Here is a 72,089-nt window from a genome sequence, read left to right on the forward strand (position 1 = left end):
CCTGAGTATGTTGATGAATTTCTGGGCATTTTGAAAGGTTTTAAAGACAAGATAAGCGCACAAACCAGTACGTCAGAATGTAGTAGTAGTAGTAACACGGGTGATAGGCTGAGAAACAAGAATAGGGAACTTGAGATGCTCTTAGGAACAAAAATACCAAAGAAAGTGGTTGTCTTACCTCCTATTCAGTCAAAAACAAAAGGGTCTGGAAAAAGAATGATGTCCCAAAAGGAAAAAGCTACAAAAGAACAGAAGAAAGCGCCCAGGAAATGCAATGCTTGCGGAGAATTAGGATTCCATGATAGTCGGAATTGTCCTGGGAGAGTATGATTCCATGATACACGTACGCTATTAATTTTGGTGCATTCATTATTAGAGAATACTGATAGCAGATTGAATTTGTTTAGTTGGTACTTAATTAAGGAATAGTATTGTTGTATCTAATCAAATTTGTAACCTTTAATGTTTTATAGCCTTTTTTCGTTTCAGGAATGAACAACGAAAAGAGTTGCGGATCACATACACAAATATAATGAATAATGGCGGGAGGATTTGAGACTTCATTTTTGAGCTGTTATATGGGATTATTGAACATTTTTTATTTTGATTTTTGTTATGATTTACGAGCGTATCTTCAAGTATTATATGTGCATCTGTCAAGGCTGAAAGTGTATCTATCGGAGTTGTGAATGGAAACTATACATGTTAACCTATACAATACATGGATGATCATTAATAGGTTTTGATAGGAAGAGTTATTGTGTATTTTTGTTATAGCTATGATGAATTGATAAACGTGAACTGTCAGCTAGTTTCCATTAACTGATGATTTCAGTTTTATGTGAAAATAAAAACGCGTGTATATTAACACGATTGTTGCACATCTTTTACATTAGAAGCGTACCTGGCAGTATTATATATGAAAATAAATAGCGTAACTATTTATAAACGATGATTCGCGAATTTAAGTTCCATAGACAAAATTAATATTGTATGACGTCTAATTTTCCAACGACAAAAACGGATACACGTATTGGTGAGTTTAAGTGAAAACTAAAAAAAGCGTGTATGTTAACATGATTGTTGCACATGTTTTACGTGAAAAGCGTACCTACTAGTATTCCGAGTAGATAAAAAACCGTGAATGTTAATAAATGATGATTCGAAGTTGAAATTGTGGAATTCTGAAACTAATGAACATTCAGTTGTTCAATTGAAAAGTGAAATATCATACTTGAGTATGCAAATGATTTTGACGTATCTGAAAATATAATTGGTGTGTGTCAGTGTTAAGATGGCGTAACTAGTAACATAATTCCTGCATACCAGTTATAAGCCCAACATTCGACAATGAACCAAGGACAGAGTTACACCTTTTTTATCTCCAAAAAGTTTTTAAAACAAAACCATCAACCAAAAAAACAGAATGTGTAACCATTCTTGCACACTGCCAACTCCAATTAAGATGGATTATCCAAAATGATGTCTAGCAAATTGGCATAAAAGTCGGTCACTTGACACAACTATTGAACAAAAGATCAGATTACATTTTTCATTAGACCTCTAGACAATCCACAAACACGAAGAAGACGGTCAAAATGAGGGACCATGCCCTACCATTACACGTTGCCGAGTTAAGAACATCTGAGCATTCGTGGGAATATATTCTAGACAATTATGCCATCCAACAAAATGACATAAACTGGTGTTTAATGGACATAGCGGTTGAATAGGCTCAGTTTGCCTTTACATGACACAACAAATAATAAGTCCTATTTTACACCATTACGCCTTTCAGAAAATGAACCACACATACTCCTTGGTTGATTGCTAGTAGCCACGCATCTTCCAAACAAACACTTGTCGTCCATTAAAACATCTGCATATCAAACACAATAATTAAAATCTGATAACCCGTGATTTAAATGGTTGTATTAAGGTAAAACTGGAAATGAGGGTAAAAAATAAAGGAAAACAATATAAGACCTCTCTCTGATTCTCTTGCCATCGTAACAAGCTTAACGCAACTGCCCTTCGGAATGAAGGCAAACCCTTGAAATTGCTCGCAGCTGCCCACAAGGATCGGTCACGGCCAGCCTCCAACCATTTCAGTACATAGACACCGCAATCGTGTCTTCACAAGCATAGCGACAATAATTAACATTAAAGGCTGACTTGAATGGAAATAACTGATGATAACGATAGTGGAAAGGAGTAAGAATGATGAACTTACATGTTTGACTGTTGAGGAACATTAAGAGTCTCAAATGGAAAGAGGGGAACACCTACAAAGTGTTTGTACCCTTTGGAACGGCATAAAATCGTAGTGACATTCCTAACCTGAAAAAGGAGAATAAAAATGAACCTACTATATATGGAGAAAACAGAGAAAAATTATATAGTCAAAAAGATTGAAACTAATGATATGTACCACGTCCGTAGCGATCTCTGTATCAGGCCGAATATCCTTGGTACGTAGTGAGTTTAAGATATAGTTCGTCTTCTCCTCCATATCACACACGATGAGAAACCAGTGGCTATCTTCTATAATGGGTATAAACATCTGAAAGCCAAATTAAAAATTCATGTAAGATGACTAAAATTAGGGTTATATTCAAATAGACAAAATGCAGTTATTAGATATCCAAAGAAAACAGATAGTGTACTTACAGCTTTAACACACGTCCCATCATTTGGCATATAGGATGTTTTAATGTAATTGCGGCCAAGTGTTCTATCTCATTTGTGGATTAAGGTGCTGCAATGAACAAAAAACATCATCATATTTCTATGACACATTATTCGTTAAAAAAATGTTAATTGAGAAACAGCTACAAAAATTATACTAACTCGTGCGGTTGTTGGGATATACAACAATTCTGGCTTGAGTAAGGTTGAATAGATCCCGAACATATCAATTACCTAAAATGAAAAAAATGAAATGTTGTTTTGTACTAAATAAAAATACTAAGAGACAAATATGGTCTTGATAAAATGAAAATATACCATATCAGCGACCCATTTCCGAGGCCTCAAAGAGGGCATGCCTTCTTTTGTTACTTCCCCAAAGTTTGTCACAACTACTGCATCACTACAAAATCAAATATACGGTATATACAAAAAAGTCATTATGTGGAATTAACAAAAAAGTCAAAAATTCAAGCTGATATTGTAAACATATTATTACTATTTAGCTGCATCTCCCTCTGATGGAAGGAACACGTAATCCAAGAGACGCGAATAAGAATATACCACTTGTTGTTCAACCGCTTGCTTCCTTTATAAGATGGATGAAAACACATAATTGGTTGATATCGAAAAACATTAACAGATCATGAACATTTATACTAATTTTAAAATGTTTGCTTACCCAGTCCTGACATTAAGACGCCTTGCAGCTATTGAAACTTGTTGTGACAGATCATTCTGGGCACTTGAAAGGAGAGCAAAACAATATTTCAACTTCTGCCTAAAAAGGATCTTGCCAACTGCATTTCTTGGCCTAACTGTAAAGTGCAAGATATATTACATTTTTATTGTGGATAATGTAACTACTGAAGTATATAGTGTATTTAGGCAACAAAAAAATGTAACTTACGTTTATGACTTGGGTCTTGAGCATTTGACGACAGCCTGTATATATCTCCATGTAACACATCAGGTAAATGCCATCATCCACAATATCAAGCACATGTGACTTTGGTACGAACTCTTCACATTTGAAAAATTGTACTGTCTTGAATCTGCTCGAACGAGGGATCATGACGCAACGAATAAAGTCCCTCTAAAAAAAAGCCAAACAAAAATTAGCAAACATATTTGGAGAACTAATTAGGCATCATCGTTTGAACACGTAAAAGGGTCTGCAAAATCAAAATGTTCACCACCATATGGACATATTCAGCGAAGTCTACTGATTTAGGTTGCATTGGGTGGATGACCTCAATCTTACGGGCAATAAAGTTGACACAGATCAGGAGCGGCTGACGAAGTGTGAAAGAAAACATCATCTGGGTTTGGAAAAACATATATGTACCTTAGTGAACACACAAAAAACGGCCAAACATGCTAATTTAACTTTAGATGCAATAAATATATTGCAAGCTCACCAGTTTCACTTTATCATACTCGGTGCTATCTTCACATATAATTCCCTATTTAAAAAACAAAAATGTAAAAATTTAAACACAGGAAAAAGCAAACACGCCTTTGATCAATCTAAAAGAAGAGCATAAGACAACGTACATTGTGAGTATCGAACGCGTATAATCGTAAAGGGGAGGAGGCAGCTCTTATTTCCTCTCTTTTATTCAAAATACTAGCCCATACATTGATTACATTTGCAGCTATCTTGGTGTTGGCAATAAAGGTCTTAAAATCACATCGTCTTAGCTGGAAACGGTGATTCCGGAATAGTACCTCACTGAAACAAAAAGATAACAGGTAGGTACACTAGTCAGAGGTATATATACGATATAAGATGTTATAGGTACGCTTGACAGATAACACAACATTAGATGCAAATACAGAACAAGGAACCAATATGAGTTGTACCTCTCATCAGATCCATCCCTAAACACCAAGTCAGAAAAATCCTTCTCAGATTGGCTCAAGTCAGCAAGCATGGATATATTCCGTTGAACATAAGGTGACTTGAATATTTGTGGAACAATGATATCCCTCTTATTATCTGGTTTTGCCACATTATGAACCGACTTAGAAGAGTTTAACGTGAATCCATGAGTAGGTTCTGTTTGGTGAGAAGCAACAGGTTTGATGGGAGGTCCTTGTGAACCATAGGAATCTGATATGTCTTGAGACTGAAAAAGGTTGAATGTCGGACACTCAGGAGCAACACGTCTTCTCTTTGGTGCAGCAGGTTTATTGAACGCGTTACTTAACGCGATAGCCGCTGCCACAAAAGCATGGTCATTCCAGCATGGGTCATCATTAACACCCTCTGCTGATGACGTGGCCCGAACACCGTGTTTATCAGATTCTGACCTACCAACTGTAGCGGCCGTCTCGTGAGCAACATGGACTGTAGGATGTACATCTGAATTCTTGGCAGTACCGGGATCATTGTTGCGAATGTCATTGCAACCAACAGTAGGGTCGACATTACCGCGGTCTGCATTAGCCCCAACCCCTGCCTCAGGGATAACAGGTGGTGTCAACTGGAACCTGCCTAGCAGAGAATCTGCCATGGCAGAAAGCTGGCCGACAACTATAGAATCCGACATTACAAGTTTTAAACGTTGATTGCATCTGCAAAGTTGTGAAACGCAGCAGCAAGTGCTTTCGCCGTGGTTGCCATCCTCACAATACAAGTACTGACACGTGTCACGTTATCATCGTGATTGTCAGGCTCATTGTTGTTGGGCGCATCATTCTCATTCTCGACGACATCTTGCTCCATCACAACATCAGGTTGTGGTCTGGTACTGCGTTCCCTAAACCCAAAACCAAAGCACCCGGGATGCTTTACAAGCTGGTTATCGATGAACCCGGAACCAAACCTACGAGCCTCATTTTTTTCTTTTGATATACGAAAAGATATTGCATCCTTTGTCCACGTGCAAAGTGTTGGGAACACGCGGTCAACTGTTCTAGCTTTGAAAACCGACCTATCCAGATAAATGAGGATTAGAACCAGTATAGGTCCTCTGAAGATCTTCTTGCACCCACCGTTGTATTCCTTTTCTTTATCAGCCCACCACTGTTGGACACTTGCAATTAAGTTTCTTCGGGTGAAGTCACACCGGTTCATATGTGGTATAAGAGAGACATCCCTCAAACACTTAAGTATCCGAATACTTGGGACGTTACCCTTAACTCCCATAAGTAAAGCCGACACGATAAACACGATAAAATTTCTCTTGAAATCTGCCCCACCTTGTCTTTGTTCAGCCATCTTAGACAAGACATGGTTATTGGTCACTTTGTCAACTCCCTCATATTGGGATTTCCATTCATTAAACAGCTCTAAAAACTCTTCAGTCTGCTCAAATCGGGTCGCTTGTGAGATTGCTATCTCACCCATGGGTAACCCTGTGGCTAGATGAACATCTTCGTCACGAATAGGGGGTTGCCCGTTTAAGAGAGAAGACGTGAATGGATCAAAGCTGGAAACAAGCCAGTACGCCAGCTGCCCAGGAAGCATGTCAGTCTTAAGACACAAGATGCCTCCAAATCCCATATCCGAATATCGAAATCGATTATCGATGACCACTTGTTGATAAATTGTAAGAGAAGTTTGGGACTCATTCTTGTCTTTAATACCGGGAAATCATCGGTAGCATCCGAACCAACTGTTGTATACTTGTACTAGGGGCTTCCTGATGATTACTTGGGCCACCTACATCTAACGTAGATGGTTCAGGCCTAGATCGCTTCATTATTACACCTGCATTCATGTAAGATGTAACTGAAAATAATTATGACGTACCCAATAATCACTAAAATGCAGCAACGTATACGATGATACAAATAAAAAACGGAATAGTAATACTCCATGTACAAATAAATGGTGAATGTGGTATATAATTTTAAAAAGGGACAATCTACGAACTACAAAATGAAAGGGACAACAGAATACAGATGAAAGGTAGTTTCATACAACATCAATACATATCACCACGCCACATATAACATAAGGACGTACCTAGCGGAAAATTTAACATGACTACAGCCCCTTTGGGATGTACCTAGCTGATATGTAGCCGTTGGGTTTATAAAAAATCAGTAAAAACTCACGATTATACAACACACAACACACTGCTGTAATGTGGAAAGCAACCACAAAAAACTAACAAGTTAGGAAACACATGAAATCACACATCAAAATGACAGTCAAAACTGTAATGCTGTGAAATAAAACATAACTAAGGTTACATGCAAGACGATTTTCAAGCAAAAAAAGAAAAATAGCACAAATTATACAAAACCCAGATCAACACACAAACCATCCATGAAAAAAAATACTCTGCGGACATCACACGGGCATCACAGATACGTTACAGGTACAAAACACAAACATTGCAGAACAAATTCAGATACGATCACCCTCTTAAAAAGGCACTGATGAATTCATTTTATTAAACTCAAAATAACGTGTCTATGGACTAAATAAACGTGGTTAACGCGTATTAAAGTGCACCTAGACCCTTAAAACCCCCACTGAAACACGCAACAAAACAAAAAAAGTAATACAAAAAGCAAAATAATAGTATATCAAACACCTTATGCCAAGCATACAAAAAATGCCACAAATACATAGGACATATCGTCACGACAAACATACCACATGAATGTACCAAGCAACTGACTTAGTGTGACTGTTAACCGTTGGGACGTACTTAGATGATACCATATGAAAGCACACACAGACTAAATTCTGAAAGGCAAACCCAAGGACAGAACGTAGAAACACACATAAAAAAAGCTCGACAATAAAATACACATAAAAAACAACAAAAACTTGTTGTAAACAACACAAATTTCAGGTAGGAAACTTCATAAACTACAATCATGTTAAGCTAAGACTGAAAACACAGCAAAAAGGAAAAAAAATAAAAAATAAAAGCGAACAAAAAAAATAGGGAAATATATAATACCTATTTGAGAATACACTAAGACGACGATCCTCTTCAATTGAAACGGAACAACAACCTGCATGCAACCGAACGTAAGTAAACATCTACTGAAATCAAAGAATAAGCCGGACATAAACAAAAATAAAACCTAAAAATAATCACTACAGTAAGATAAATACCTAATTACCAAAAGCTCGACCGTAACGCAGATGAACCTGCAACAGTGATTTCAAAGTCAACGAAGTAATTAGATTCAGCTTATTAAAAAGGATAATTCAGCTTATTAAAGCAAAAATCGAGGAAATCGGCATGAACAACTAAAAGGTGAAGATCAAATCATACCAAATTACTTGCGGAATCCATAGAAATAGAACGATTAAGGAAAGTAGGACGAGTAAACGGCAGACGAATAATAATCGATCATCGTTATCGGCAATAGATTCACCAGAAATTGACGAACAAATGATTTGGGGGAGAAATTAGGGTTTAAAATGATTTGGGGAAAAGATAGAGAGAAGAACGGGGATTACAAAATGAGAGGAGAGAGAAGGAAATGAAAAAAGTATAACATATATATATATATGAACCGCGCAATTAATAAAATTAGTCAGACCGTATGATTTGTTGTAATTTCCTTATTATAGGTCGTTCTCACCGTTTGCACCGAGTGATCGTTCTCACCGGATCCTAAATCTATATATATATATATATATATATATATATATATATATATATATATATATATATATATATATATATATATATATATATATATATATATATATATATATATATATAGGATCCGATGAGAATGATCACTCGGTGAGAACGTTCGATAAATAATGGATAAAATCAAATATAAGCGTGTGACAAATAGAAGTATAAAACACCACAAATAAAGCAACGTGTTCATACTCCATTTCTCCTGTATCCCAATTCCCAAACCACGACCCACATCCTCATTCTCATCTCCAACCATCACAATTACCAGTCGTCAGCAGTAACCACCACCACCTTACACCGGTAAATACTCCTGAACACCCAGTTCTCTCCGGTGACCGTGACATTGTTAATGTTTCGCAGAGCTTCTCTGTTCGATCTCCCCTCCGACAACAACCACCATCAGCAATCATTGGAAGTAGAATGCAGATCTTGGCTCTAATGGCGATACCCACCCACCGTCGAACCATTTGCGAATGCCACAACTCCGGCGAGATCATTTAATGCAACGAACCCCTAAAATTTCCGATTATTGATACCAAAATCTGTATTCTCCGTCCACTGCTTTCGAGTACTACCTCGTCAACCACCATATATCCTTTATCCTCCCCGTCGATCAACTCATATCCATCAATGAACTCCTCAATTTGCTGCTTCAGCCCGTATTACTCACTGAAAATTAGTGTATATGGTTGATATATTAATGTATCTTGGATCACTTTTGTTGTACCTAAACACTCAATTCACTGCTTGAGCCTGTTTCTATTGCTTTCTGGGTTCTTTTGAATTTTGTTGTAATTTGTGAATTTCCAGTTCAATTGTCGGAGTAGATAACACAACTCATTGATTTTATGCATTTGATCTTTTTTAGAGGTAAGTTATTGAATTATGAAATTGATGTACCTGGTTACTATATTGGTGTATCTGAAACCAATTTTTATGCACCTAGTGATTAATTTTGTGTATCTATGTTAAGATACATTAAATTAGTGGTTAGATACATCAACAATTGGTGTAAATACATTGAAATAACAGGAAACCAACGAAGGTGAGGATATTGCCGGTGCTCCATCAGCATGACAGTGGAGTTTTGTGATGCGTCAAAGAGGATAAAGTGTGGTATTGACTGATAAGCGGCGACCAAAAATGAATCGACGACGGTGGTCCTCGCCTTTAACGGCCTTTTCTATGGTGACATTATTTGTCGCCGGCGTCTCGTATTGGTGGTGGCGAGTTTGCGAGGTGAGTAAATGGGTTGTGAGTGTGCGTCGGGAGGGTTATTCGACCGGTATTCTGATGATTGAACTTGATGATGGCTAATGTCGTCGCCGACGGTTGGGCATTCATTGTCGCTGGTGGTCAGAGATCCGTCGAAGACCTTTGGTGAGGCAACAGGTTGTTGATGGCGGTCTGTGACAGAGCTCGGGTGATCGTTTGCACGGGTGAACTATTGTGATGAATGGGCTTTGGGTAGTGTTTTGTTAATAATCGGGTGGGCTGATAGTGTTGTTTGTTATTAATAATGGGTTGGATAGGTACTTTATATAAGTGAGTTTTTGTACAGCTAGTTCGTTCTCACCGTTTGCACCGAGTTATCGTTTGCACCGGATCTTGAATATATATATATATATATATATATATATATATATATATATATATATATATATATATATATATATATATATATATATATATATAGAGTCGGGATCCGGTGAGAACTCCTAAATATTTGAGGATTGAGGATTAGTGAATACAATATCACAAGTTCTTCAATACAATATCACGAAAAATCTGACCTTTGCCAAAAAAAAAAATTTTTTTTTTTAGAAAAAAAAATTTAAAATTTTTTTTCACAGGTGTTTTTTTTTGTGATATTTTATCGAATAACCCGTGATATTGTATTGAAGAACCTATGATATTGTAACGAAATCCTCAATCCTCAAAAAGATAGTGTATCCTCACATGATCTCATTCCTATATATATATATATATATATATATATATACATATATATACATACATATATATATATATATATATATATATATATATATATATATATATATATATATATATATATATATATATATATATATATATATATATAGAGAGAGAGAGAGAGAGAGAGAGAGAGAGAGAGATAGAGATAGGTTCAGGTAAGTCCTTCATTTTGGTTGAGTCCCTAAGTCCTATTCTCAGCCACACATTTTTTGAGTGTAATTCTACTATATTATGAGTGTAACTTTATTCATTTAATGACTTTTGAGTGTAACTTTAACTTTTATACTGTAACTTCAATCTTTTCAAGCCATTTTTTTCACAAAAATTTTAATTTATGGTATAAAAATGTAACTTTAAATAAATAAATTTGAATTTAGGTAATTTTACGAGTGTAACTTCACTGCCCTACAAGTGTAACTTTAGTCCGTTTAGATGTAACTTTAGTGGTATGATGGTTTCTATGCATAAATTTGAATTTATATACTTTTACGAGTGTAACTTTACCCCTTTCAAGTGTAACTTTAGTCGTTGGAGTCATAACTTTAGTTATATATTAGTTTGTATGTAAAAATTTAAATTAATATACATTTCTATTGTAATTTTAGTCGTTTCACGTGTAACTTTTGTTTTTCAAGATTGTAACTTTAGTCCGGAGGTAAAAAGTTCAGTCAATAGAGATGTAATTTTATTGTCCTTCGAGTGTAACTCTAGTTCTTAAATATGTAACTTTAGTCCCCGGAATTGTAACTTTATACTAATAAATCTTCTTTTATTGACCACCTCCTACCCCAACCACCACTGCACCACCACGGTCCCACCACTACCAAAAAAACCGCAACAACCACTTATTATTTCAGATCTGAAATTTAAAAAGAAAAAAAAAGGAGAGAGGACAAAGGCGGCAGACCCAACGCGCACCACCAGCTGCATCTCCCACACCCACCACCACCAAAATGCAACAACCAACAACAACACCAAACTCTTAGATCTTGAAAAAAAAAATGAGAAAGGAGAAGGGGAGAGAGGCGTGGTGCGGCAGGGGCGGACGAGGGAGGCGGCAGGGGAGGTGTGGCGTGGTGCGGCATGGGTTGACGAGGGAGGCGGCATGGGACGGGTTTCTGATCTGGAAAAAAAAGGACGGTGGCGGCAGTGGTGATGCGGTGTGGGCGACAAGAGGAGAGGAGGTGGTGGTGGTGGTTGATTTAGGGTTTGTTTAGAGAGAGAGGAGAGGAGGTGGTGGTGGTTGTTGATTTAGGGTTTGTTTAGAGAGAGAAGAGGAAGAGAGAAAATTGAGAGGTTGGTGTGTTGTGAGAGGCAGTGAAATGAGAAAAATGAGAGGATTAGGGTTTATATTCAATTCATTCTCAGCCACATATTTTAATCTAATCTCAACCCTTCATTCCTTCTTTTTGATCTAATCTCAGCACTTCCTTTTTCTCATCCAAAGGCTTAGATTAGAACTTATGGACTCAACCAAAAAAGGTGGACTTACATGATCCTTTCTATATATATATATATATATATGTGTGTGTGTGTGTGTGTGTGTGTGTGTGTGTGTGTGTGTGTGTGTGTGTGTGTGTGTGTGTGTGTGTGTGTGTGTTGAAGTTGTTGGATGGAATAAGAAAACGATTGCATATATTGAGCATTGTGGTACTTGAGCATGGCTATATATGTTATTACTTGGCTTTCGAAGGGTAGTAACATGTTTAGAAATAGTATATGGTTTTTCGTTGAAGTATAGCTCGTTTTTGGCATGATTTGGCCGAGCAGGGCGGCTACTCGACCGAGTACGGGATACTCGGCCGAGTAACCAAGCACTCGACCGAGTGTTGGTTCGTGGGTTTAGAACAGTAGCTTCTGGTTGTGATCACTCGGCCGAGTAAGAGGGGCACTCGACCGAGTGAGGCATACTCGACCGAGTACATTGTGTACTCCACCAAGTATGTTTTATGTGATTTGGAGGTCAGCTACCGGTAGGATACTCGGCCAAGTAGTCACAGTACTCGACCGAGTAGTCTTTACTCGACCGAGTGTAGACACCTCGTTTCTGCACCTCCCGCAAACCACCCGGTGATGATTGGGCCGCATGTTCGATTCGCGGAACGATTTGTGACAGTTCGTAAGATTATCGTCAAGTGATTGCTCAAATATTAATGTCGACCTCTTAGTTGTCATCTACGTCCTGATACGGTCGTTTTTGATAATTAGAGTACATTCGGAGTCCGGGTCAAAAACCGTCTCCATTTTCTGATAACTGTTAAATCCCGAGTCGGAATGTTCTGGAATGTTCCGGATATTTCTATTCCATATTTTACAAATTTTATCTTTTGGCAAATAATATCCCGTAATATTCACAAGATAATCGAATTATTTCCGTCCTACCTTAACTCAAACGCGGGAATCTTTCTTCAGCAGGAGGAAACCTCCTGGGAATAGACGCAAAGAGCCAGTCTGCGCCTCTTCCAAGAGACGCATGGGCTGCGCGCCTCTTCCCAGGCCCTTCTTTGCATGATTTACGTATATTTTTTATATCTTTCCGAGATTCACTTCCAAAGAGTCTCCGAAACCCTATTCCTTCACGTGATTAGTATAAATAGGAGCTTTCGTTCCTCATATTTCTCACGAGAGTGTCCGCCCTTCTCTTCTCCCTTTGCATTCTAGACTTCGTTCTTACTAATTGGCGCCTACGTGCTTGGACTTCCGACCACGTAAGCTCGGATCTTTCCGGGTACTAGCCTCTCCGTTGCATGACCGACCAATTTGACCAACTACACTCAATCAATCTTAATTAATCAATCGTTTTCCTCTTACGAGGGCACTCTCTTTGCATTCGCGTCGAGCATCACTAGTCGATTCTTAGTCCTTCTCGTTTCGTCAACATGTAAGTCTGAGGGTGTAATAATTCTCTTTATTTATTGTATTTTATTTATCGTATCGTCTTTGTAAGGTTTATGTCGAATACACCGTTAAAACCGATTTCTAAAACCCTTTGTTAAAACTCTTTTTTACGGATTTCCAGTAGACAGACGTCGAGAAAAGACGCAGCAACTGCTGCGCCTATTCGAAGGAGCGCAGTTCCTGCTGCGCCTCTTTGTGAGGCTGCCGCAGTTCCTGCTTCTTTTCTTCTTCCTCGTCCTCTGTAATTCGTCTTTGTTTATTTGTTTTTTCACTTGTTTTCTTAAATTCTTCGTTCATCATCATTAATATTCACATGTATATTGTATCACATAATTCCTTCATCATTAACATGTTTTAATTATTCAAATCCGACCTTAAATCCTAAATAATCCAATATTTACGGGTTTTCGTCATTAAATTCAATTCCGGGTTGTAGAGATTCAATTCGTTCATATTGGGTTTCTGGAATTCGCCATTGATATAGTTTTCGTTTGTTTATTCACATGTTCATTGTATATTCGTCATATATCGTCATATCTAACCTAGTTAATTGATTTCAATAGAGGACTCATTCATTAACATCGCTCCTTCTTGTAAATTAATCCATCTTAATTCCGTCTCATCCATGTTTATTGCTTTTATGACTAATTCATATGTAATTAATGCATTAAATCACTTTCATCCGAGTAAATATCATAATCAATCCTTAGAATCATCAATTAGCATTAACGATTTGCAGTTCCGGCTTCACAGCCAGAACTCACCCTTGGAACAGACGCAAAGAATCTGCGCGCTTCTTCAGCAGGGGCGCGATCTGCTGCGCTGTTCGAGATGAGTTACGTCACCGAACTCCTTTTCTGCCTTGACCTAATTAATTAGCTTACGTATTAATCTAACTATTATTCGTATTATCACTTCTGTTCTGTTCGTAATTCTTCCTTTTATTCCTTTTTTCTCAAATCATCCGTTTTAGCGGTATTTTCGACATAAATCGCCTATTCCAATGTAATTAATGTAATTTTCATTATTGTAATTTATAATTATTGTATTTCTTTTATTGTTTGTATGTTTCCGCATGTAAATGAGCATTAAATCCTACTTCGACCCAATTGTATGCTAATTACGTGTTTCACCGACTTAGTTAATTCTTCACATGCTAGGATTAATCTAATGGATGTTGCATTGCATGCATATAGCCGACGATATATCAAGTACGAATAACTTCCTTAATCATTAGTAGAGGCCGCTATCGAGGCGGGCGGGATTAGGTGTTCGATCAAAAGAGCTTCCTAATACGTACCCTCACCCCTTACTCCAGATCTCCGTGAGCACCCGTGTTCATTGGCATCCACGAGAGTCATTCTAGACATAGAATGCTAAGGGTCACGATTGCTTAGTGTTCATGTCACTACTTTGTGTCTTGACATGACACGAGGTACTCGAACGGTTCCAATTTCCCATAAAAATTGGTGGCGACTCCATACAAAATGCAAACGCTTGTTCCCCGTTTCTCACCAAGCGCCCCCGTGGGCGGCCCGCTGTCCACAGTTTGGCGACTCATTGGGGATAATACACTTACGTGTAGCAAGGGTGAAACTTGAACAAGGTTAGGGAATAAGTTTGTACAAGACAATTGTCGGTTTTCATAACTCGGTCTTCCTAGACCGTTTTATTCGGCCTTCCTAGGCCCAACCCAACCCATTTGACCAATCGTCCCGTCTAAACGGTCCTAATTCTTATTTGGGCCTAATGATGGATAGCGATTGACGTCATCCATACCATGATGCTTACTCTTGTTTGTATCAAGGGCCTTCACTACTTGAGGAAATGGACTAGGAATCGGCCTTACTCTTGTTTGGCACGAGCCTCTCCACAGACTTCAGGTTTGATGGTTCGGTATGGCAACCCACCCTTTAAACCAAAACCCTTCTAAATGCACTCAGCATCCCGTTATAATGCTTGTATAAATGTGTAAACCTTACGTGATCACCACTTCTAAACAAAACCATGACGAATTTTCAAAAAAAATCAAAATCCTCATTTTCAAACAAGAATTTCGAAAAATAGGCCTTTAATTAGCGCAAAATCCGGTCAAGACTCTGTCCGTTTGTCAAGTCAAAATTCGGGCCACAAGCCCATTTCAAAAACCTCACTTCGAGTCCACTCCTACAACTACACTACAGTTGACTAGGACACACATTTTCAAAGACCTTGTCTTTCTTCAAAACTCACTCAACACAAGTGGCATACACCCACTTCACGAGTCAAAACTTTTCTTCTTTTAGTAAGTGTGATAGAATGGTCGATCGTGTTTTGATTCGTCGCCGATCTCTTATCCAGTTTCCAAGATGCCCGGATCAAGTGGTGAAACGAACCTCCAGCAAATTCAAGAAAGTAATGATCGAATCCTAGCCGCGATAACCCAAATGCAAATCACTCAAGAACAAACATATGACCGCCTTGAACTTATCGAAGGCCGTATCTTTGACGTAGAGGGAAGGTTGCCTCCCCTTAAAGGTGAAGTCTTTGCAATTTTCCGATGACGAGTCTAAAGATGAGAATCTGTCCTAGGGACAAACTGGCAATTGAGAAAAGACTCCAATACCTAGAGGAGCAATTGATGTACCTTAAGGGGGATGATATTTATAGGGAAAACAATCGCAAGTATGAAGCCGTCAATTCCAAATTACCAACTAACTTTAACATGACGGATATCCCTAAGTTTAAAGGACATGAAAACCCTTTGAACCACATCCGCGCCTTCAAGGACTACATGTCTATCAAAGGCATCAAACCCGAGATGTTCTTAAGGATCTTTCCTTCATCTCTTGACACCATTCCGAAGCAATGGTTCTACACTTTGGATCACAAAAAGGTCGCTACTTGGGAGGACGCCGCGATCGAATTCTCGAAACAATATGCGGATAATGCCGAGATCCAAGTCAACATGCGTACTCTAGAGGTTCTTACCCAAAATGACAAAGAAGGATTCACCGACTTCCTAAGTAGGTGGAGGAAGACTAGTACTCAACTAGTTGAACGCCCGGATGAGGCTACCCTCGTGGAAAAGTTCGTGGATAATCTCAAACCCATATATGCCAGTCACTTGAGATATCAAAACATCAAGACTTTCAAGGACTTAACCGTACTAGGGACACGAATTGAAGATGACATCCGTAAAGGACTCTTGTCCAAAACGGTAGGTCGAGGATATCAAGGGTCCACAAGTCGTTCATACGGCTCTACTAACAAGACCGACGAAGTTAACCTTCTCGAGCCATCCAAGAAAACTAGCCCACCAAGGAAGTTCACAAACCTTGGGGACACATACTCCAACGCTCTGAAAAGGCTAATGAAGCAAGGTAAACTCCAACCCATTGGACCTACTCCCGAACCCGAAAAGAAGTCCAAGTTCTGGGATGAAAACTCCTACTGTGAATACCATAGGGGCAAAGGGCACGACACAGAAAAATGCTACAAATTGAAACACGTGCTTCAAGATATGATCGAAGATGGTCGACTTCCAATTCCACCAGGAGGTAAGCCCAACAACACTCAGAATCCTCTTGGAGTTCTAGTGATTACAAGTGACGAATCTACCTTAGATTGCTCACACCTCATTTCTCCCACCGAAAATGAAATTCATGCAATTGAGAAAGAAAGGCTCTACTCTACCATCTCCCCTACCATTTCCGACTTCATCGCATGGGCAAGGAGTGTAGATAGACAAGTGTGGGAACTGGAAAACATGGTAACGGCCTTGAGCCATCCCAATGCAATGCCTAAAGAACGAGTACCATTGATCTTCTCTCAAAACGCCACTATGCAAGAAGTAGTCGCCGTGGTTGATAAACTAGTCGATCAAATCATACAACTAGAAAGTGATATCATGAGAATGAAGGAACTAGCTGCAATCAATGGGGTTTGGGCCGATGATGATGAAGACGAATACCTCATTGAAAACTCCTTAGTCAAGGAAATAGTCCAAAATGGAGAAGGCCAAGATGTGGATCACCTAACTCGTTCGGGTCGCCCATATCAAAGCACTACTCAAAACGGTCCAACCAACGTCATCGCACCAAATGACAGCGAAGAAGACCCCACTGATCATTTGCTCAAGCAATTACAAAAAACCAAGGCTGATCTTTCGGTCTGGCAACTAGTGGCAAGCTCATTCCCGCATCGCCAAGCTTTACTGCAAGCTTTGGCAAAATTGAATGTAGCACATAACTCCACTCCTGAAGATGTAGTCAACTTGGTCTTCCAAGAATCACCGAGGCTAAGTAATCCTATTACTTTCTCAGATGAAGACTTGCAACCTTTTGGCGCTAGTCACAACCTTGCTCTATACATCACTGTCATTTGTCTAAAGAAGAACGTACCAATGACTTTAGTAGATGATGGCTCCGCGGTCAACGTCATACCCCTCAAAACGGCATACAAACTAGGCATGAAAGAGTCGGATTGGACTCCTACAAATCAAGGTGTACGTGCATATGACGGTACACGACGAAAAGTGGTTGGACTCGCTAGCCTAACCATAGCCACGGGACCAATCGAACGAAAAGTTAACTTCCAAATAGTGGACATCGAAGCTTCATTCAACATACTTCTGGGAAGGCCTTGGATTCACGCTTCTAAAGCGGTAACATCCACCCTTCATCAAAAGATCAAGATCCCACTAAATGGCGAAGTTGTGACGATCACTTCGTCACCCATCAAGGCAATAATCGAGAAGCAATCAAACAATCAAGTCCTTGCGGATCCCATATACGAACTTGGGGGCTTCCAAAGTGTGAATGTCATAGAAAGTGAGTTGGCACCCTTATACTATAATCCCTACTCTAACTTGGTGGTCAACCACATACTCAAATCCCAGGGATACTTCCCTGGAATGCCTTTGAACCCAATTCGGAAGAACACCTTCGCACCCTACAAGAAAGGCAACTCGACAAGGATACCACTTGGACTAGGATACAAACCCACAACTGAAGAAGTTCTCGAAATGCTCGCTCAAGTCCAAAATCGCAAGCACGTGGGAGTCCAAATGAGACCGTATCTCCCCACTTTAAATGGATACTTCGTTCAAGAAGGAAGTTCAGAACTCTTCCATGGGTTTCCCGAACCTTGGCATTATCTTGAGAGGAAGTTGGCCGGAATCGAGATCTTTCACGATTGCTACTTCATTCCTCCCGAAACGGTTCCTACCGTCAAAACCCGTCAAGCACCTTGCTTCGACGAACAAGCTGTTAGCCTATTGTTTGAGAAGACCGATTCATTAGGGCGCGCAGATGAGATCATTACTATGATACTTCAAGACGATCGCTTCAACCCCACCGCATTGATCACGGAAATCGACACAAAGCAGCAGAAAGGATGGAGAAAATCTATCAAATGGACCAACAACCAAGGAAGACTCTTCAAGCTCACTCTTTGGAGAAGGAGAGATGTTCAAGGAGAACCAGAAGACGACGAGTTCGAGTCGGATTCGGAGTCGGAGTCGGAGTCGAGTCAGAGGAGTCGTTAGAGAGTCTACTCTGTTGTCATCCCCACTCCTTCGTTTCTCCTAGCTTAGCCTCGAGTAGTCACGGTAGTTCGGGAATGCCCCAATTCGTCCCTTTGCCGCCACATGACCATGGATCGGTTGGCTTCTTTGTTTCAACTTTACTCAAATCTTAATATGAATAAATCGGGTTCTCGCTTACTCTCTCGTGTTCTTTCGAGTGCACTGTTTATGGTGATGCGAGGATGACCAAGACCCGGACTTGACCGAAATACCACCCTACGTAGCCAAAGAAATATTACAAGAAGGGGAAGGGGGACCAGTAATAGAGGATCTTGAACCCATCAACGTAGGAACCGAATTAGAACCCAAAGAACTTAGGATAGGGACTACCTTGAGCTCTACCGAAAGGGCCGATTTCATAGACCTCCTAAATGAATTCAAAGACGTTTTCGCTTGGTCCTACAAAGACATGCCAGGGATCGACGGGGATATCGCCGAACATAGGATTCCGATTAAGCGGGTTTCAAAACTGTGAAACAGAAGCTCCGACGAATGAGAACAGAATGGGCTCTAAAGATTAAGGAAGAAGTTGATAAGCAATTCAAAGCCGGGTTCATCAAAGTTTCCGAGTACTCGATTTGGGTAGCTAACATAGTACATGTGCCCAAAAAGGATGGGAGAATCCGTGTTTGTGTTGACTTCAGGGATTTAAACAAAGCAAGTCCAAAAGATGACTTCCCTCTACCTCACATTGACATATTGGTGGACAATACTGCAGACCACGCGTTACTATCCTTCATGGATGGATATGCGGGTTATAACCAAATCAAGATGGCCATGGAAGATATGCACAAAACCGCTTTCGTCACCCAATGGGGAACATATTGCTATAAGAATGCCATTCGGATTGATTAACGCCGGAGCTACATACCAACGCACCGCAACTACACTCCTACATGACATGATGCACAAAGAAGTGGAGGTATATGTAGATGACATGATCGTCAAATCCAAGGAAAGAGAAGGACATATCGCAAACCTTCGCAAGTTCTTCGCAAGGCTACGAAAGTACAACATGAGACTCAATCCTCAGAAATGCACATTCGGGGTAACATCAAACTCCTGGGATACGTCGTTAGCCAACGCGGTATAGAAATAGATCCCTCAAAAATCAAAGCTCTGATCGAAATGCCACAACCTCAAACGAGAAAAAAAGAAGTCGAGGATTCTGGGAAAGGTACAATATATAAGTCGATTCGTATCGAAACTTACCATGATTTGCGAGCCTATCTTCAAGAAACTCAAGAAAACAGACCACACCATGTGGGATGATGATTGTCAAAAGGCGTTTGACCGAATCAAGGAGATATTGGCTAAACCACCAGTGCTCATGCCGCCACAACAAGATTAACCTCTTGGTTTATATCTCACAGTAACTGAAACTGCCATGGGTGCTATGCTGGCTCAAACCATAGGAAGTGAAGAAAGAGCTATTTACTATCTAAGTAAGAAATTCTTGGAATATGAGTGCAAATACTCGCAACTCGAAAAGACATGCCTCGCTCTTGTGTGGGCAACGAAGAAACTACGTCACTACATGCTTAGCTACTCCGTCAAGATATATTCCAAAATGGATCCAGTCAAATACCTCTTCGAGAAACCCGTCCTCAACGGACGTCTTGCAAGGTGGACTCGATGCTCTTAATTCGACCTCAAATATGTGCCACGAAAGTTATAAAAGGTCGCGCCGTCGCCGAATTCTTCGCAGAAAATCCTATCAACGACGCACAAACCATAGACACTTGGTCATTTCCCGACGAGGATATACTTCAAACAGACGTAGACTCTTGGGATCTATACTTTGATGGAGCATCAAATTTAAGAGGATTCGGAATAGGAGTGTTGCTCATTTCTCCCGAAGGTGAGCATACACCGATTCTTTGTCAAACTCGACTTCGAGGTGACAAACAACGCCGCAGAGTATGAAGCTTGTCTCATCGGACTACAAGCAGCAGTAAGCTTAGGCATCAAAAACCTCCGAGTACATGGGGATTCATCACTGATCATCAACCAAGTTACAGGATCCTGGAAAATCCGAAGCGAAAGCCTCGCACCCTATCAAGCTAGGATAGACCAAGTGGCTCAATTCTTTGATCACGTAACCTACTTACACCTACCTCGAGAGGAAAATCAATTTGCAGACGCTCTTGCGAAACTCGCATCTTTGATAAATATGCCAGACCACATGGTGGAAATGCCTTTGTGTATCGAACGACGGTCGAGCGGCTTATGTCCATCAAATCACCGATGAAGAAGAAATCGCACAGGAACCCTGGTTCCAAGCAATCCTGAATTTCAAGCTTAATGGTACCTATCCACCAGATATGGACAAGAGGGGACAACGTGCTATACGCCTATTAGCTTCCCAATATATTCTGATGCAAGGAGAATTATACAAAAGAACACCTCTTGGTGTAGTCCTACGTTGCCTTGATCATTCACAGGCGCGAAAGGTGATGGAAGAAGTCCACGACGGAGAATGCGGTCCTCACATGAGTGGGCCCATGATGGCAAAGAAAATCACACGCTTAGGGTATTATTGGACCACAATGGAATCCGATTGCATCAAATACGTGAGACATTGCCACAATTGCCAAATCTTCGGGAATGTACAACATGTCCCTCCTTCGTTGCTATACACGATGACATCTCCTTGGCCATTCTCCGCATGGGGAATTGACATAATCGGGAAGATAACCCAGTAGGAACAGGAGGTCACTGTTTCATTCTAGTAGCAATTGACTATTTTACCAAGTGGGTAGAAGCGGCTTCCTACACTGCTCTTACGGCTAAAAATGTGGCAAAATTCATACAAAACAACATCATCTGTCGATATGGTTGCCCACATGAGATCATCAGCGATAATGGGTCACACTTCCAAGCTGAAACCGAGCAATTGCTAGCCAAATACAAGATCAAGCATCACCACTCTTCGCCCTACAGACCACAGACTAACGGCGCGGTAGAGGCGGCAAACAAGAACGTTGTCACAATTCTCAAGAAAATGACTGACAACTACAGAGATTGGCCAAGCAAGATACCCTTTGCTTTATGGGGATATCGTACATCAGTTAGGACGCCCACCGGGACTACTCCTTTCTATTTGACCTACGGCATGGAGGCCGTACAACCAGTCGAGCTAGAAATACCATCCTTGCGTATTCTACTAGAAAGCCAAATCCCTGAGGCCGATTGGAAGAAGGATAGATATGAAGAACTCATCCTCCTGGATGAACGTAGGCTACGCGCCTTACATAATGTCCAAACATATCAAGCACGTATCAAACGAGCTTTCAACAAAAGAGTTAGGCCAAGAAACATCAAAGAAGGAGACTTAGTACTCAAATCGGTTAGAGCTCTACTACCTGTCGACCCAAGGGGAAAATTCAAACCTAATTGGGCCGGACCATATCTAGTCAAATCCATACTCCCAGGGGGTGCGGTTAGAATCACAGACCTAGATGGGAATGAGTTTTCAAACCCCACAAACCTTGACCAACTGAAACGATACTATGCCTAGATTAGGACAAAAAACGCGCCTCGCGTAAACCCATGTGTCGCTCTTGTGGCACTAAATAAACGGCCCCTGGCCAAGCTGAAATAAGCTAAGTGTCACTATGCTCTTGCATTCCGACAAAATTGTCATCCTCATATCATCAAATAAACTAAATTCGCACCTTGAGAACAAGCAAAAAGCTCATGCTTATTTTCTATGTTCATTACAAGCTCTTGCTTCGAACAATTATTCTTTTACATTTACTCGAACTACGCGCAAGGGTTTGATTTCGCTTTTTTAAGTGAATACGTAGGCAATCCTTCACGGGATTCAACCCATTATACCTAAAATGTAAATAGAAGGACATTTGCATTGCATTTGAAATTCGACAAGAATAATAAAAGAAAATCACGGCGGTTTCTTAACCATTCAACCTTTTTTATTCCATTCGCTTTCTAATAATAAATAATACGATACATAATAAAAATAGAATAGGCTAGGATTCTAAAAATCCCTCCTTTTTACTACAACAATAATAATAATAATCAAATAATAAATAAGGACTCGAGCTATTCCTCCATCTTCCCCTTGCCCTTGTCATTCTTGTCATATTTCTTGTCACGACCTCGAGCCGGGCGCTCTTGCACCACTTCAGACCTAATCACCAACGGTCTTTCTCGAGGCCTGACTCTTCCATTCTTGCCAACCACCATTTCCGCAACAGGAGTAGTCTTTGATTTCTTCGAAGGACGAATGACCTGAAATCCAGCTTCTTCTTCTCCTTCTGTCAGATGCTTCTCCTTCTCTTTCTCTCCCTCGCGCACCTTGTAGTCAACAGGCTCGCGTTTCCTCAGTCTCTCGCGTTCTTCCGAAGTTGCAGCCTTTCTCCACCTCAGATAGGAATCCGACACCCACAAAGCATTGGCGGAGAAGCTCAAGAACCACATGTTCCTTTGGGCCCATTTGATAGCCCACTCTCTTCGGCTCTCGGTGGTAAGCGCTACAACATCGGAACAGTATCAAGCCTCGGGATAGTCCGCTTCAAACCAACTTGCCTCATCAATCTTTCCAGGAAAGATGCATACCATGAACTCCAATCCCGGAATGCGCACGGACCTAGTGGGATCCAAAGAAGACACTCCAAAGTGATGGACTTGAGGTGCCACCACGGACAACCCACCTAATCAACGGGCCATCATCATTCTTGACTTGTTCTTCCAATAGTCACAGACCCGGGTGAAGTCCACCATGTACAACCGTGTCCTCATCGCAATCATACGGGAATGATAGGAAAGTGCATGAACTGGGGGCTCGAGCAGTCGGAGCCGTTCCATAAGCCAAACCTACCAAACGCTCCTGCGCAGCTCCATTTGCTCGATAAGACCCAAAAGACGGGGATCACCTCTCAAATCTTCATCAACATGTCCATAGAAGACATACACATGAAGCAAACAAAAGCCAAATGCTCTCCTCCTAGCAACATAAGAGACAGTGGGGTCAGCCCTGTTGATGAATCGATCTACAAAATCCAGCATTCTCACGCCTTTCGGGGTAACTAAGCGATCCACCTCGAGTCTAGTCAATCCGAGCAGGTCTCTGAATTTTGTCTTATACCCTTGGGAAGTGGAAGGAATGGCAGGTAGATGCTCGGGGTCCCACCCACCAATAGCAGCAATTTCTTCCGGAAAAGGACAGATATCACCACCTGGGAACGCGAAAACATGACAATTTGGGTCCCAGTAGTCAAGGCAAGCATCCAAGAACGGTTTTACAACCTTAATGAGTTTCAAACTCAATAGAGACCCAAGGTTATGAGCACCCATGTCGTGCTTCTCAACATTCGAGAATTCATTAGTCCATTCCTTCAAGCGGATCTCCAAAGTATTCATGCTGACAATTTTCTCTTGAAAATTTATTTTGGGAGTTTTTATGAGGATTAACGGAGAAGAGACGGAAGAATTATATGATTTAAAGCTTCGTCGACGCTTCTATTTATACTAATTGTTGTTTCCAAAAATCCGCCAGAAGAGACAAGCTTGGGAACAGGCGCAGCTCCTGCTGCGCCTATTCAAAGGGATGCAGCTCATGCTGCGCCTCTTCCCCAGACTCACTTTCTGCGATTTCCGCGTTTGGATCTTTCCTAATTCTATAACGAATAATTTCCTATTCCTACGGGATTTTATTTTGGTAAATACGAGCAGTTTACCATGTTTCAAGTTTTCTAAATTCGCGGGCACGCATTTCGAGGCAACGTCGACACCTTCGCCATTTTCATCGCACTTATTTCTCCTTTTTATTCATTTAGGAAATAAATTTCATTTTAATTAAATTTCATAAATTTCATTTTAATTTCATTTTTTTAGGAAATAATTTTCTTTTGTTTTCATTTTTCTAACAAATTTCAACATTTTCATTTCTACACTTACGGATTTCTATTTTTTTTCTTTTTTTAGGGGGTAACCCTCCCTACCGTCCGGTCATTTCCAACAAAATTTTTGCATTTTTGCACTTTTGTCCTTTTGAGTCTCGTTTTTACGCTAATTAAGGCCATATGTGTATAAAATGTATGTTTTGCGTGATTTCTATGTGAATTTCGGCAGCATGACGGCGTAAACCGTTGTCTACCAAACCTGTTCAAGAACTAACCTGCAGGTACAAGCAACACAACTTGACAAAGAAAGGCACTCGGGCCATCGTATATACAAATGTACAAGCAAACTGGGGGCTCGCGCCCCGAATCAAGTCCAAAGTCCAGGCAAACTGGGGGCTTGCGCCCCAAACAAGTCCAAAAATGTTCAAAATCAGATGTACAAGCCTACAAAGCTACGCAAAACTACTGTTGGACACCCTCCAACTCGGCAACCCTCGCCGTAAGAGCAGCAATCTCGGCGTCCCGAAACTCGAGCTCCCTCGACAAGCGAGCCGTCTCCTCCCGAGACTGGGTCAACTCTCGCTCCAGCTCACGACCGGCCTGTCGACAACAAGAAATTGGCTCATGTCAATCAATTCAAACAAAACTGAAAACCAAAAATCAGAAGAAATAAAATGAGGTTCATACCTGACGATCTCGACCACCGACGAGCGCCTCGATGGCGGTAGCTCGTAACCGGTTGGCCACCCGCCATAGTGCCACGAACCGAGATGGCGCGACCTGCATTTCAAAAGAAATTCTCAGTAAAATTGAACAAATTCAATCAAATGTGTTCTTACACGAAGGGTATATAAACTGGAGGCTCACCCTCCGGATCAGATGCTGCCAGTCGTCTAGGCCAGCATCCGTCACAGCTACGTCGAAGTCACGCAACTCGGAGATCGTCGTCCTCCCAGTCGCGTCAGTGTACTCAAGAGTCTCGGGGTACACTGGGGGCTCGATGCCCGCCGCCTCAACCTCCTGCAAAGACAAATAGCTCTCATTAATCGACGATCTTTCGTCGTAATTCCCGAAATCAAATCAAAAAATAATAATAATAAAGGATACTCACCACTACTGGCCAGTACGCCAACCTCCCGTAAAGGAACGCTGAGTAGTCCTCGCCTGGCAGAAGAAGGTCGTCACCACTGGCACCAGCCAAGTCCGCCTCCTCTCGGCCTCGGTAGGCTCTCGAACATCGTCCTCGGAGGGTCAATGGGAACCGTCAACGCGCCCGAGAGCACTGACGAGCCAAACGCTCGCCGGATACCACACGGGACCCATCGACGTCCACAACGGCCGACTCGGGCTCCTAGGTCGAAGGACCTCGGCGACAAAAGGAGGCACTCCGGCGTACTCCGCCCAAGGCAGGCACCCATTTGCGACAAGATAAGGCAAAGATCATTCCTATGATCGATTAAAAGCAAAAGTACAAGAAATATAAATACAAGTGGGATACTCACGCTGCTCCGCTGAAGGGCGTTCACATCCCGCCGGTAGACATTGTGAGAAGAGCGCTTGCTCTTCGTCCGGCACATCACCCAATCCCTCACCACGGAATAGGCCTTCTCCGGCGGCTCTCTGTCCTCTTGGGCGCGAGACTCGGGAAGTAAGAGTACACCCATGCCTATAAAACAGAATAATCAATGACGATCTTTCGTGATTTGATAAAGAAAAGAATTTACTTTGGTCTAAAGGAAGGTTCATACCTCCAACAAGTAGTCCAGTCCGACGGCGCCGGGGAGAAGTCCCCTTCTCCATCAACTCCGGACGAACCATGGCCCTCATGAAGCGGATGAGGACCGCAAAACCAGCGATGACCAGTCCCAACGTCCTAGGGAACTCGGGTCGAAAGAAAGGGAAGAAGCTTCGTCGATAGCCTCTCGCCCTTGTCTCCGAGGTAAATCGAAGACAAGAACCACCAAAGCCACGAGGCAGAGCTCTGCTCGTGTGCAGGGAGGAGGAGGCGATCTCCCTCCCATCGATCGTCACCGGACTCGGGGTCTTCCCCGCAAAGTAGTCTCGGACGTAGGTGCGGGTACCAAGCCCAAGATCGCTGTGACCTTCGGCGATAGGTTCCGGCCGATCAACCTCCTCGCCTCGGCCGAATACGCCCTCATAGCGGTCTCCGCCACACCATCTCCTCGATCCCACACGGCAGACCAGAAATCATGCCGTAATCCTCCAGAGTAACTCCCACCTCACCGAAAGGCAGGTGAAACGTGGAAGTCGTGTCCCAGAATCGATCCAAGAAAGCACGGACCAGGCTAAGGTTAGCCCGCAACTTCCTCTTCACGATATCCCTCCAAACCTGAACCAGAGGACCGAACGCTCCACGCTCGATCATGGCTCTCTCCTCCGCCGACAGCCGCTCATAGTGCTCCATCGCTGTCGTGTAACCCGAGAACGACCTGATGTTCCCGGCCTCCTATTATGATTTAAAACAAAGCTATCTTTAGTTTTGAATGAAATTTGCAAAAAGTTTGGACAAAAAGAATGAAAGAAAATAGGTAATGAGTAGTGAATTCTTATTTACCAAGCTCTTCACCGTCCTGTAGGACAGGTGACCCTCTGCAGCCCACACGAGGTGCCTACTCTCCCAGGTCTCGGCCCACGCAGGAGCTCCCCTCAGCTGACGACCTCCTCGCCTCACATTGGCCCGTCTCGGGGCCTCCTCCTCCTCCTCGACGGCCTCCTCCTCGTGAGCCTCGCCTCCCGTAGCCATCGCCGCATCAGTGAAGGCCTGCTCTAAAGCCTGCTCAACCGTAACGACGTCTATCTCCATGGGAGTCCTCCCAGAAGTAGAAGCCTCATCACCTGCAACATTAAAGTGAATTTAGGCCGCGTCACATGACGACAAGCCTTTGTTAAGAAGTTTTCGAGCCTCCAGAGCCCTGAAAACTGCCCTTTCCAGGCCATCTTTGGCCATACTCCCACCAACCCAATCACTCATGTGACAAATTGGGTCAAGTCAAGTCCAAGTCAAAGCCTGGTTCCGGGTTCAAGCCGAAAATTCGGCAGCATTTCGTTATAACGGCGATTATGCCCTAGAAAGGTGCCCCGAAAAAAGTTGTCACAAACCAAAATTTCGAGATGGCAGGAAGTTTACCCATCATCCAAGGATCCCAAATATCAAATTTCATCGCCAATGGGCAATCCTAAGGCTATTTTCGAAGCAATTTACGGTTCAGCTGTGAAACCGTCTCAAAATTCGCTCAAGGGCTCAAAACTCGATGAAAATTCAAAGCAAATACATGGTTACGTCCCTAACATTGCCTACTATCCATTTCTAACATCAATTTGGCAAAGCAAATCCATTTGGGGGAAAAGCCCCAAATTTTCGATCAAAAGGGTCGAAAACCCTAATTCTCGCGGCTCAAAATTCGACAAATGTAAATGATTAATGCAAGATTAAGACACTTACCTCGATTAGTCATGTTTAAAGCAAACTTTTGAATCCAACCTCGACGGAAATGGTGAAGATTTGAGAGAGAAATTGAAGGAATTGAGTTTCGAAATAATGAAACATAATCCTTCTGATTTCGCGTTTTTACGCGGAAATAGCCAAATTGGGGAAAAGACGCAGCAGGCGCTGCGCCTCTTCCAAGAGACGCAGCTCTTGCTGCGCCTCTTCCTTGTGTTCCCTCCATACGAGTTTTCAAAAATTCGTTATGAGTTCGTTATTTGTGGGCCCATCTTTGGTGCGCCTCTTCTTCAACGCTATTATATTCTTTTGGTCCGTTTCGATGATTTTCTTTCGTTCCGGCCCGCGTTTTATCCAGCGCGACAGTATTTTGCGGTATTGTCCAAGATCATTTTATCCCGCGCAGCAGTATTTTGCAGTATTGCTCAAGATCATTACGTCCCCGGCGCAGTAGTATTTTGCAGTACTGCTCACTCAAGATTCCTTTCACAACGATCAAGATGTTCCTAGTCGTCTGTCCCGCGCAGTAGCATTTTGCAGTACTGCTCACTCAAGATTTCTTCCGCGACGATCAAGATGTTCCTAGTCGTCACAATATTCCCCAACAAGAATTTGTTTGAGACCGACGCAAGCAGATTCAACCTCAAATTTCGCTAGAGTTCGCTCGAGACCGACGCAAGCGGATTCCCCAGCAGTTTCTACCGACGTCCTGCTGCTTTCAATATTTCTTGTTTCCCCGCGAAGTTCGATTAAGTCTCAGGTATGATCTCTCCTTATGGCTGGCGAGCCTCCTTACGTAGTCTAATGGACTTTAAACGACCCTCCCCGATAGTCGACAGACTCTAAAATGTTCCCGACGATAGGTCCTTGGCTCAGACCCCTTGAGCCGCCTCGCGTCGCCATAGTCGTCAGGTTGTAATCTTCGATTGACCTGATGGCTATACTTTGACTTTCGCCTTGTCCAAGCCTCAGTCAAAGTGGGGGCTCTGTAGACACCTCGTTTCTGCACCTCCCGCAAACCACCCGGTGATGATTGGGCCGCATGTTCGATTCGCGGAACGATTTGTGACAGTTCGTAAGATTATCGTCAAGTGATTGCTCAAATATTAATGTCGACCTCTTAGTTGTCATCTACGTCCTGGTACGGTCGTTTTGGCAGTAATTAGAGTACATTCGGAGTCCGGGTCAAAAACCGTCTCCATTTTCTGATAACTGTTAAATCCCGAGTCGGAATGTTCTGGAATGTTCCGGATATTTCTATTCCATATTTTACAAATTTTATCTTTTGGCAAATAATATCCCGTAATATTCACAAGATAATCGAATTATTTCCGTCCTACCTTAACTCAAACGCGGGAATCTTTCTTCAGCAGGAGGAAACCTCCTGGGAATAGACGCAAGCAGCCCAGTCTGCGCCTCTTCCAAGAGAGCGCAGTGGGCTGCTGCGCCTCTTCCCAGGCCCTTCTTTGCATGATTTACGTATCTTTTTTATATCTTTCCGAGATTCACTTCCAAAGAGTCTCCGAAACCCTATTCCTTCACGTGATTAGTATAAATAGGAGCTTTCGTTCCTCATATTTCTCACGCGAGTGTCCGCCCTTCTCTTCTCCCTTTGCATTCTAGACTTCGTTCTTACTAATTGGCGTCTACGTGCTTGGACTTCCGACCACGTAAGCTCGGATCTTTCCGGTACCACCTCTCCGTTGCATGACCGACCAATTTGACCAACTACACTCAATCAATCTTAATTAATCAATCGTTTTCCTCTTACGAGGGCACTCTCTTTGCATTCGCGTCGAGCATCACTAGTCGATTCTTAGTCCTTCTCGTTTCGTCAACATGTAAGTCTGAGGGTGTAATAATTCTCTTTATTTATTGTATTTTATTTATCGTATCGTCTTTGTAAGGTTTATGTCGAATACACCGTTAAAACCGATTTCTAAAACCCTTTGTTAAAACTCTTTTTACGGATTTTCCAAAGAGACGGACGTCGAGAAAAGACGCAGCAATCGCTGCGCCTATTCGAAGGAGCGCGATTCTGCTGCGCCTCTTCGTGAGGCTGCCGCAGTTCCTGCTTCTTTTCTTCTTCCTCGTCCTCTGTAATTCGTCTTTGTTTATTTGTTTTTTCACTTGTTTTCTTAAATTCTTCGTTCATCATCATTAATATTCACATGTATATTGTATCACATAATTCCTTCATCATTAACATGTTTTAATTATTCAAATCTGACCTTAAATCCTAAATAATCCAATATTTGCGGGTTTTCGTCATTAAATTCAATTCCGGGTTGTAGAGATTCAATTCGTTCATATTGGGTTTCTGGAATTCGCCATTGATATAGTTTTCGTTTGTTTATTCACATGTTCATTGTATATTCGTCATATATCGTCATATCTAACCTAGTTAATTGATTTCAATAGAGGACTCATTCATTAACATCGCTCCTTCTTGTAAATTAATCCATCTTAATTCCGTCTCATCCATGTTTATTGCTTTTATGACTAATTCATATGTAATTAATGCATTAAATCACTTTCATCCGAGTAAATATCATAATCAATCCTTAGAATCATCAATTAGCATTAACGATTTGCGATTCGGCTTCATGCCAGAACTCACCCTTGAAAGACGCAAAGAATCGCCTGCGCCTCTTCTAGAGGGCGAGCCTGATCTGCTGCTGCTGTTCGAGATGAGTTCTATCCCCTCGAACTCCTTTTTCGCCTTGACCTAATTAATTAGCTTACGTATTAATCTAACTATTATTCGTATTATCATGCTCGTTTCGTAATTCTTCCTTTTATTCCTTTTTTCTCAAATCATCCGTTTTAGCGGTATTTTCGACATAAATCGCCTATTCCAATATAATTAATGTAATTTTCATTATTGTAATTTATAATTATTGTATTTCTTTTATTGTTTGTATGTTTCCGCATGTAAATGAGCATTAAATCCTACTTCGACCCAATTGTATGCTAATTACGTGTTTCACCGACTTAGTTAATTCTTCACATGCTAGGATTAATCTAATGGATGTTGCATTGCATGCATATAGCCGACGATATATCAAGTACGAATAACTTCCTTAATCATTAGTAGAGGCCGCTATCGAGGCGGGCGGGATTAGGTGTTCGATCAAAAGAGCTTCCTAATACGTACCCTCACCCCTTACTCCAGATCTCCGTGAGCACCCGTGTTCATTGGCATCCACGAGAGTCATTCTAGACATAGAATGCTAAGGGTCACGATTGCTTAGTGTTCATGTCACTACTTTGTGTCTTGACATGACACGAGGTACTCGAACGGTTCCAATTTCCCATAAAAATTGGTGGCGACTCCATACAAAATGCAAACGCTTGTTCCCCGTTTCTCACCAAGCGCCCCCGTGGGCGGCCCGCTGTCCACACCGAGTATTTCACAATACTCGGCCGAGTACTTCTTTGGCGGATGATTTGTTTATTTTGAGCCGTAGGCTATATGCTTACGTTTTCTTGGTTATATCATCTCAAAATGCCGCCAAAGAGGTCAGATGTATACATCCAAGCTACTGAGATGAGTCTTGATGAGATTGCCAGAATGATTGAGCAGCAGGATGCGCTCATGGAGGCACTCAAGAATTGGGTAAGGGAGGTGAGAACCCGATGGATGCATCTTAGCTGGACACCACTATTTCTCGCTTCCACCCCGCTACTTATGAGGCACCGGTGAGCCAAAGCTGCTTGATAATTGGCACCTCAAGATGGAGAGTTTCTTAAAGGTTGTGAAGTGTCCGGCGGATATGATGGTGGAACAGGCTATGTTCTACCTAAGGGATGAGGCCGGAGTATGGTGTAGATGTGAGGGAGGATGGTCGGGCATACTACAATGACCAGGGACAGAATGTTATCCCATGGGCAGGCTTCAAGAGCGCTATAAGGGAACACTTCATGTCGGAGCACATTCGCCACAAGCTGAGAGCTGAGTTCGATTCCTTCTCCATGGCTGATAACATGACCGTCACGGAGTACGACCATCGGTTTATAGAGTTGTCACGGTACGCGGAGGATATGCAGATGGGTCAACGGAGTTTGGCTCTTTGCTTTTAGAAGGGGTTGGCGACCGAAGATCATGGATAGACTACCAGCTGGGGTACTCACAGATCTGAAAGAGGTATATGCAAGAGCAGGGCACGCTGAGAGGCTAGTGGACTTAGCCAAAGAGGCTAAGGAATAGAATGCTGAGAAAAGAAAGGCTGAGAGTGAAGGTGGCCACCAGTCGGGTCACAAGAAGGTAACCACAACCAGGCTAGAACCTTTTCTGGCGGATCTAGTTATGCGGGGGGATTTCGAGATTGGGGAAGAGGAGGGGGTCGGAGTACTAGTGATAACTCCAATATTACCTGCTTCAATTATGGTGGAGTGGGTCATAAGAGGCATGAGTGTGCCAGTGCTAGAGGAGGTGAGGGTTTTCCGGCCAGGGACATAGAAGGAAAACTTTTCGCATGCTCCAAGCCAGAGCTTTGCTAGCAACAGGCCAGCTGGGTCGTGGGGAATCGCGGAGGGCATAAAAACAAAGGCGGCAACAACCGCAATAATGGAGGATCCTATCAGCGTCTGAACAATAGTGTGACGCAGAACTCGGCAGCCAAGTCGACTACTTCCGCTACCACGGTTCAGGGTGGAGGTCAGAAAAGCAGTAGGAAGCTCTTTATGATGGGCAAGCAGGAAGCAGAGAATGATGCTTACGTTGTTACCGTTACTTTTCTCGTTTATAACACGCCATATTTTGTTCTGTTTGATTCGGGGCAACCCACTCTTTTGTGTCTAGGAGTCATGCCATAGCTATGGGTTTGGGAGAATATGAACTGGTGAAAGATAATGTGTTTATACCTTCCGGGGAGTCCGTGTCATGTTCTAAGTTGCATAGGGATGTATCCATGATGGTGAGGAAAGTAGACTTACCGGTCAACTTGTTAGAGTTTCCTATGGATGGGTTTGAGGTTATCGTTGGGATAGACTGGCTGGGCAAGAATGATGCTAATATAGACTGTCGACAAAAGAGGGTGTCTTTAAAGGGGACTAAGGGAGTCAAGGTATCATACATGGGGTTCGTAGTAAAGCCTAAGTTGAAGTTGATCGCGGTAATGACTTTAAAGTCATGTTTGAGGAAGAAGTTTCCTTTAATCCTTTGCCATGTGAGGGATATGCGTGTGGAGGAGCCATCAGCATGTGACATACCAGTGGTTGGGGAGTTTGGTGATGTTTTTCCAGATGAGATATCGGGGTTACCTCTTAAGAGGGACATCGACTTCAGTGTTCAGCTCAAACCGGGGACGGGGCCTATATCTAGAGCACCGTACCGGAAGGTACCTAAAGAGTTGGAGGAGATGAAGAAGCAGCTAGATGAGTTGCTAGACAAGGGGTACATGTAATACCCCCGTACACCAAGGTGCCTTACCAAGGACCACCCCCGCGTATGAAGGTGTTACCATCTCGGTTGCCCGAGGTAGTAGATCAAATAAACAATGAAAGAACATTTATTAAGTAACCTTAAGTTTTTACAATGGAGAACAGGGTGGCAAGATACAACAAGGATGACTGTAAAGACTACTAAGCCTGACTGTCAAGGACTTCTACTTCGGTAGCGTGGTGACTCGAATCCCTTCCAATCCCGCAAGCAACATGACCAACTGTACCTGACAAACCAACTGCTCACCATCCTCGAATGGATCACCATAGTTTTGAAAACACAACACGAGGTCAGTTTACTGTATAACAAAATAAGATAAGTACGAAAAGACAAAATATCTGATCATCATCCACCTCCAACTCCCGATCTCACATCGTAACTAACTACACACTAAAGTGTGTAGTCCTGCCAGATTACCCATCGCAACAGATAATCCTCACCCCTAGTGGGGGACCGCAGCCAATCCCCACCTAAGCCCCCGCTCATCAACGAGCGATAACCCTGTTCATTAATTTGCACATCCCCTTCTGTGACGGCTTCCACAAAGTACGAAACTAGGGCGTGAGACCACTCCCACAAGTGACTCCACTCAGCCGAGGTCGCACCTCGTGAACATCATCAACAACCATCACAACAACCACACCAACTCCAACACACCAATAATTATCAGCAGATAATCAATCGTACAATAATACAAACATAATCTTATAACAATTAAACAGTAAACTGAGTAGGGAAACCGTACCTTATTGCTAATCCATGAAAATGCATCCAACAACTAGCCAGCCAATACTCCGAGACGAAACCTACAAATGATACCATGACCTATTACAAAACTACCCCGAAGACCTACTGAAAGACAACAACGAAACGGCGACTTACCTTAAGACACGAACCGAAGTCAACAACGATGACATCCTTGCTTGAATACTCCGCATATAAACCAATCCCCTACCAGGGTTAGTGTCTAGGCTAGATGAGAGTGTAGGGAAATGTGGGTGATAGGTGAGAGAGAGAGAGAGAGAGAGATAAATATTAGGGTTAGAGAGAAAGGGAACCGTTGAAAATGAATTAAGACTTACGAACTTGCGTTTTATAGTAACGCATCAACAGCGGCTATACTCGGTCGAGTACTCCCATACTCGGCCGAGTAAGCCCTACTCGGTCGAGTGTTAACATCACTCGGCCGAGTAGCCCCTGCTAGGTCGAGTAAACCGTCACATAGATCCTTTATCCTCTCGCCTATCCCCTCCTACGATCTTCTGTGGTCAAATGATCGGTCAAAGGGTCCTTAAATAGAGCGGGTATTACAGTCTTCCCCCTTAAAAGGAACTTCGTCTCCGAAGTTCAACCCACACTTCCCAAACGCGACGACCAACATCCAAATAGTTAAGCCTTTTAACAAGACTCAAACAACTATAAAGTGTCACCGCTACTCCATTATAGCATCAATTACATAAATTAAGTTCGTGACAACAAGTTAAATGAATGAAGGTAAAACATAGAAGTAGGAGGTGAAGCATAGAGGAACTTTAGTCAACTCGTTAGAACTTTTAGAAATTTTATATCGCGATGTTATCTACCCCTCTAAAAAGGAACTTCGTCCCCGAAGTTCATTCTACCCATCCACCAAGGTCAACCATATGCAAGACGACAACAATTATGGACATATACTCTAATACAAGGCAAGCACACGTATGTAAACAACCACCTCCACACGTATGTAAACAACCACCTTATGTATGCCAAACAAGGAAACAAGACACATAACATAATTAGAGAATTGCAAAAAGTATGAAGACGCCACTGCCTTGATCAACTCTGACTACCTCTAAAGCCCATAACCACATCTCATACTACTATTATCGTCGCACTTCAAATTCAATCGTATATCGTGGCCATATATACAAAGCGCATCTCATAAAGATCCGAACACCTTACTAAAGTATTCAGGCATACACGTACTAAAACAGTTACACATATAAATCGATAACAATTCCAAGGAATGAAGAGTGTACTATCCATATTCTCGGCCGAGTATAATGGTGTACTCGGTCGAGTAAGCGATACTCGGGCGAGTATTAACATACTCGGTCGAGTTTTCCAGGTCAGAAAGCAAATTTTCGACATTAGACACATATTCACCAAGGATCATACCTGCACGCAATCACATACTCCATCACCAACTAAAAGTTTATGTCTAAGAGGTCTCAAACGTAGTATGCGAAAACAAGTAGCAGCCTTATGGCCAGTTACAGTCATCCAAAAGAAAAGAGTACGATAAAAGAACAAAAAGTATCCAACGAAAAACCAAAAACAAATCCATAAATACAACGGAATCACATATCTGGACCCTCCTCTATCTCCTCACCACCACCGGTGCCGGATGTACCTGCTTCAGATGTACCTGCTCCCGGAAAAGCTCTAGCTGAGTAGCCTCCACCGCCTAGCTGACTGCCATAGTTGGCTCCACACGGTCCCGCGAGGCAGTCAAACTCGGTCTCCTCTGGTGGCCTCCAATAGCCAGGGTCAACTCCGTAACTGTGGAAGACTCTTGTGTCCACTCCGGGTCTCCTCCACCAAACGGGTTGTGCCAACTCCGTCCCTATACCCTGGTTATAAGCCATCTCACGCATGTTCCGGAGCACCAAGGTAGTGGAGATCTACTCAGTCAAGTCACTAACCTGCATTCTGAGGTCATGAACGGTAGGGTAGGGCGAGTACTACTGTGGGTAGAAGCTCGATGTGGAGTAAGAGGGCTCAGTCTCAACCTCGTCCACCCTAGATGCTCTCCCTCTACGGCGCTCACGTGGTGGGGGAGGAACCGGCTGTCTCTCTGACACTGTGGTAGGCTCGGCTAGGTCTAGAAGGATGGTGGAGTCGATCAAGTAATACTGAGGCTTGGGTCTAGGTGCACCACTCCCCGGGTCATACTCAGCCAAATGGTCAATCACGGGTAGGTGCTCGGGATCAGGGAGCACCATCCACAAAGATCCTCTCACTCTCCAAGCATATGACCCATACTCTTGTTGGAAATCTATATCTCATTATTAAACATATTCATATATGTTTCAAATTAATTTAGTCATAAAATTAATTACAAATCTTATGCATGCAAACTAAATAAGAAGAGATAAGAAATCAATTTCTCACCATTTAAATTTCGGTCAAATGGGCACCAACAAGATCTCCTTCTTGTTAGTTCTTGAGCTTTCCAATATTGGATGAACATACATGACTTCAAAATAGAAGCCCTCCAATTAGTAGCACCCAAGACTATCCCTTAATCCCACAAACTAATATGTACTAGATATTTGTAATGTGGTTTACCTAAAAATTGATTACTAATACTCATATACTACTACTAGTATTATTAGTTATTGATTCATACAAATTAGATTCATCAAACTTGATTTTATGATGAACAAGAGAGAGAAGTTTTATGTTTTTCTTAAAACATGAGAGAATGAAAAAATTAAGAGAAAAACTCTCTAATCTTATGTCCAAAAACCGGTGGGGGGGGGGGGGTTTTAGGCCCTTTTCATTTTGCTTTTTGTCTTCACAAGACAAACTAGTGTAAGGCTTTGTCCATAGTCATGTCACTATCAAGTGTCATGGACAAATGAATAAGACAAATGGAAAAAGACAAAACTTCTAAGCATGCCCACCTAATTTCGGTTTATATGTAGTAATATGGAGTCCATTTTATTTTTGTCAATTGTACAATTGTATGTCATGTGACATGTGACATGTCTTATGTCATGTTTTAATTTAAAATGCATATTTAACAAATTAAATATCATTTACAAATTAAATAAATCATATTTAACAAATTAACTAGTAATTTAAAATTACTTTCTCATAAAATGGTCATTTAATTACTAGTTAGTATAATTCAAAACATCTTGTAATTATAACTAACTTATCATTCTCATCTCGCGTGTTTCGCAAACACCGATTAATTTTAGTAATATAACTTCTTAAATTACTAAATAAAATCACATTATAATAAGATGTCATTTTTCTCTCTTATAATAATTTGTTCAATTTTAAGGAATTAATTAATCTGTATCGTCATACAATTAATTAACCTTTTCAATTAAGGGAATCGTCCTATAGGTGTGACCTCAAGGGATCAACTGATCACCACCGTCGCACGACAGTAATGTCAAACTCTAGCCAGCCAATCATTACCGATATGTGTGGATCAGTTGACTATATATGTAATGCATCATCCCTTTCGTATTCTTGGTATGAGATTTAAATATGTGATCAATATGATCAACAATTGTGATCGCATTATTGTCGGGGACACTTACTCCAACAATCTCCCACTTGTCCTCGACAAGTGTGCGTCACCAATTCTCTTGTCCTATTACTATCTCCCACTCAATGCAAGGTGTCTTTCGGGTCGTACTTGCAAGTGATCATATCGAGAGTGGTTTCCTCGATCTGGAGAACAACTGATTGACCGGGGTCATCTACCATAGATACCATCCGAGCGTGGCCACGCATTTCCAGTTCATTACTCCTCGAGTGGCCCTGAGATATTGTTTTAACCCTGACAAGGGGGTGGACAATTCCTATTGCACTCATTCCCTTCGACTAGCCACAGCCATCATAACCCAAAATATGCCCATTTGACCCCATTTACGAAGGTCGTAGTAACACAAATCAAAGTTAATCTGAAACTGTGCCACCTTAGGTGAACGGTCTTTAGTTAAAAGAATCGACTCATTAGAATACTATAGTAGCTCTCGCCATGACCAGGCTATATACATTTACCAGAACTCTATAAGCGGTCACTGCCCGGCAAAGTGTTCCTAACAGTCTGCCTATGTGATCGACTAGTCATCTCACATGACTCTATGGCACTTGAACTTGCCATCAATCGCATCACACTCTAGTCACTTCGAGACGTCACCTCATACAAGTGACTATGGGCGAATACCATGTTAATCCGGGTTCACTTTAACGGGGTTCAATGTTGTCTCTACAACCCGTTTGGATGTAACAAAGTATAAGAAAAAAGTTTTTAAAGTAAAAACTCGAACGACAAATGCGATTATCACATATGAATAGTCAATGCCTGATTACTATTTCATATTCTACAATCTAATTTGATCTTGTAGTTGTTTATTTCAATTTAATTGAAATGACATTACTCATCATGTTAAGCCTATAAGAAGGCTTTGGTTAGTAGGTTTTATCAACTTCTTGTACCTTACTCAACCTTACTACATACTCGTTTTCCTTTGTAATGTATACATTTGCATTACAAAATTTTCTGAGTACGTGTGGAGATCTAATCAAGACATAGGCCCTCTAGCCTTAGAATAGCTCCCACTGTTTTCACAGTGTGCGGGACTCATCCTTCTTGCACATCTCATGATTGCAAGTGTACTCAATTTCCGTTGTAAATATTTCTCATTGTTCTTTATTGCCTAGAACGATTCTAGAAAATCTATTTCTTAAATAATAACATAGCCGCAATGGTATCATAACCATCCTAATGTGTTTTGATTATGGTTTTGTCGGAAACCATGCGCAATCTCAATTGTCAATTGTCACTTGTGTAACACCCTTACACAAAATTGCATCAAAAACACTTTGCATTATATCCTTAATGCTTTTGCAAGTACTTAAGGGTAATCAATATGGCTACTTGGTAATTATTACTTAAATTCGATTTTGAAACAATTCATCATACTCAAAGTATATGAAGTGTTATACATCATTTCCTATTTAATTGATTCGGCAGCGGAAGCAAATGGAATCAATCAAATATGTTCAATTTAATTGAACTAGTCATGAATCTTATCAACATGAGACTTCTTATTTGACGCTAATATCAGGTAGATTTATCATCATAAATCCGGATATTAAAGATGTATTGTTATACTCCAAAAGTCTTAAATCATTCCCAATGATCAATATGTTATCCACATATAAGACTAATTAAAATTACCGTAACTCCCACTAAACTTCATGTATAAACACAACTTCTCAACCTATTGAGAAAAGTTTTATCCCATGATCAAAATGTTGATTCCAACTCATTGATGTCCTACTAAAGATTCTCTCTTAAGTTTCACATTATCTTAGGATTGCAAGAATCTACAAAACTCAAGACATGTATTGAATACATTCCTTCTAATTGAAGAAGTGGGTTTTAGATTCACTTGCTATATGTATATCATCATAATGAAACACAATCCCTAAGAAGATCCAAATAGACTTAAGCATTTCAACTAGTGCAAAACCCTTTGCAACCAATCAAGCCTTGATATCTCTCTTAGATATCCAACAATTTCACTCGGAATTGAATTCGGATTTTCATGGCTCTTAAGCCTTGTATTGAGTTGTGACTTAAACACTCTTATGTAAGTCATATATTCATTACTTTCCAGAAGTAACTTGAATCAAACAATTTCTTTGTAAGTTATAAGCTCTTTACTTTCTTAAAAGTAGCATGAATTCATCATTTTCAACAAGTGATGAATTTAACCTCCTAGGTTTTAAAGAAACAACATCTTACACAAAACGTCTCATGTAGCCAAGAAAGACCAGTTTCTTGCGACATGACACTCTTTATGGCTCTTTGAATAATTTCTCCCACTCTGTCTTCTAGAAATAAACTTGTATTTTAGAAAGACAGCTTCACGAGCCACAAACTCGTTGTACTCGTGATTATAGTAAGGGAAAATGAGCATTTGTTTCTTGTGAGAACTTACAAGCATGGTACCCTACCATTTCATATCTCATATGAATCGTTTAGATTTAGTGGGAAAAACAACTTAGACAAAATGATAAAATCCCCAAAATTAGATCAAGCAACTTAAGGTAACTTGATTTAAGTCCAAACCCTAATGAATAGCGTTTGATTTCTTTATATAACCACACATTATCCCATAATGTATGCTAAGAGATATTAACTTGTGATACTATATCACATTTCCTTTGGTTTATATCAAAGTCTTCACTTAGATAATCCCATTCCTGGAAATCTTTGAACTTCTTCAAAGATTTCTCTATTTACCTTATTAAGTGAACATATTAGTGTCAACTTAAATCGTTTTTTTTTTGGTGAAATGTAAGCTTTCCATTAAAAACAAGTAATCTAATACAGATTACACCATTCTGACTAATACAATTTCAACCCATACTGAGTTTACAAATATAAATTTACACTCTTCAACCAATCTAAATCTCTCCTATCAGTCACTGGATGAAGCCGTGCTAAAATCCTGGATGTAACTTCACGTTTGATCAGGTTGCTGATAACCTCCGGTCTAAGTACACATCCCTCCACCCTTGCTTTGTTTCTTTGCATCCATATGTGATAGTATGTAGCCATAACTATACACAAAAGAACACCCTTCTTCAGGCGTGAACCATGTCCATCACCAGCCCACTGCATATGCTGAGATGTGGGAACAGACATGCTACACAACTTGTTAATCTCAGAAAAAATCATCCTGCCATAAGCACACTCCTGAAACAGATGGATATGAGTTTCAGGAGCACTACCACAGATCAGGCACTCATCATCAGCAGCAATACCTAGCTCAAATAACTTCACCTTTAGCTGCAATTGTTCTCTAGCAATGAGCCAGCCAATAAATTGGTGCCTAGGCACACACCATCCATTCCAAACATATTGATGCCATTGCACAGCTTGAAATCTTTGTCTTACCAGCTCGTACCCACTACAAATAGTATACCCTTTGCTATCAAGAACCCACTGACCATTTTGATAACCAGAAGCTAACCTATCTTTAACCCTACAAATGGACTTCCAACCCCAGCTCATATTCCCACTGGGTTGATACTCCTGCCAGTCAGCTCCTTTCAGGTAAATCTGATTGACCCACTTTACCCACAGTCTATCTAGACTATAGTAAATCCACCACACAAGTTTCCCTATGGCAGCTATATTCCAGGACTGACTATCCTTGATGCCCAATCCTCCTTCCTCCTTTGGTGAGCAAACCTTCTTCCAACTCACCATAGGAACCATAATATAGTCCACACTCCCATCCCATAAGTAATTTCTACAAATAGAATTGATTCTATTAATCACACCTTTTGGGATTAGGAAGATATTCACCCAATAATTATAAAGAGTAGTAAGCACAGAGTTCACCAAGACCAGTCTACCAGTGTAAGAGAGCTTTTTAGAGCCAAAACTTCGAATCCTGCAAATCAGCTTCTCCACTAGTAAATTACAATCAGCCTTTGTCATTCTACCACAAGTAATAGGAACTCCTAAGTACTTAAAAGGCATGTGTCCCTCACGGAAACCTGAGATCTGCAAAATATCATCTTTCACAGCCTTGGATATCCCATTAAAATAAGCATCAGTCTTAGTAGATTTCATGTTCAGGCCGGATGCAGCAGAAAATGTGGCAAATGACCTTAGTAAGACCATAATGGAAGCAATATCGCCCTTGCAAAATAAAAGAAGATCGTCTGCAAACATTAGGTGAGAGAGCTTCATCTTATCACAAAGGGGGTGGAACTTAAATGGTAAGTTTTCAGTAGTATATGCCAACACTCTACTCAGGTACTCCATGGCAATGGTAAACAATAGAGGAGATAAAGGGTCACCTTGCCTTAACCCTTTTGCCCCTTTGAAATGACCAAATGTTTCACCATTGAGGACTAAAGAATAGGAAGCAGTTTGAATGCACTCCTTAATTAACAAAATGATCTAAGTAGGGAAGTTTAAATAAACCAACATCTGCTCTAAGAACCCCCAATTGACTGAATCATATGCCTTTTTGAGGTCTACCTTGAGCATAAATCTAGGAGAGATGGCTTTCCTATTATAGCATCTCACTAAGTCTTGACAAATTAGTATATTTTCCACAATGCTCCTCCCTTGAATAAACCCACCCTGATTTTCACTGACAATATGAGGGAGGACCTTTGCCAACCTATTACATATCAACTTGGATATGCATTTGTAAACAACATTGCAGCATGAAATAGGTCGAAATTGAGTGACACTATGTGGCATGTCACACTTGGGAATTAAAGAAACAAGAGTATGATTAATTTGTTTGAGGATCTTCCCAGACTTGAAGAAGTCCTGCACAGCATCACACACAGTCCCCCCTACTATGTCCCAAGTGTCCTTGAAGAAAGCACTAGAATAACCATCTGGCCCAGCAGATTTAGAATTAGGGATAGAGAAGATAACCTGTTTAATCTCTTCATTTGTGACAGGGCTCAGAAGAATAGAATGATGCTCACTAGTACATATCTTTCCTTTCTGAACAACAGCTTTAGAAACATTAATAGTCTCACCAGATGTCCCCAACAAATCAGTATAAAAGTCAATGAAGGCTTGCTGAATCTCCCCACTATCCTCACACAGGACACCCTGACTATTCTCAATTCTCATAACTCTATTCCTTATTTGCCTGCCTTTAATAATACTATGGAAATATATACTGTTGGTGTCACCTTTCTCCACCCACATTGCTTTAGACTTCTGAATCAGAAACTCATGACAGGCATCCTCCAAAAATCTGACACTACTAGCTGCTTCCAGTTCAGTATGAATAAGTTCAGCATTTTGAGGATCACTTCTAAGCTTAATTTGGATAGACTCCAAATACATTCGAGCCCTAGCAGCAGAATTCTCTACATCATCAAAATCAACTCTATTGAGCTCCTTCAGGGGTCTTTTAAGATGCTTCAACTTTTTAACCAAATTAAACATCTTAGTTCCAGGCCAATGTTTTCCCCAATTAGTCTGCACACATTGAGTAAAATCCACAGATACTTACTCCACATGTTGAAATATTTGAAGCTCCTATTTCTTTTACCCACATCAATTTTCCTTTGTACTACACAGGGAGTATGGTCAAAAGTGCTTTCACAAAAGAAGTGTGCAAAAGCCTGAGCATTATCCCTCAACCAGTCCTGATTTACAAGTACTCTGTCAAGCCTGCTATAAACTCTGGTAGCCTGATCATGCTTATTACACCACGTATATAGAGAGCCAGTAGCAGGACAATCCATAACCTCACACTCATCAACACATGCTTTAAAGTCTTCCATTTCTTCCATTGTACTATTACCTCCTAATCTTTCTGAAGGATATAAAACAGTGTTGAAATCACCACAAATCACCCAAGGCCCATGTACAGTTTTCTTAATCTCACACAACCTGACCCATACGTTTTTCCTCTCTTGAGTATCATTGAAAGCATAAACCATTGTCACATAAAAAGTAGCCCCAGCAGCCAAATCAGTAGCTTCCAAATGAATAAATTGAGCATTGTAGTCTAGAATATGAACTCTAAACAGGGAAGGATTCCATAAGACCCAAATTCTCCCTCCCTTATGGTACTGAGTATTAGTTGTTAAACACCAAGAACTACACAAATTATTCCTCACTGCATTTAGAGACAAAGGCTTTACCTTTGTCTCAAGGAGGCCAAACAGTCTTATCTGATGAAGGGCAAGAAAGTTTTTTATAGTAGATTGCTTAGATAGACTGTTCAACCCCCTAATGTTCCAAAATCCCCAGTTACTCATTACCCCCAACTGGAGGCAATGCACTACCATTTGTCCCTATTCCAACTTTGGGGGTAACATTGTTAATAGACTCTAAAAGGTTCGTATTCCTACTCTGATTAGAACTGCAGCCCGCCGAGAATTTCTTGTCATCGAGCCTAATAATTTTACGAGCAGGAGTATTGGCCATATGATACTTACCATTACTAGCCCAGGTCACATCAAAATTATTAGGTTTTTCATAAGGAGTGCACACATTAACAGATGGAACTGGAGCCTGAGGAGACCCAACAGGAGTGCTACTTTTAACAGGTGCAACCGGTTGCTTTGGCCTCCAGCCTTTCCGAGGACCCTTCGGGGATCTTCCGAGTACCCCCCCCTTCTTTTCCTTTCTACACTTCGCTGTCTCATGCCCTATTCCTTGACACTTAGTACATAAGACTGGTTTCCATTCAAACTCCACTTTCAGACTAATTATACTACCATCTGAATCCATGAATTTCACATTACTAGGTATAGGTTTACCAAAAGGGACGTCAATCATCACCCTAGCTAAGCTTAACCTAGTTTGTTCAGTTGTAGCACCATCACATCTAACAAACTTACCCATCAATCCAGCAATTCTAGGAAGACATTTCCCCCAGAATTTTAAAGGGAGACTATGAATCTTTACCCAAACTGGAACTTCTTTGATCTCCTCCTTCTCTAAGGCCGCATCCTCACTCCAAGGTCTGATAATAAGAGGCTTATTATCAAAGAGGAAGTGCCCCTGATGAAGAATTTGATCTTTAGCTGCAGCACTTTTGAACCGAAAAAAAGTGTTGCAGCTAAAGATCAAATTCTTCATCAGGGGCACTTCCTCTTTGATAATAAGCCTCTTATTATCAGACCTTGGAGTGAGGATGCGGCCTTAGAGAAGGAGGAGATCAAAGAAAAATGATATATCATTCTATTTTGGATCAATGATTTACAACCTCGATTTCCTTTTCAACCAAAAAGCACGAGACATCTTGCTTTGAATACAAGATACGCATATACCATAAGATCTAATGGTTTCAAGAGTACTCGATAACTCTTTGCGTTCATCATTCCAAAATCTAAGGTTTAATCTTAGGTTACCAATTTGAGTCTTGTATCATCTTCATGATATATCATTCTAGTTTGGTTTAGAATATAATCACCTTGATAATGGGCTAGCCATACATCAAATTATGGTGTATAGGGTCACAAAAGTGAAACCTCTTTTGTATCTTAACAAGTTTATATTCTTATTTAGAGTTTATGCACTTAATAGTCACAATTAAGTACAACTTTAAATCCAAAAACTAGATTGAGTACACAATTACTCTATCTCTCGACATTATTTGATGCTAGTCGTCATATTCTAATCATCCTATGTATCAAACATAATGATGAAAACCACCACCGGTTTCTAATATTGACGAAGTAGTACTAGCAAAATGTATGTCAATTAAATAAATAAAGAACTAAGTCTTATTAGATGTCCCACAACTAACTTGCTTATTCTTTAACAACTTGGGGTAGTTTCCTTTCTAGTGTCCAACATCTAAGACAATGGAAACTTTATCGGTCGGGATTGATAGGTTTAGTATTGTCATTCTAAATAACGTTACTTTTAACATTACCTTGTATCAATTCCATTCTATTTTTACTTCTTTGAACCTCATCCCATCTTAACGGTTTAAGAGAATGCTCCCACTTATTTCAAAGAATCTTTACTTAGAGAAGCAAAGTTGAATCTTATGAAGACTGCTCTTCAATTCAATCGTTTTAGTCTTAAAACTTTCATTGAAGTGGTTGCGTTATTTTGGTCAATTACGAATTCTCACAAATCTAATTACCAAAACAATTTATCGCTTCAAGGTACTTAATTCAATTAAGTATATGAAAAACAATCCATTGTAAGTAGATGTGTTAGTCAAGAATCAATAACCTGTTTGATAATGAATAACTTTTATCTATACTCTTCACATGAGATCCTTCCAATGGATAATTCGAGGTTTTTAGAAGAAAATTCAAATTTTGTCTTTTGTTACGATGTTTTAATGGAGTTTTGAATCGAAATGATATCGTATAAAAATGTGGTGAAGAAATAGAACAATATGATAACGGAATAGTGGAAAACTTAACATTTATCGTTTTATTAATACTTGTAAATAACAAGTAAAGCATTTACATAGTGACCTCTACCCAACTATGATAAATGATTCCGAGATCCAAATTCATATTAACTTGGGCACGGGGTAGCCGATGAAACCCTTATCAATATAACTCGGTGGATTAACTCTTTAATCGATTCTACTTTTAGAACTCTCGGTCGATAAAATTACATTAACATTTATCTTTAGCCCAAAACACATCCGACAAGGGCACGGGGTAGCCGATGAAACCCTTATCAAAAAACTTTTGTTGAGTTCAATCCAAATTTCGAATAAATGTGTCCATGATCCAAATCCACATCAACTTGGGCACGGGGTAGCCGATGAAACCCTCATCAACATGAATTCGGTGGATTAGACATTTATCACCCACTTCCCCTACGTAACAAGGTTTGTACCCCGGGGTGACCGAGTGCACTCCCTCGCGAAATAGGTTTTCATGGTTTCTACTTTTTGGTAAGGCTAAGTCTCAATTGTTTATTTTAGCGAGAGGTCATGCCAATTTATTATCTATCACGTTTTAAGTGAACTAAAGCGGCGAACTACGATAATTGTAATTGACACGGTCGATATACTCGATTAAAATGACAATGCATGTTTTAGTTATGGCGATTTAGCGATGCATGCAACATATAAATAAAATGCAAAGCATAAATTAAATCCTAGTATGGCCTTCCTAGAATAGTAAATCTAATAAACTATTACAAATTCGGAAACCAACTCCATTGGTCCCTAGAACTTCGGTCTTGGCACGCATCTCGAGGTAACACCGTCTTTAATGGATCGCCTTCTTGAGTGGCACCGTCTTCAAGGACTCCGGAATAAATAAATTACATAACAAATTACATAATTTCCTATTATACATTTGTAATTAAAATAAAAATAAATCTATTAAATTACAAAACGGTGATACGAGATCACAATAAATTACAACTGAATCGATATTCCCATACATTTCGGGTAATACCAATTAAAAACTAAGGCCATACTAAGTAAAAATTACATAATTCAAAAATTACATAAAATAAAATTATGACAATCATAAATTAAAATGCAGCATTATATTATGTATGAACATGCCCAATTTTATGCTAAATCGCCTTTAAGGAGCCAATATCGTATATTAAACGGTTTTTACGGATTTGCGTGATTCAACCTTTTAGAATCACAATAAATTACATAAATTCATATTTATGCACAAGTTAATTACCCTAACCAACTTAGGACTCAAAATTAGTCTCCACTAACTCTTTGACTATAATTAACTCATATATCTTAAAATTGTTCATTAATGGACCCAAAATTACAATAAAATGCTATAAACTTCAAATAAATCACAAAAATTTCAAATAAATTTAAAATTTGAAATTTAAACTCATGAACATTCTGTAAAAATACCATGACACTCATAATGTTCAAAAACTTAGGTTAAAATTTTCGAAATTTATCCGGAAAAACAATGTTGCGGTTTATCGATTTTAACAAATATAATTATAAAAACATGGAAAAATTATATTTATCAACTTTTCAATTTTAGATCTGAAATAGGTAATAAAAATGCAACATGTGACGTTTTTCCTAAGTCATGGAGTATGTTTTAGCAATTATTCACTAATTAAGTCACTATTTATGCTATTTTTCATCAAAAATTCATAAATCATGCATAAACACTTCAATATAGCCTATTATTTTACACATATCTTGTAAAATTGCATGTGACATCATACTAAATTTCTATGACCATATTCAAAATTTATCTCATATTAACCCATTTTTCATTTAAATTTGATTTTTATCATGAAAAATCCATATTTCGAGCATAAAAACTCCAAAAATTCTAAAAATTTCCAGATCATCTAAAAATAATATATGTGAAAACATATCCAAAAACCACTGGAAAATTCGAAGTTTAGCTAATTTTAGTCCGAAAATGACATGTTTATCATAAAATCACATTTTAATGCCATTATTAAATAAAATGAACAATAAAAATCCATAAATTAACCAAAATATACTAAATACATTTTAGGATCAGAAACTTTAACATGCATAATAAATTTCGTGATATATCATAATAAACACAAATTTATAAGTTTTATATGTTAATCGTATAACTCGGAAAAACAATAACCGATTTGCATGCAAACAACCTAAGGCTCTTGATACCGCTTGTTGAAAATCTATATCTCATTATTAAACATATTCATATATGTTTCAAATTAATTTAGTCATAAAATTAATTACAAATCTTATGCATGCAAACTAAATAAGAAGAGATAAGAAATCAATTTCTCACCATTTAAATTTCGGTCAAATGGGCACCAACAAGATCTCCTTCTTGTTAGTTCTTGAGCTTTCCAATATTGGATGAACATACATGACTTCAAAATAGAAGCCCTCCAATTAGTAGCACCCAAGACTATCCCTTAATCCCACAAACTAATATGTACTAGATATTTGTAATGTGGTTTACCTTAAAATTGATTACTAATACTCATATACTACTACTTGTATTATTAGTTATTGATTTATACAAATTAGATTCATCAAACTTGATTTTATGATGAACAAGAGAGAGAAGTTTTATGTTTTTCTTAAAACATGAGAGAATGAAAAAATTAAGAGAAAAACTCTCTAATCTTATGTCCAAAAACCGGTGGGGGGGGGGGAGTTTTAGGCCCTTTTCATTTTGCTTTTTGTCTTCACAAGACAAACTAGTGTAAGGCTTTGTCCATAGTCATGTCACTATCAAGTGTCATGGACAAATGAATAATACAAATGGAAAAAGACAAAACTTCTAAGCATGCCCACCTAATTTCAGTTTATATGTAGTAATATGGAGTCCATTTTATTTTTGTCAATTGTACAATTGTATGTCATGTGACATGTCTTATGTCTTATGTCATGTTTTAATTTAAAATGCATATTTAACAAATTAAATATCATTTACAAATTAAATAAATCATATTTAACAAATTGACTAGTAATTTAAAATTACTTTCTCATAAAATGGTCATTTAATTACTAGTTAGTATAATTCACAACATCTTGTAATTATAACTAACTTATCATTCTCATCTCGCGTGTTTCGCAAACACCGATTAATTTTAGTAATATAACTTCTTAAATTACTAAATAAAATCACATTATAATAAGATGTCATTTTTCTCTCTTATAATAATTTGTTCAATTTTAAGGAATTAATTAATCTGTATCGTCATACAATTAATTAACCTTTTCAATTAAGGGAATCGTCCTATAGGTGTGACCTCAAGGGATCAACTGATCACCACCGTCGCACGACAGTAATGTCAAACTCTAGCCAGCCAATCATTACCGATATGTGTGGATCAGTTGACTATATATGTAATGCATCATCCCTTTCGTATTCTTGGTATGAGATTTAAATATGTGATCAATATGATCAACAATTGTGATCGCATTATTGTCGGGGACACTTACTCGAACAACTCTAACTTCCTAAGCCATCTGTTCTTACACCAATACTTCGCGTTCATCGTAGGTACGGTCTCAAACAACTCATCCCCCGATGGAGGTGGAGCCTCAAAGTCAGTCAGTCTCTGGGATAAACGGGTTACTATGGCATCACATGAAATGTGACGGTTCGGAGACCGTGCCGTAATCTCTAAACTAGAGCACACAACCCCGGGAGTACTATAGTAGAAAGGCTTCCCCCGACGAAGGTTAAGGTAAGACATCAACAACATGACCTCGTGAGAATTCAGCTTACTCACATCATCCCTTGCGAACAAAAGGCAGGTCATAATCCTAAGAAACATGCGGAGGGATACATGATGAACGTCATTGATTAGCATGGCACTAGCACTAGGAGCAGGTCGGCCAGTCAGGTATGGTAGGTATTGGGGTGCCCCACTGTTCTTTGCAACATTTCTAAGGTATCCCCCCTCTTTCGCCTCTAGGCCCAGGTGGTCGGCAAACTCGTCTAGGGTCAACTCATGATCCTTATTCATAAGACATAACGAAACGGTCTTCCCTTTCACGTCATACACAAAGGAGCTTAAGAACTCCAGAGTAAGATAGGGGTAGGACTTCTTACGTAGGTGGTAAAGCCCCTCCATCCCCAAAGTCTCAAAGATGTGAACTATATCCCCTTTAACCCCCAAGGTCTCCAAGATGTCAGGGTTCACACATCGGGTCGGTCTCATGGTCTGACTCATCAGGGCCACAAAAGCATTACGCTGCTTATAGTCAGAGAAGATTACCGATGGATATTCTTCCACCGGAGGAACAACGAGTTCTTGGCTAGATTGACCCATTTCCAATTGCACATGGGCACGAGTCCGCTTCTTAGCTGGGGCTTTTGTTTTCGGCATGCTGCAAAAAGATGAATTTCAACAAGGATATTTTTAAAAAATTTGCCATAGAACGGACTGTTTTTCAAATCATACACTTTTAAGACGATGTTTTAAGACGGATTTTTCTTGCAAAACACAAATCATACTGTCCAAGAGAAGCATTTATATCATCAAATAACTCTTTAAGGAACATCCTAAGACAATCTAAGGGACCAAAAATCAAACTTAGAACAAACCCTAGAAAAAAAAAATTTGCAACATAGGATGAGCGATTTCCAGCATAAAATCGTTTTAGGGAATGCATAGGCGATGTTTAAGAGTAATTAAAACCCAAAATATCAAAATAGAAACACCAAATTCGGATTATAAAAGCTAGGGATTCGAAATTTTGAACAAGTTCTATCATAAATTGATAACAAGTTGAAGAAATTGATTAAATACTTTACCTTGATTGAGGTTTTACGCAAGCAAGAATGGAAATCCACAAGCATTTACCAACAACAATCACCCAAGAGTCTTGAGAGAGAAAGAGTTTTTAAGGTTTATGAGGAAAAGAAGAAGATAAGAGGCGGAAATAAGGAGGAAAAGAAAAGTTATGGGGTTTTTAGAATAACCGGGTTGAGTCGCGATAACCGGGTACTCGGTCGAGTATAGGATTTACTCGACCGAGTATAGCTTACTCGGTCGAGTACTTGGTATGCTCGGTCGAGTATCCAGAGATCAATAGCACGTATAATCTGTCATTCTGGGTACTCGGTCGAGTACCTCTTTACTCGGCCAAGTGTGGCCTACTCGGTCGAGTAGAAACTCTACTCGGTCGAGTTCAAAAGAACAGAAACGGAGTTTTAGATTTTCAAAGGTTTTTCCTGCAAAACATATACCGACATTCGGAGTTCCCTACAATCGATCTCGTCACCGTTGGTCCCTAATTCTATCACTACGAAGCACAACACAAATCATAGATGTTATTAAGTTATTTACGAGTAATACATGTTTCTTGCACAAAACCGTAGTAAACAATTCACGTCACAACTAATGCATACGACTAATCTTGACTACACAATAGAAACGTTTGAGCTATGAACTTTCATCAACATACCTTATCGCACAATTCTATACACATTCGGTACTTCATTACTCCTATGGAGATCACATACAAACACATTTCAGACACGAGGTCTATCATACTCATCTACGAAGTTTCCTGGTCACATATTACCTTGCTCAATTCATGCCACCCTTTTATCATTCATCCAATAACTCACAAACTTAATCATTCACAAGTACTACACCCATAGTATCATGCACACATTACCACACAAGCTACTGCAAACAAGTACATATGACGCACGCACTTAGCACAGACTACTCCTATACATCTACCCTTCCCACGGTGACTGGCTTAAGCATGATTGGGGCCGGGATTCTGAGATGAGGGCACTTTCTCACCCAAAACCGACATAAGGGGGCTCCCAATAGACATATACCAGGTTCATTTTAATTTGACACCCTATGTTCATTTGGTTCATTGGTTCAGGTTCCAAAATCATTGCTCTGATACCACTTTATAACACCCCCGTTCACCAAGGTGCCTTACCAAGGACCACCCCCGCGTATGAAGATGTTACCATCTCGGTTGCCCGAGGTAGTAGATCAAATAAACAATGAAAGAATATTTATTAAGTAACCTTAAGTTTTTACAACGGAGAACAACGTGGCAAGAGACAACAAGGATGACTATAAAGACAACTAAGCCACTGTCAAGGACTTCTACTTCGGTAGTGTGGTGACTCGAATCCCTTTCAAGCCTGCAAGTAACATGACCAACTGTACCTGACAAACAAACAGCTCACCATCCCCAAATGGATCACCACAGTTTTGAAAACATAACACGGGGTCAGTTTACAGTATAACAAAATAAGATAAGTACGAAAAGACAAAATAGTTGATCATCATCCACCTCCAACTCCCGATCTCACATCGTCACTGACTACACACTAAAGTGTGTAGCCCTGCCAGATTACCCATCGCAAGAGATAATCCTTACCGCCAGTGGGGGACCGCAGCTAATCCCCACCTAAGCCCCCGCTCATCAACGAGTGATAACCCTGTTCATTAATGTGCACATCCTCTTCTGTGGCGGGTTCCACAGAGGGCGAAACTAGGGCATGAAGCCACTCCTGCAAGTGACTCCACTCAGCCGAGGACGCACCTCACGAACATCATTAACAACCATCACAACAACCACACCAACTCCAACACACCAACAATGATCAGTAGATAATCAATCGTACAACAGTACAAAAATAATCTTAATAACAATTAAACAGTAAACCGAGTAGGAAAACCTTACCTTATTGCTAATCCAAGAAAATGCATCCAACAACTAGCCATGCAATACTCCGAGACGAACCCTACAAACGATACCACAAACAATTACAAAACTACCCTGAAGACCAACTGAAAGACAACAACGAAACGGCGACTTACCTTAAGAAACTAACCGAAGTCGACAACGATGACATCCTTGGTTGAATACTCTGCATATAAACCAATCCCCTACCAGGGTTAGTGTCTAGGCTAGATGAGAGTGTAGGGAAAGGTGGGTGATAGGTGAGAGAGAGATAAATATTAGGGTTAGACAGAAAAGGAACCGTCGAAAATGAATTAAGACTTACGAACTTGCGTTTTATAGTAACACATCAATAGCGGCTATACTCGGTCGAGTACTCCTATACTCGGCCGAGTAAGCCTTACTCGGTCGAGTGTTAACACCACTCAGTCGAGTAGCCCCTGCTAGGCCGAGTAAACCGTCACATATATCCGTTATACTCTCGCCTATCCCCTTCTACGATCTTATGTGGTCAAACGATCGGTCAAAGGGTTCTTAAACAGGGCGGGCATTACAGTACATACGACCTAGTTTATCACCTTGGGGTGCACCAGTTTTGTTTGTGAAAAAAAAAAAGCTGAGAGTATGAGGCTATGCATCAACTATAGAGAGTTGAACCATGTCACCGTGAAGAACAAGTATCCTTTGCCAAGTATTGATGATATTTTTTACCAGCTGAGTGGTGCAGGAGTGTTTTCTAAGATCGATTTGAGGTCGGTTTATCATCAGTTGAGGATAGCAGATGAGGATATTCCAAAAACAGCTTTTCGGTCGCGGTATGGTCATTATGAGTACGTGGTGATGTCTTTTGGGTAGACTAACGCACCGGCGGCTTTCATGGATCTTATGAACCGGATTTTCAGCCCATTCTTGGACAGGTTTGTGGTCGTCTTTATTGATGACATCTTGGTCTACTCTAAGACTAAGGAGGAGCACCTGAGGTTAGTACTGTAGACTTTGCGAGACAATCAGTTGTATGCTAAGTTGTCTAAGTGCGAGTTTTGGTTAGAGAAGGTGGCTTTTCTGGGCCATGATCAAAAGAGGGTGTGTCGGTGGATCCTAGCAAGATTGAGGCAGTGACAAAGTGAGAAGCACCGAAGAATGTAGTTGAGATTCGGAGTTTCTTGGGTTTAGTTGGCTACTACAGGAGGTTCGTGAAAGACTTTTCTAAGATCGTCAGGCCTATGACAGCTTTGATGAGAAAAGAGACCAGATTTTGTTGGGATGAGAGTTGTGAAACGGCATTCCCAACCTTGAAGGAGCGTTTGACCACAGCTCCTATTCTAGCTCTACCTGAGGGAAGTGAGAACTTTGAAGTATACACCGATGCTTCAAAGAATGGATTGGGTTGTGTGTTGATACAGAATGGGAAGGTTATCGTGTATGCATCGAGGCAGCTGAAACCGTATGAGGAGAACTATCCTACTCATGTTTTGGAACTAGGCACAGTTGTTTTTGCTCTAAAGATTTGGAGGCACTACCTTTATGGGGCAACCTATAAAGTGTTTTCGGATCATAAGAGCTTAAAGTAAATCTATACGCAAAAAGAGCTGAACATGCGACAGAGACGGTGGATGAAGTTGATTGGGGACTATGACATGGAGATCATCTATCACGAGGGTAAAGCCAATGTGGTGGCAGATGCTTTGAGTAGGAAGAGTGTATATTCGTTGTGTACATCTATGTCTTTGATGAAGCTGAGGGACGAGATGTCCAAGATGGGGATCCATATGATTCGAAAGGGCGACACCATCGAGGACTTGACTATCGAACTGGACTTGTATGATGACATAAAGAGGAAACAGGAACTTGATCCCAAGATTCAAGAGTTGAAGTCAAGGGTAGAGAGTGGTACAGTTTCGAGGTTTTCTATCCACACAAATGGAAGTGTTCGTTTTGATGGGAGTTAGTGTGTACCTAGTGACGTGGACTAGAAGAAGTTGGTCATGATGGAGGCTCATTGCACTCCTTATTCAGTTCATCCGGGTGGTGACAAGCTCTACAAGGACTTAAAGTAAACGTTTTGGTGGCCTAATATGAAGAAAAATGTGGCGGAGTTTGTGGCTAAGTGTTTGACTTGTCAAAGAGTAAAGGGTGAGCAACGAAGACCACAGGGTAAGATTCAGTCTCTTGAGGTACCAGAGTGGAAATGGGAGTCGATTTCTATGGACTTCATCGTGGGGTTACCAAGGACTCAACACGGTAACAATATGATTTGGGTGATTGTCGACTGTTTAACAAATTCAGCTCACTTTATTCCGATGAAATATACTTGGACTAAGATGCAGCTAGCTATGGGATATAGGAAGCATGTGGTTCGGTTACATGGGGTATAAAAGGATATAGTGTCAGATCGTTTGATAAGAGTTGCAGGATTTGATGGGAACTACCTTAAAGATGAGTACAGCTTTTCATCCTGCGACAGATGGTCAGACTAAGAGGACTATCAAGACTTTAGAGGATATGTTGAGGGCTTGTGCCATGGAGTTCGGTGGAAGTGGGGAAGATAGGCTGGACTTGATTGAGTTTTCATACAACAACAGCTATCACACTAGCAGTGGGATGGCACCTTTTGAGGCTTTATATGGGAGAAAGTGCAGGAGTCCGGTATGTTAGGATGATAGTGCTGAGGCTGTGGTTTTATGGCCACAAATGGTGCAAGATACGATTGAGCAAGTTCACATGATTCGCCAAAAGATGAAAGCAGCTCAAGATCGCCAGAAAAGTTACGGGGATTTGCACCGCAGGGACATTGAGTTCACGTTAGATGACAAGGTCCTTTTAAAAGTGTCACCTATGCGAGGGGTGATGAGGTTTGACAAGAAAGGGAAGTTGAGTCAGAAGTTCATCAGCCCTTATGAGATTCTAAGCTGCGTAGGTGAAGTAGCTTATAAGCTAGCTTTACCATCATCGCTTGATCGGGTCCACAATGTGTTTCATATCTCACAACTCCGGAAGTATGTGAGTGATCCATCACATGTGCTTGAGATGGAGAACATAGAGTTAGACGAGTCTGTAACTTATGCCGAAGTTCCTAAGGAGATCTTAGACCGTAAAGTAAGCAAGACAAGGAATGGTGAGACCGTCTTACTAAAGGTAATTTGGTCTAATCACAATGTGGAAGAGGCCACATGGGAACCAGAGGAGTCTATGAGAGACCGTTTTCCTCACCTTTTTGATAATGTATGTTTGGTTATAGGGACATAATCGTTGTCTTTTAAGGGGGGTAGGAGATGGTCGTGTGCATGTTTTTGGTTGTTTGAGGTCAGCATGGTTGTGTTGTTGGTATCTTTGAGCTTGGGATGAGTTGTTTTGTTATGTATAGTTGGTGTGGTTGGTACCTTTGAGTAGTTGTGGTTGTTGTCAGTGTATAGTTAGTGTTGTGTTGTGTTGTGTTGTGTTGTGTTGTTTTGTTTTGTTTTGGGTATGCTATGAACTTCGGGGACGAAGTTATTTTTAATGAGGGAAGACTGTAATACCACGATTTTCTGGGTCTTGTTACTCGGCCGAATAGGGTTAACTCGTCCGAGTAAAGTGTCGTGTGTGTTCTGGCCAGGCTACTGTCCAGGAACACTCGGCCGAGTAGTGTAATACTCGGCCGAGTAAGAGGTACTTGACCGAGTAATATTGGTACTCGACCGAGTAACCGTTCTGACAGGTTTTATTTCCGCGGTTTGATTAAGGATGATTAAAGGTTATATAAATCGTGTTTTACAGTTAATTTTCACTTTTACCAAAACCTATTTACATTCTACGCTTCTCTAATCATCCTTAATCACTCCCAAGTCATTTGATCATTCGTGAGTCTTTCTTTCATCTCTTTCGCGTCAGATTCGTCGGTAATCCACTAGTTTCATATCTTTTGTTTAGAGTTGTCTTTTAGGGTTTTGCCCTAATGTTGGATTTGGAGGGAAAAGGGTTGTTTGGCATGATTGTGATTAGATTATTATGATTATTGTTAGGTAAAGGATTCGTAGAGGAATATTTCTAGCTTCTACTGTATACTCGTGATTCAGATCAGTGATAAGGTAGGGTTTCCCTACTCAGTTGCTTGTTTAATTGATTTAAGATGATTTATTGTGTTGATGGCATGATTGGTATTGTAATTGGAATTGTCTTTCTTGGTTGTTGGAATTGTTGTTGCTTATCTATGTTTGTGAGGTGCGTCCTCGACTGAGTGGAGTCATTTTCGGGAACGGCTTCACGCCCTTGATTTGCCCCTTGTGGTTCCCGTCACAAAGGGGGATGTGCACATTAATGGATATGAGTTGTTGCTCGTTGCGATGAGCAGGGCTTAGGTGGGCATGGCTGCAGTCCCCCACTGGCGGTGAGGATTACCTATCACGGCGGGTAATTTGGCAGGGCTACACACTTAAGTGTGTAGCCGGATATGTGATATCATTGGAGTTAGAGAATGGTTGTTCAGTTGTTTGCTTTGGTTGTTTCTTTGCGATTAACTTATCTTGATTATTCAGTTTAATGACCCCTTTGTGTTTGGTAAAACTGTGGTGATCCATTCGGGGATGGTGAGCAGATTGTGACAGGTGATGGACAAGGATGGGATGTGATCACTTTGAGTCTAGCTTCCGCTGTCATGAGTTTAGATAATTTAATTTGGTTGTATTGAGATTTATATACTTTTACTTTGGTTTTCAGTGGAGACGATGTAATCACTAAATTTTATACTTTATTAATTGTTCTTGAATTGTTACATTTGGTATACTTACCTCAGACAACCGAGATGGTAGCATCTTCACATGTTAGGGTGGTCCTTGGTAAGGCACCTTGGTATGTGAGGGTGTTACAAGTACCTATCAAGAGGGAGTGGGAGGTGTCTCCCATGAGGGTGGGGGTAATGTTTTCTATGGAAGCGGGAATGGAGAAGGAGCATCGAGTTGGGCACCGGGATTTATGGAGCATCATGGATGCAATGTTAATGCAATAATGGAAGATGCGGTAACAGACACCTCGGGTGAGACAAGTAGTGCGGATTATAGCGCGCGGAGGGAGGGGTCGTCGGCGAACAATGAAGGAGCCTTAGTCCAGTGGGTGAAGAGGTTTGGCAAGAGGAGAAAGACCTGTTCTTAGTCTTATTTATTTTTAAACTTGTTTGACTTTGCGTCGATTGAGCCTTGAACAATTTATTTTTATTGTGTTGTAAACTCGGCCATAAGGCCAAAAACTAGTAGATGGTATGTGGTAGGTTGGTGCAATGATCACCATTGAGACTCCATTGCAAGTATACTAGACCATAGGTAAGATTAAAGGCCATAAATGTCCAAAATTCGGACAGCCCAGGTGGCACTCGACCGAGTGCCATTCTCACTCGACCGAGTGGAGGTCCACTCGACCGAGTGACCTCTCCTACTAGACCAAGTAGGCCGTGGACAGAACCTGGAAACCACCTTTAAGTTTAGCACTCGACCGAGTGCAACTTTCACTCGACCGAGTGACTCCCATATTCGACCGAGTAGTATGGAATTGGCCATTTCTAGGAACTTCCGACCGTATAGGAGGTATTTGACCTTGATTCCGTGACTATACCAACTTCCTCTTAGCCGAGCGACCATGAGAACTTGATACGGTAGACTTTCATGAATTGTTTACGTTTGACGATGCGCTTACTAGGTCGACTGCGATTTTGTGTATTATCCTTCAGGATGTGTAGTTAAGGTATAGTAATATGGCATGAATAAGTGGATAACAAAAGTAAAATAATTAACATATATGATGTGCATTAATGTAGTAACCATACTTAGGGAAATAAAGTGTACGTAATGACATAATAGTATAGACCATTACCTTGCGATGTGCAATATATGTAATGATTTGCACGTATGAGTAAGTCTTTCATAGTCACAAGCGGAAATGATGGTATGAAAACGAGATGGAATGGACACACGTGTAATCATGTGGGAAGTTTTACGCAAGACATACATGGCATGTTGAATAAGAAATGAGATGTCGACATAAGAGACGAATTATAACAAGTCTTTTATAGAAATGATGTGTTTTTATCATGGTAGCATAGTATAATTATAAGAATTATATATGTGTGTGTGTGTGTGTGTGTGTGTAGTAATAAAGTACAATAAATCCGGAAAAGTGTCTTGGTTAAGCTAGTGGTGGACATCGGGGCGAAGTTCTCTCTTAGAGGGGAGTGAATGTAACAATTAAGAAGTTAAAAGAATTAAAACAAGGACATAAGAGTGACAATGCCAAAAAGAACCTTGAGTCGGGAAACGGGTAGTATGTAAAAGAGTGATCACGTTAAGGCTTGGAATAAAAAGGAGACTTGAGAGCTTAGTGGGAAATAGAGAGTGAGGCGAACTTCGGGGACGAATTTCATTTTAAGGGGGGAAGATTATAATACCCGTACCTTTTGGGACCCGCAAACGTACCTTGGAATGCGTGAGAGGACCATCGAATGAGATGAGATGCACTCAAGATTGACAGGTTGACCATACACTAGAGCTAGTGCAACAGTATTAGACAGAGTGAGTCATTCACTCGACCGAGTGGTCCGACACTTGACTGAGTGGGTGGCACACGACCGAGTGAGTGCCACTCGGTCGAGTGGACTCACACTCAGTCGAGTGACGCTGAATCAGAATATGGGATAAGGAAATCTTATCCCCTTATCCTCATTCATTCTATCTTCTTCCTTCTCACTCCAAATGCTCTCCCTTTTCTCTAAAACCCTCGCAAACACTCTTACATAAGATTCAAGCTTACTTTAATGGATTGTTCATCCTTCTCCTTTCTTCCTCAAAATTTGTAAGTTAAGATCTACCCTTCTTTAATTAGTTTAAACCCTAACTTTTGGGGGTTTTGGGTTAGGTAATTAATTAGTAATTAGTATATATAATATGGGTAATTAGTGGGTAATAATAAGGGGTTTTGTATTATAATAGAATAGGATGTATTTGCGGTGGTATTAAATGATTTGTATAAGATTAAGACGGTCTTGCGAGATGGAATCGTATGGGATTCGGGTAACTCATGAAGAATGCTAAAAGGTTGGTTAATCCTACTCGGTTTCAATAATGTGATGTTGTTTGTGTTGATGTTGCAATTAGTTTCATAATTTGCATTATAACATGTTTAGTGGTTAATTGTATCATTAAGAAGGTGATTATGATATGTTGGGTTGCATTTCATGTATTTGTTATTAATGTGTATGCGGAGGATGTGTTGTTATTAAGGAGACGTAATATGGTTAAGAGACCGTCTTACGCTTAAGTCGCCTCTTGTAGCTTCCCACTCCAAGAGGGATGTGCATATTAATGGCTTGAGTTACGGAGGGACTCATGTGGTTGAGACACGACGTCTGGCAGGGGTTCCGGTTGGCTTCCGGACTCGGTACGTCTGGGCGTGCCCCGGTACCTATTTGTGGTTGTTGGTATGTCTGGGCGTGTCATGGTACCAGTGTGGTTGTCGATATGTCTCAGCGTGTCCCGATACCATGATGGGGGTTGTTTGATAGTATCTCATTCGTATCATTGGCATGTTGCGTAGTCATTTGTCATGTTGGGTCTTATATTTATTTATTAAAACTGGCGTGTTATGTGTCTGTGTAATTGTCACCTATTTTCGGGGTGGCCTGTGTCGATGCATATGATATTTCCGATCATATGGGGAGCAGGTTAAATACAGGTTGTTTGGTGTCACGCAGAAGACGGGACGCACTTTGAACTTGGAGTCGAGTACTTGGATAGTTGGTAGATAACCTAGATAGTGACCATGAGTTGTATTCTTTTATTTATTCATTTATGGTTATGTAATCCACTAAATACTTTAATTATATTAAACGTTTCTTGATTGTATCTTTGATTCACCGCCTCGGAAAACCGAGATAGTAACATCTCCCAATTACCTTGGCCGGGTAAGAAGGGGGTGTTACAAAATATGTGTTCACTCTTGCATTCACGTATCTTGTTCATATGTTTATTCGCATTTCATACATGTTGCATCTTGTGTGTATATAGTTGCAGAGGGAGTCTAAATGTGGAGGGTATATGTCGCCAATAATGATAACCGTTTTGCGCGTCATTTCCATCTTGATAGCTCGTGCCCTTTGATGACACATGTTAGGGTTCTTGCTTGCAAAACCCAGGAATACTAGCTTAACAATCGAGTGTCGACCACCTTGTGAGACTGTGTTAGGCCCAAGAATTGACCTAGGACCGATAAAACTACTCAAATGATAGGATAAAGCCTCCATATGGCCGGTCCACCAAACCGGTCCTGTTTAGAAATTGTAAGTAGTCCTCCTTACGTGATGTATCTTATCAAAACGCATAAGTGTGGGGCTCATTCCTAGATGTCGTAGAAATGTTGATGTGCATATTGAGACAATAATGTTTGTGTAATAAAGTAACCTCACATAGACATATAGTCCTTGTTTTACCCTTGAGTCATATTGCCCTTTTATTAACTTATTTTGAGCCAGCCTTTGTAATACTCGCCCCGTTAGGGACCTGTTTAATGCCTGTTGACTGACCTTGGACACATGCTATGAACCCTCGCAAAAAAACTAAGAAAATACAATAAGGAAAATGCGAAATTTTAGGAATTTTTGAAACTTTTTTTAAAGTTTAAAGCGCGGGTTCAATAAAGCTTACCACATAGATAAAGTATGCGGAAATAAAGTTAAGTTTGTACAAACGTGATAGTCAAAAATGGGGGAAAATATATCCCTCGAATGACAAGATGATAAAGGGTGAGTCTAAGCAATCCTAGTGAACAAACTACTAATCCAAGGTGCTCGCTAGCTCACACGTCTAAACCCCACAAATGCATCTTCACAAACCTGTCAGTCATGTAAACATGAAAGCCACAGTCAGTGGGGAGTAACTCAAGGTTCTCCCAGCCATAAATTGTCGAAAAAAACATAACAAAGAACTTACATAGGTAAATCATGTAAGATGATTACAAATGGCATGAACATAAAAATCTATATTTAAACATGACAATTAAATGAGAGGGAACAAGATTGATCAGTATTAGCATAATAAAGACTCGACTATTCATGTGAGATAATTAAATAATATGAAAGATAAGAATACGATCATTTAGACAAAAGCACGCATTTCAAGAAAATATAACATAGATATGAGATTAGAATTCGAATCATATGAAATAGATAAGTAAGGGATCATTCAATACAAAATACGAGCATGGAAACCATAGCCATTATTCTGAAAACCTTTTTAACAAACATTGCACAGGACGTGGCTACTAATGTCACATTCATACTTATTGCTTGCATCTCACCATAAGAATGGATGGGAACATCAATCCCGACGATCATATCGCAACTAAAAGGCTTGCATCTCACCTCTAGTATCCGATAGGACCAAGACTCTCACATCCAAACAATATAAGGCATAACTCTTGCCATGAATGATATATGACAATATCTATAACCAAGCAAGACATTTACTACTTATTAAATATAATTCCCCTGGTAGGACGACAATGATAATCACAAAGACTCGGTCCTAGTCTAAATATGACCATAATCTCGGTACAATACAGTTCCCGATTCGACATGCGGCAGGACAGTCCGCATCCAAGACTCGAATGACAGATCGGAAGTCGAGGACCCACAATCGGCAGGACAGTCTGAAAGAGGCGGAAGATATGAGTTAAACCCATACTTGGCAGATCGGCACAAGTAGGGCGTAAATATGAGTAAAGAAGTAAGGCATAGCATTATGGCATTATCATAAGAATACGACTCAACCAAATAAATATTCAAAATGACATGATTCAATTTGAAATGAGAAGAATAAATCTAAAGAGCAAATAATAATTCGAGTGGGATATCTATCATGCCAATTGATACTCATAAACATGAATAAGTAACTCATTTCTTAAATACTTATCACTTGAATAAAAATGTAAATAAATGAAAATAGGCCATTTATATTAAGCAAAGTAAGAATTGAACTATAAATTACCCAAATGCAAGATAAATCATTTATTACTTACAAAGCATGAATAAATAAATTGAACTCATATTTTTGGTGGAATGTTAGTATATATTATAACTCAATGTCCAAAGGACAACCATTTACATCAACCATTTCTATGTGTGATCTCTATTTGTGTACTACAGTATACATTAACAACAAGAGCAATCCCTGCTTAAAACCTTTCTCATGACACCATAAACTATCAGACTGTTTCATAGCCCCTTGAAAGATCCCCATCAGTCTTCTCCTGCAGTCCTCTTTAACTCGTTGAACCAGGTGCACTGGGTGCTGCACATACCCATCAATTCTACAGATGTTTCTAGCCATCCAAATCCAATAGACAATCCCAACTACAACCGCCAAAGTAATTTGCCTGATCAACATAGACTGGCCATGCTTCTTTGCCATTTTAACACAATCAGCAATATCATTCTTGGGTATATGTAGCCAATCAGCAATCAGTTGGTGACATTTCAGAGCATAGACACACTCAGTAAACAAATGAGAATGTGTCTCAGGTGCAGTACCACATAAAAAACACTCAGTAGGCACCTCCATACCCATCCTGCCTAATCTATCAAGTGTAAGGAGTCTCTGCTGTTGCTGCAGCCACACAGTAAAACTCCATTTAGGAACATTATACCTATTCCAGACCACAGAATACCACTGAACCTTCAGCAACTGCTCCTGCCTCAACCAATCATAACCAGCAGCAATAGTGTAACAGTCATCTCCACACCATTTTCCTTGAGCATAACCTGATTTAAAAACATTCTTCACATCACAAATTTTACTCCAAGCCCAAGAGCTAGAAGGAGAGGGTTCATAAAGCATCCAGTCCTTTCCTTTCAAATAGACATTATCCACCCATCTAATCCACAGATGATCCTCTTTAGTAGCCAACCACCAGACAAGCTTACCAATGGCTGCTATGTTCCACTGTTTACTATCAATCAAGCCAAGCCCTCCATGTTCCTTAGAATTACATAACACATTCCAGCTAAGCAAGTGGGCCTTAGAATACTTATCACTTCCTTCCCACAAAAAATTCCTACATAGAGCTTGGATCCTATCCATCACTCCAATAGGTAACACAAAAATCTGGGACCAATAGTTATGGATAGTGGACAAGACTGATTTAACCAAAATTAGACGGCCAGTGTAAGAAATTTTCCTACTATTCCATCCTCTAATTCTCCTAATCATCCTATCCACCAAAATATTACAATCACTCTTAGTCAGCCTTTTATGTGATATATTCACACCCAAGTATTTGAAAGGCAAGCTACCTTTCTTAAATCCAGTCCCTTTAAGAACCTGAGAAACCACAGCAGGTTGCATACCATTGCAATAAAAATCAGACTTATCAGTGTTGATACACAGACCAAAAGCAGTGGAAAATCTTTTAAAACAACTCCATTGTAATGCAGATAGACTTAACCTCATCTTTACAGAATAGGAGTAAATCATCTGCAAACATAAGGTGATTCAACCTCAAACTCCTGCAAAGAGGGTGAAACTTAAAACCAGGCAGCCCACTCCCCATAACCAGAAGCCTACTTAAATATTCCATACACAAAGTAAAGATCAGAGGGGAGATGGAATCCCCCTGTCTTAAACCTCGTTTCCCATGAAAGAATCCATAGCTCTGACCATTCAACCCAATGGAATAAGAAGTAGTACTTACACATTGCATAATGAGCTTAATAAACTGGGGAGGGAAGTGAAGAGCATCCAACATATTGGCTACAAAGTCCCACTCAATAGAGTCATAAGCTTTCCTAAGGTCCACCTTCATTAGACATCTAGGAGAAGCACTTTTCCTCTCATACGATCTCATCAGATCCTGACTAATCAAAATATTCCCCAAAATACTTCTCGCCTTAATGAAAGCACATTGGGCAGGATTGATAATTTTAGGGAGACACCCACTGAGCCTATTACAAAGCAACTTAGAGATCACTTTGTATAAGGTGTTACAACAAGCTATAGGGCGAAAGTCCTTTACAGATTTTGGGTTATCCATTTTAGGAATAAGCACAATATTAGTGCTATTAACTTGCTTCAGTAGCTTGCCATGAATAAAAAAATCTTTAATAGCTGCACATAAATCCCCATGAATTGTCTCCCAACTGGCCTTATAAAAGCAGCTAGTATACCCATCTGGACCAGGGCTCTTGTCATTTGGTATAGAAAAAATAACCTTCCTGATCTCCTCCTCAGTAGGTATACTGCATAAGCCAGGCCAATCACTCTCATCCATAGTAACACCTTGAGTGACTATACTTTTATAGAAGGTAGAAGTAGGAGCACTAGACCCAAGCAGGGTCTCATAATATTCAAGGAAAGCTTTCAGAATATCATCAGGATCTCTACAATCAACCCCACTCATACTCTCAATCTGTAGAACTTTATTATGCATCTGTCTCTGTTGGATAGCTTGGTGAAACATAGCTGAATTAGTATCCCCCTCTTTGGCCCAGGCACACTTAGCTTTCTGTTTGAGAAAATCAGTCCTAGAATCCTCCAACAGCTGATAAGACTCCCTGAGCTATTTTTCCTTATCCATCATAACCACATTTGTAGGATCTATCTGCAGTTGTAATTGACAGTCAATCAACAGATTGAAAGCCACATCAACATTACGTTCAATATCAGAGAAAAGACCTCTATTTAACCTCCTCAGGCAGGGCTTGAGCATCTTAAGTTTCCTAGCCATAATATACATAGGAGTCCCATTAATTTGCATCTGCCAATTCTCCTTGACAGCTCTCCAAACTCCTTAACCCTGGACCACATGTTAAAGAACTTAAAAGATCTCTTCCTCCCTTTGCAGCTCTCACCCCAGGACACAATGCAAGGACAATGATCAAAAGTACCCTCAGGCTGATAATGTGCCATCCAATCAGACCAAAGAGCCAACCAATCACTATTAACCAACACCCTATCAATCCTGCTAAAAATTCTAGTTTCACTTGGTTTGTTTATTATTCCAAGTAAAGAAAGCCCCAGTAGTTTTCATGTCATGTAGATCACAGCTAGCCACAATAGACTGAAATGGAAGCATTTCCTCATCACTTACAGCTTTACCTAATCTTTCATTGGCATATAAGACATTATTAAAGTCACCCAGAACAATCCAAGGACCATTACCACTAAGCCTATCAAGAGCAGTCCATAATGGCACCCTATGCTCAATCTTATTAAAAGCATAAATGAAAGTAGCTAAGAAGACAGTCCCATTGTGAACCATCCTAACTCTAGTATGAATATATTGCTCAGACATTTCAAGAACATCAACAACCACACTATTACCTTTCCAGAGAACCCAAATCCTTCCTCCTGGATGTTCACTTGTATTAGTAACATAATTCCACCCATAACAAACATTACTAGCTACATTATTTAGAGAACTAGGTTTAACCCTAGTCTCTAGGAGCCCAAACAATTCAACATCATTTTGATGCAGGAACCACTTCAGATGTTTCTGTTTATTAACATTGTTCAGGCCCCTTACATTCCATACCCCTAATTTAATCATTGGGAGAGGCACTCCCTCCTCCCCCACCTTTATCAACCAATTCAGTGGAATCAGACGCCACAGCCATTTCAGCATTAAAGTTAACATTAAATGCCCCTTGCCTACCATCCACCACTCTAGTCTCATGCCTGGTCATCTTAGTAATCACTTTTGCAGGAGTATATATAGGACCTTGACTAGGTGCAGGAGTAACAATAGGAGTAGCAATAGCTGCAGCAGCATTCCCATTACCATTATCAGGTTGAATAGGTATAGAAGCCCTAGCCAAAGGAGGAAACTCCACAGGGTCAACAGTGCTAGCCCCTACTACCTTAGGTCTCCAGACCTGCTTTGGTGGAGCTCCAATAGGCCTCCTTCCTCCAATTTCTTTCCTGCGACAGTTACTAGTTTTATGCCCAATGTCTTTACACTTCTGGCAAGTAATTGGAAGCCAGTCATATTCCACTGCCACTTTCACTTCTAACCCTAGTTCATCCTCAAACACAATCTGGGTGACAAACTGCTGGTCAATCTCCACCTCAACCATAATGCGAGCAAATCCTAGGAGAGATTTCTCAAGATTAGACTCATCAATTCTAATAAACCGTCCCAGCAATTTTTTCCAAACATTTTGCACCCCAAAACTTAAGATCTAAACCTACTAACTTGACCCAGGTAGGGACCTTCTTGACAGAAATTTTAGAAATCCGAACAGAAGGATCCCAAGGTTTCAGAATAATAGGTTTCCCATCAAAGGTAAACATACCATTAGCAAGTACCAACTTCTGATGCTCAAGTTTAGCAAACCTTACCACAAATAATCCATTCAGCTGGAATGAAATCTGTGAAATCTCATACGCAGCCCAGATACGACGCAGAAATCCCTCAATGACATCCCGGGGTGGATTAGCCCCCATTATATAACCATAGATTGCTAACTTCCAATATTCAATCTCCTCCTTAACATCATCAACCGTTAGCTTAAGTCGAGGAGAAGAACAATCACCAGTCTCAGCCTCTTCTTCTGCAATTGGAGCCATCCTGGTACCAGAGGACGCATCCCCCTTCCGTCTAGGTGACACCTCTCGCCAATCTTTCGGATCATCAGACTACACTAATCCTTCCACCAACACAGTTTCACCAACCTCCTGCACCAAACTATCCACTTGTTGTTTAGCAGCATCAATTTCTTCTTCAATCGTAACCTGTTGAGCAGTTGTTAAATTTGTATTAGTATTTTTATTGTTACTAGAAATAATTGGAGTACGATTATTAGATTTATTAGTACTAATATTGTTGTTACTACTTGATGAATTATTATTTTTATTGGTATTTTTAGTGGAATTAGCTGTAGAATGATGACAAGTAGTAATCTTCTTCGCCATTGTGCAGAAACTGTGACCTAAAATTCAGAGAATTTTATCTCTCTAATTTTCTCTCTCATCATTCTAAATTTTCATGTCATCCTATTATAATTGACAATTAAATAATGAATTCCACCTTCATGGTCCATGTGAGAAAAATAAATAAATGAACGGTATTTAACGAATTACGTTATATAAAACACGAGACGGAATTTAAATAATTCATATAAACCACACTTGGCGCCAAAAGCACCCATAACCACGACTCAAAGGACCTTTTGGGCAGCCCTTCCACGACTCCACAACCACCCCCAACCACCATTAGACCGCCCCACCCAAGCCACCACGGCTAGGGCAGCCTAGGCACGGCCAAGGGTGGTGGTTGTGTCGGCCAAAGGGGGAGACAAATGGCTGGAAAAATAGGGGAACGGACAGCATATAAACAAGCATCAAAAGTAGCTTAACAACTCATCATGAGACCGTCTTAAGACGGATTTTTAAGCATGATACAAGGCGAAAATTAACCACGCAAATGACCCATATCATACTTGGATATACACTTGAGATGAAAGTAAACAAATTGGCTCAAATGCAGGCTAGAAACCCGTCTAAAAACAGCCCCAACCATAGCTTGACACAACCTCTAGTTCGACCAAAACAAGGTGTTGAACCCATCTTAAGATGAGTTTTTAATCATACAAAAGATGAAATATTTCCCATGCAAATGACCCAATTCATACATGGATATGCACTTGAGACGGAAATAAGAAAGTTAGCTCGAACCACCAACCAAACATAGACCAAAAACGAGCATAAAACCGTCTCACAACCTCCTTTATTCACATTTTTACACAGTCCAAATGAGCTACTTGCATTTATTCGAACACAAGCAGCGAGTAATGCTCTTTTGCTCTTTGTTTCTACTTGCATTTATTCGACACAACCTGAAATTATTGTCATTTGCTACACTAAGTGTCAATTTATATAATCTATGATTTTTTTTGTTACAATCAGGTAACTGATTTATATATTTGACAAATAAAATCATAATTAATTGTACAACTTCTCAACCACAATTAGCTACTGACCACTGAGGTTCTTTTAAGTTATGCATCACTTTAATCACCTACGACGTACCAAAAGTAAAAAGACTCAATTGAGCTATATTCCGACACCAATGAGACAAGGTTTAAGACGGAATTTAACACGATAAATTCAAGCATACAAGTGAGAAAAGCATAAAGAACCAATCTTTAACACATAAGAACATGAAAAACGACACAAAGGGTGAAATTTCGACATTTTTGTCGAGTAACCTATCACCGTTACCTCGAAAGCTCTTTAATCTTCAAGTAAATGGTCCACAAAGCATGTGTCTTCCTCCAGGTCTTCAAATCCTTCACCTAGAACGAGAAAGATGAGATCTTTAAGCTCAAAACCGAAATTCCCATAAGACGGGTCATTTCGAAAACTCGACAAGAGAGTAACTTTCTTACCTAGAAAGTTGAAGGACATAAAGGGGAAGGGAATGGCGCAAAAATCAAAGGAAACGGTTGAGAAATGGAGGAGAAAACTCAGTTTGAAGAGTGAGTATTAATGGAGTTTATATGTTTTGTGTCGTTACTGGTGATGTCGTACAAAAAGAAAGATGGAGGAGGGAAGTGGGTAAGTGACCGGTACAAAAGAGTGAGAGTGAGATATAAAAGAATTAATTTAAGTATAGAGTGTAAGCGAGGTAGGTGAGTGTATTGTTGATTTGTGTAATACTACGGATTTTATAGGCTGGTACTCGACCGAGTATGGCCTACTCGGTCGAGTAGAGTGTGTCGTGTAGCCTGTTTGGCTACTACCCAGGAACACTCGGCCGAGTATGCTGAATACTCGACCGAGTAGAGGGTACTCGGCCGAGTATACTCTATACTCGACCGAGTATCCGGTCTGACGGGTAATATTCTCCGCGGTTGATTTAGAAAAGATTGGAGTTATATTAAGACGTGTTTTACAATTTCTATTCATTTTAGAAAACATAAACTACACAACGTAATTCTAATCCTCTCCAAATCTCTCTCTCATTTGCGTGGATCATTCGTGAGTCGAGTTCATCTTTCCTTGCGTCGATTGTGTCGGTAAGCTTCTAATTTCGTAAGTTCCATTAATTTGTCTTTTAGGGTTTTGTCTAATTTGTGATTTGGGGGAAAAGGGTTTTGGCATGTGGTAATTGGAATTATGTAATTGTTGTTGTAGGTGACGATGTGGTATTTGTTATGCATTTGTATGGTTGATTGCAACGTAAGCGGATTGCGAAAAGGTAGGGTTTCCCTACTCAGTTTACTGTTAATTGATTTAAGATTGTGATTGTACTGTGTATGATTGTTATCTGCTGATCATTGGAGGTTGGGTGTTGTGGTGACGGTGTTGATGTGGTTGTGTTGTGACGGTTGTGGTGTTGTGACAGCTGTGATGCTGTGTGTGTGATTGTGGTGGAGTCACTTGCGGGAGTGGCTTCACAACCTAGTTCGCCCTCCGTGGAACCCGTCACGGGAGGGGATGTGCACATTAAGGGACAGGGATTGTTAGTCGCTCGTTGATGAGCTGGACTAGGTGGGGATGGGCTGCGGTCACCCACTGGCGGCGAGGATTACCTGTTGCGATGGGTAATCTGGCAGGGCTACACACTTCGGTGTGTAGTCGGTTACTGTGTGAGATCGGGAGACCGGGGATGGAGGATGATCAGCCGATTACATTATTTGTTTGTCTTATTTGAATTATGCAGTAACTGACCCCGTGTTGTTGTTTTTGTAAAACTTGCGGTGATCCATTCGGGGATGGTGAGCAGATATGACAGATAATGCAGATGTTTAGCTATGGGACAGACATGGGGAGTCATCATTTCGAGTCTAGTTTCCGCCGTTATGAGTTTAGCCGTCTTTGATTTCAGTTGTATTGAAGTCCTTACACTTTTAGTTTGAGTTGGTCAGAGATAATGTATTCGCTAACTCTTTATACTTTAATAAATGTTGTTTGGAATTTCTAACTTTGATATACTAACCTCGGGAAACCGAGATGGTAACAGCCTTTCATGCTAGGGTAGTCCTTGGTAAGGTACCTTGGTATGAGGGGGTGTTACAAAGTGGTATCAGAGCCGAAGATTCCGGCACCTAAAACAAATGAACATAATGAATTTAGGGAGTCTAAATAAAATGAACCCGGGGAGAGTCGTTTGGAGCTACCGCAAAGACTTGGGAGACGTCCCGGAGTCGCACTATGGCCCTCACAAACTCAAGCCGGTCACGAGGAGGGGGGCTGTGTTGTTTGTTTATTTGATTCATGCGTGTGGTGTGTCGAAATTGAATGCTTGGAACATGTGGTAGAAGGTGTAATGTGTGAAAATCTGTGAAGGACATTGTGAAAGTGGTAGAAAGGCATGATGGAATTGATGTGTGAAATCAGTTGAAATGGTTTTAGCATGAAAAGTATTGGCATGTTACGTGTTTACTATGTGGCTTTCATATTTATGACGTAATATGCTTAACTTTGGGTAGCGAGGCATAGTATATAGAATTGCATGCTTAAGTATGTTATCGTAAGTTTATGTCGTGTTTAATTTTCATGTGAGTATGATAAAAGTACATATATGTACTGATTTCTTGAACTATTGAGTTTTTGTTGTTGCCTTATGCATGTTCAAATTGTTTTGGTTGAGAAGAATTTGATTTGTATGAAAACCGATTATGGAAGGGTTGTCTTAAAACTGTCATAAGTCAAGTTCTAGAAATGATATGGCTGTGATTCCAAGTTGAGATGATAGCTTTCTTCTTACGATTCTAACGATAGGTCACACGCCCAAAACGACCAAGTAACGAGTGAGATATGACTGTTTTACGAAAACTTGACGATGCTGAGAATTGTGTTGGTACTCGACCGAGTAAAGTAATGCTCGACCGAGTAAGGGATAGTCGGCCGAGTATTCCCAATACTCGACCGAGTAATCCTCTGTGATAATTGCGTTCGCTTCTGGAGTCGAAAACTCGGCCGAGTAATATAGTTACTCGACCGAGTATCCTGTACTCGACCTAGTATGTTATGTACTCGACCGAGTACCTCAGTGGGCGGCCATTTTGAGTCGGTGGCTATGCTTTTGCCTTAATTTTAATCGGTGGCTATGTTCTTACATTTGTTGTGAGTCGTGGGCTATGTACACATGTATGTTTTGGGTCTTAAAGCATTCTT

The 72,089-nt window shown here is 40.4% G+C and overlaps 4 protein-coding genes and 1 long non-coding RNA gene across 5 annotated transcripts in view; 2 read left to right on the top strand and 3 right to left on the bottom strand.

Annotated features, from left to right (window-relative positions):
• Positions 1-330, top strand: part of LOC141651426 (putative protein FAR1-RELATED SEQUENCE 10) — an 858-nt gene extending 528 nt beyond the window's left edge. The window contains exon 1 of the mRNA XM_074459139.1: positions 1-330. This exon is cut by the window's left edge and continues 528 nt beyond it. Coding sequence (XP_074315240.1) covers positions 1-330 — 330 coding nt within the window.
• A 7,278-nt stretch (positions 331-7,608) lies between these two features.
• On the bottom strand, positions 7,609-8,109 carry LOC141652219 (uncharacterized). Its single transcript, XR_012547046.1, has 3 exons — positions 7,938-8,109; positions 7,775-7,810; positions 7,609-7,671 (listed from the first exon to the last, which is right to left on the bottom strand). It is a non-coding gene; the product is annotated as an uncharacterized LOC141652219 (long non-coding RNA).
• Positions 8,110-33,071: 24,962 nt separating this feature from the next.
• LOC141651427 (uncharacterized) lies at positions 33,072-33,518 on the top strand. The gene has a single exon (XM_074459140.1). It carries the CDS (start codon positions 33,072-33,074, stop codon positions 33,516-33,518), a length of 447 nt encoding a protein of 148 aa, XP_074315241.1.
• Positions 33,519-40,727: 7,209 nt separating this feature from the next.
• LOC141651428 (uncharacterized) lies at positions 40,728-42,131 on the bottom strand. Its single transcript, XM_074459141.1, has one exon. The coding sequence runs from the start codon at positions 42,129-42,131 to the stop codon at positions 40,728-40,730; it is 1,404 nt and encodes a 467-aa protein (XP_074315242.1).
• Positions 42,132-65,946: 23,815 nt separating this feature from the next.
• Positions 65,947-67,042, bottom strand: LOC141651429 (uncharacterized). The gene is made up of 2 exons (XM_074459143.1): positions 66,554-67,042; positions 65,947-66,462 (listed from the first exon to the last, which is right to left on the bottom strand). Exons 1-2 carry the CDS (start codon positions 67,040-67,042, stop codon positions 65,947-65,949), a joined length of 1,005 nt encoding a protein of 334 aa, XP_074315244.1.
• Between the last annotated feature and the right edge of the window lie 5,047 nt (positions 67,043-72,089).

This window comes from Silene latifolia, chromosome 4 (genome assembly GCF_048544455.1).
Source record: "Silene latifolia isolate original U9 population chromosome 4, ASM4854445v1, whole genome shotgun sequence".
NCBI lineage: Eukaryota > Viridiplantae > Streptophyta > Magnoliopsida > Caryophyllales > Caryophyllaceae > Silene > Silene latifolia.

Bases quoted from the DNA above. Each gene is read 5' to 3' on its own strand.
- LOC141651427 (XM_074459140.1), top strand. From the start codon at position 33,072: ATGGATGGGTTTGAGGTTATCGTTGGGATAGACTGGCTGGGCAAGAAT.
- LOC141651428 (XM_074459141.1), bottom strand. From the start codon at position 42,131: ATGGAGTACCTGAGTAGAGTGTTGGCATATACTACTGAAAACTTACCA.
- LOC141651429 (XM_074459143.1), bottom strand. From the start codon at position 67,042: ATGGTTGAGGTGGAGATTGACCAGCAGTTTGTCACCCAGATTGTGTTT. The intron at 66,463-66,553 runs GTTGATAAAGGT...GTTAATAAACAG, and splicing joins CGTCTGATTCCACTGAATTG to AAACATCTGAAGTGGTTCCT.